The 59335-nt window shown below is 41.5% G+C and overlaps 2 protein-coding genes and 1 long non-coding RNA gene across 6 annotated transcripts; 2 read left to right on the top strand and 1 right to left on the bottom strand.

Moving 5' to 3' along the window:
- Positions 1-7461: 7461 nt before the first annotated feature.
- Positions 7462-39819, top strand: LOC135259139 (cytochrome b5 reductase 4). 4 transcript variants are annotated; one of them, XM_064343113.1, is made up of 17 exons: positions 7462-7831; positions 12879-12991; positions 14519-14672; positions 19487-19587; positions 21415-21499; positions 22391-22429; positions 22801-22894; positions 24677-24734; positions 24944-25037; positions 25201-25233; positions 26347-26469; positions 28041-28181; positions 28480-28632; positions 31913-32063; positions 33323-33409; positions 37029-37190; positions 37633-39819. In XM_064343113.1, exons 1-17 carry the CDS (start codon positions 7705-7707, stop codon positions 37685-37687), a joined length of 1770 nt encoding a protein of 589 aa, XP_064199183.1. In that variant the 5' UTR covers positions 7462-7704; the 3' UTR covers positions 37688-39819. The 4 variants fall into 4 exon arrangements, with proteins under 4 accessions (XP_064199183.1, XP_064199212.1, XP_064199200.1 ...); XM_064343142.1 differs by lacking the exon at positions 7462-7831 and adding an exon at positions 11657-12677 and having other exon boundaries at positions 12907-12991; XM_064343130.1 differs by lacking the exon at positions 7462-7831 and adding an exon at positions 11660-12614.
- On the bottom strand, positions 9258-10167 carry LOC135259152 (uncharacterized). Its single transcript, XR_010331212.1, has 3 exons — positions 9823-10167; positions 9637-9706; positions 9258-9313 (listed from the first exon to the last, which is right to left on the bottom strand). It is a non-coding gene; the product is annotated as an uncharacterized LOC135259152 (long non-coding RNA).
- Positions 39820-50138: 10319 nt separating the features above from the next.
- mrap2a (melanocortin 2 receptor accessory protein 2a) lies at positions 50139-59133 on the top strand. The gene is made up of 4 exons (XM_064343217.1): positions 50139-50376; positions 50540-50681; positions 53905-54004; positions 56839-59133. The coding sequence occupies exons 2-4, from the start codon at positions 50570-50572 to the stop codon at positions 57248-57250; spliced, it is 624 nt and encodes a 207-aa protein (XP_064199287.1). The 5' UTR covers positions 50139-50376; positions 50540-50569; the 3' UTR covers positions 57251-59133.
- Positions 59134-59335: the final 202 nt, after the last annotated feature.

Raw genomic sequence — 59335 nt, forward strand, 5'->3', positions numbered from 1 at the left:
TATACTGAGTGCAAGTGATGCTGCAATTGATTCCTTGTGTTTACATGTGAAAGGGCTGGTTTTTTAACCAGCCCTGTAAATGGAGAAAGCGCCTCAGTGACATCACTTAGCTGATGTTCTGACATATCAGCCCACAGCCTCTTGTTTTTTTGTGTCAGATGTGTCAGTAGATCCCAATTGATTCCCCACTACCAGCCTTTCAGGGTTACTCTGGGAGAACTGGGAATTGAGTGTGTGTTTGTGTTGGTAAAACACACATAAAAAGATGTGACAGAAGCTCTAACCAGACCTACTGTATGATTACATAAACAGAATAAATTAATGAGGGCTTGGTCATAATTTAACTGCAGATAGTTACTAACATTACTGGGTAACTGGTCTGGTGCTTGTATTTTCAAAAAAAAAAAGAAATAATAATTATAATAATTTTTTTTTTCTTCTTGATACTGTGAACATTTTTGTTAGGTTGTGGGTGTAGCAGCGTATATCTCCTGTAAGGTATCATGTGCAGCCCTGCCCCAGAAGACAGCTGTACACTTTAGTTAAAATGTTTCTGACTCTGGTGTGATGCCCATTGGTGGCCCCTCTTCCCCTGTCCCATTGAAAAGACCGCTGGGAATGTAAATCCTCTTCATTGATTGGACATGACAAATGAACACCCAAGTGGCCGCAATGGACATAATCCCCGCTATCACTGGAGAGAGAGAAGAGAGGGAGAGAGACAGAGAGAGATAAACCTAACTAAACATTGCATGTTTTCTGTTATTACCATATGTTGTTCTGTCACAAATGTGTGTGCTTTACTTATCTATCAATTTGTATTTTATAGCATTCAAACGTTCTGAAATTAACTGAAATAATAAAGCAATAATGCAGCTAGACATTTCATATTTGTATACGCATTGCATAAGTCTTGGCTGTACAGCTCTGGTAAATCATCACTGAATTGAATTAACAGAGAAAAGAGGAGGATGTACAAATGGTAGTGACAGAATGCTATTCCACATTTAACTGAATGCTCCCCATAGGCAGTTAGCCTCACTTAAATGAGGAAGAAGAGAGAGAAAAATGGCAATAAAGGAAGAAAGACATAAAACCAGATAGATGTCCACTAGTCTGCCCACTGTAGGGCCTTTGCTAAAGATTGTTGGATGCATTCAGGTGATTGCTCAAACAACCTTCAGATGTTGTTCAGCCCAACCACAAGACCCTGAACCAAACAGAAGAAGCTAAATGTGTAACAGGTGTACAGTCATCAGACGGCTCTATTTTATTCTAATTCTTAAAATAAGATGAGAAATTATGTATATTTTTCAAATGAATAAAATAATGCTCCGGACAAAATTTGCCCATGTCATTGTTTTCTGTTGCTGTAGTACTACTGCAAGGTTTTGTAGATAAGAACCACATTTTGATTGAAGATCATAGCTCCAGCCTTTATGATATTGATGCCACTGGCTTCTAGCTAAGAGAGCCATTCTAGTTGTTTTTCTTTACATTTTGTTCTCTCTCTCTTTCTCTCTCTCTCTCTCTGAAAGACCACTAGCTAGAGGATGCTGGTTCTCAGCTGGTGCTTCAGGCTTAGCCTCTTGGCCCCCTTTGGCCCAGAAGGTGACCGACGCCAGAATGTAAAAAATACCCAGTTCTGTCCGACACCATGTTAAATCAGACGCGTGACTTATCAGATGAAATAGGGGATTAACTGGTAATGATCTGGCAAATGGTTTTGAAATTGTAATTATCTGCTCAGCACTCAGATCTGGTTGAACAGAGATAGAGATGGAGAGAGCGAGAGAGAGAGAGAGAGAAAGAGGGAGAGGGGGGTTGGTGTAGGCAAGGGGAGATTATAGTAAAAACAAAAATAAAGTGGAAATGTTTTTTTTTTTTTTGCAGTCCATAAATTTCTGGCAGGGATACGGGGGATGATATTTACATGCAGCTTACGTAGCAGCACAATTCGGTGCCTTGATGCTGTGGAATGATTGTAATGTAGAATTTCACAGATGGATGAAGCGACAGGCTTGGTTGACTGTATACAGAGGTAGGCTTAGTAACGAAAATGCTCAGATTCACAGACTTGTGGAAAACACCAGACCCTGTCTTACCAAAAAACAACTGGTATCTCCCTACTTCTCTAAACGGTGAGTTATGAGCAAAATATATCCGGTTATGCATAGAATTTAAATCTTTTTAGAGACATACATAATAGATAAAGATAGACCGCATGTGCTTGATAAAGACCACATGACCACCAGTAAACAAGCAGCCTTTAGCTCACACCTCCACCTCTTTTCTGCCAGTGCCCTCCTCCCCACCCCCTGGCCCCGAGTCTGTCTTTCTTCTCTATCTCTCCTCCTTCTCCTCCTCCTCCTCCTCCTTCTGTCTCTCTTAAAAACAACACTCAGTCTCATTCACCTGCTCTCACACACTCTCTTCATTGTTTTCATTTTCTTTCTCTCACACATACAGTAGAGAATCAGACACATTATTCTAACTCAGTCTGAATAAAGAAGCCCACTTTATTACAGATACAGTAACATCACCACCACTGCTGCTATAAAAGTAAGACCATAGATTGCCATAATGTTATATAATTATTCAGTTTATTCTCTTCTTACCCACCTAGTCTAACTGGTGTGAATAACATAAAACAATCAAGGATACACATGCACTTTGCATTTAAACATATTCTCGGCAGACAAAAAAAAGAAAAGAAAACCTTGCAAATGCGTTCTTCAATAAATATACACTGTGTATAAAATATTGATTTGTTGAGAAAGTAAAAATGATTACTTCTTGCAAATTCTGCAAGTTTAGTTTCAATATCGGCTTGTACGGCCCCTGTTGGCCAATTAAAGAATGGCTCAATGCGAATCCATAGTTGAGTATACGCTGCCACCTTGAGGCTATACCCTACCTGCGTTATTGAAATATTTATTTGGTGAAATAAAAGAACCGTATTGACACTCCATTCTTTGGTCACCATTGATTCTTTAGTTACTTTCATCCACGCAACCATAGACTTAGGACAAATCTAAAGAATACCGTTGACACTTAAAACTACAATACTACTGGCGACGGAGATGTAGGTTAATATATGAATAGAGCCGTGTTAATGGCTTTTGCACAACCGTGTTTCCGTTTAACAACCCGCGTTAAAGGAAATATAATAACAGCTTCTTGCATTCTTTTAGCAGGAGCCGTTTAAAATGCGCGTAATTTTTTTTACGTTCTGTGTTTTACTAGTTTTGACGTTAACCGAGCTACTGGAGTAAACTCAATCGCTTGGCTCCGCCTGCTGCTGTAACGAAGGGACTGCTCTTCTAAAACCTTCGTGGACAGATTATAAACCCTCTGCCTTTAGGGGGGTGAACTCAGTGAAACAATGTTACAGGTCCATTTAAACGTTATTTGTAGACATCATTACCAACGTGGACAATCATAATAACAAAGCAGAGGACCCACAGACATGCAGTCTGAGTCGTGCCATTATAAACAAATTCCACATAGTGGTAATTCACGCCTCATTAATATTCCCAGAGTGTTTCCGCTTTAGCGGGGCTGCTTTTACATAATTATGTAAACCAAATATTTTAATCTCAGTTCATTTCAAGTCCCCCCACGTCGCAAATAGAAAAGAGAGCGTTCTCGCACTCGCAGAGAAGTTATTACGCTGTGCAGTAAATGTTTTTGCATTTGTTTTTGTATTATAATTAGCACTTAAAGAGAGAGAGAGAGAGAGAGAGAGAGAGTCAATTATAATTGTCTAAACAATTAAAGATGTGTAAAATGTAGAATGAAGTCAAACGGTGTATAAAATTGTATATAGCATAGCCTATTTATTGTTACATAGATTTTTTTTAAAAAGATTTCCTCTTCGTACAAACTTCGGTTGTGTTCAAATTAAAGGGCGCAATCTTTTGCATAAAAATAAAAAGGTCATGTGTGCTACATGAATGGGTACCGGTGTGCTTGCCTATCTACTTTAATGCAACGCACGGGGGGGTTTCGTAAAAGACTCACATTTCCTCCTCACACGGCTTCCCCAGGTCATCAATGCAAATGAGAATTTCAACCGACCAACTCGTTTAAATAAAGGTAAATAAAAATTAACCTAAGTTATTTCCATTGATAAGCAGCTGTTGGTCAGACAAATTTGACGTTTACACTGACATTCCGTAATTTCAGGTCAGCCACACATCCTGCATTTCCAGTGGGCATTTCCATTGACGTGCCGTAGCTGTAGTTTCACAGCCGTACCACAAGAGCCTCCCAGGGAGCCGTTCTTGGACCCTCCTGTTTTCTTTGAACACAAAATCCCTTAATAATATCCTCATATGGCTTTTCCATCCACTGCTATGCTGATAATACGCAGCTTTTACTTTCCTTCCAAACTACCACCTAATATGCCAATTTTCTCACATCAAACCCTGCCAACAAACTTTGTGCAGTTCTGGATAACTGGCTGTTATTCCATGTAGTTATGTTTAAAAACTCTAAGCTTTAATTGTGTAATAAATCTGAGTCAGAATGCATTATGCTAGCTGTGCACCATACTATACTAGCGCATAGCTAACTAATGTAGCTTAGCCAGAAAACTGTGAAGTTAGATGGGTTCAGCTGATCTGACATTGATGAGTTAAACCAATACAATTCTTACAATTATTTGGTTTTACTGAACAGTCGCTAGAAGGCATGTGAGATTGACGTTGCTTCTCTAATTTGGCGGTGTATCTTCCAGACCTTACCTTAGAGAACACATCCCAAATGCTTTTCATATGAGGTGCCTTCAGCTCTTATTGCTGCCTTCGGCGACAGCAATTAACCAAGGGCACAGGCAGCAGGCAGCTGACTCCTGATTGAGCATAGCCACTTTTCTGTCTTTTGCCAAAAATTGAAAACTCAACCATTTCCATATGCATCTTGGTTCAACAAATGAAAATGTAGGCATCTATTCTGGGTTGAATAGGTCTACTCTTCTTACATTTAACACAATATCCTGAAATTCATTGACTAATCATCCCGTCTCCCTCTTGCTCCCTCTATGGCAATGAATTTCATGGTAAGGTAATGTAAATGTACACCTTTCAACTGTGACTGTGATAACTTCTGCTCTTTGGCAAACTTTTTGCAAGCAATTTTGTAGGTCACTGTGGATATGTATTTGCTAAATGCCTGAATATTATGGAGCTCAAGGTCAGCTTTACCTGAGGTGTTGCCACAGACACATAGTAAGTCAAATAGGCATGAGGTCCACTGGGTTGACTTGTAGGTTGTATGTCATCCACCAACTCAGCCACTTGGGAGCACTCCAGTGCTGGTTGTTCTAAAACAATGCAGAATCGAGGAGCTTTTTTGCATATATTTTCTTAGTAACCCTTATCAAATATGAAGAAGAAAAAATAGAAAAAATATATGGGAACAAAAAAGGGGGCAGTTGGGGGCTAATTGGAAGTGTATTAGTTTCACACCCCAACTAGCCCCCAGTTCACACTAGAGGAGTTCACACCAGCATATGACACCTTGCCCTGGGAACGGTTGGGTCAGGAGAGGGTTAGCGCTATGAATATGAAATACGCCAGTACACCAAATCACCCAAGAGGCAGCACACATCCATCTCAGCAGATATCTTGAACTCCCATACAGTAATACTAGATTAGTACAAATCAATTCATGGTTGGAAGCCGTCATTGACAACTAGTTCTGATGAGGATGACATCCAAAGTTCTGGAGGTTGTAGCCATTACCCAAGTAATATCGAAATGCTGTAAATATCAACACTAATGTAGTTTTCTTGCAACACGGTTGGATAAAGGGCTGCTTCACAGCACAAGTGTGAACTGTAGATTCATTGCTTATGGTTTCATCCTTTTCTGCTCGAGGAACCCTGAGCCAAATGCAAAAGCACCCAAGTGAGCCCCATCATTTATTAAAAAGGGACTATATTGGAGAAAAAAAGGTTTTAGATTTTAAAATATTTTCCAAAATCTATATACAGTAAATTTATTTGAAGTCTGGCTTAGGACACCCTACAGTACCTTCAAGCACCCCCAGGGGTCTGCAGACTCCTTGTTGAAAACCCAGGGTTGTGTAAACCACCTCTGTGATTTGGGCACTCCATGGGATAACATGCGTTTTATATGGCAGAATTCCACAATACACATTTCTGTGTCAAACATTTAAAAATTGGGAAAATGCAGTGTTATATTTTCCAAGTCAGTTATACGCTGCTAAGTAAAAGCTAATAAAAAAGGGGCGGGGTAGGAGGTCAGGGTTCACCTGACTTGCACGTACTTACTGTTGTTTAGATATGAAGGTTCACCATCTGATTATTATTTTTTAAATAGTTACACCAGTGGTATGGTTACACTCAACTGTTTATAATTTTATTTATGATAATGACTTGCTCCTTTTAGCATGGCATTGAATTGCAGAATTGTAGCTCTATTAACAATACTCACTCGTGGTACAGTGAATTTTTGTATTCCTAAATGCATAACATGATAATTCCTCTATTAAATTGTTATTTGATCTTATAAGCATTGCTGTGCTCTCGAATTTGTATCAAAATGTGTAATAACTGAAAAGTATTATTTCCCCCGACAGCAGCAGCACCAATAACAACAACAAGAGTTCTTATAATTATTATACAATATCATTATACAATAATTACACAGTACTGATAACTAAAGCCTAACATATTTATACAGAAAATTGTGTTAAAATTGAAATAAATTAGGCTCAATATATTAAAAAGTTAAATTTAGACTACAGAAAAAGGGACATTTTATTGGACATTTTACGAGAGTTATGAATATAGCATGCAATTTTAACTTTTTAAATGAATAGTGACATTCGCTTAGAGGTAGTTATAGGCTTCTTCAAAACACATTGGTATTACATATGGACAGGTGTGGTGCAATCCAGTCAGTTGGGTTAACGTAACTCATGGCGAGGACGCGTGCTAACTCACACTCCGACTGAATGGGTATTTTCACACCCCAACTAGTCTATTGCTCGGTCCCCCTTTACACTTTAAAGTCTCACTTTACCCTGAGAACTGCTGGGTCAGGAAAGGGTCGACCCAGCAGTCACGCATTTGTGTATATTAGGGCGTCGATACATTGACTTGATGTCTTGACTTCCGGGATTTATAATTGTCCGGTGGAAAAAAAAAAAACAGTTAAAAAAGAATTGTATGTAATAAATATATGTGTATACATATATTCCCCTGTTTTGTACAACCAACCCCCCCAGCCTCCCCCAGAAGGGATGTGATCAGTATACATTGCATTACTTTTTCTGATCTGATGTGAAATATAAACAATTTAATAGAATAATTAATTTATGTTGAAAACTCGCTGACACTGATCGTTACGCGTCAAATACGTGTCTTCTAAAACGATTAGGCCTATGTCTGTTAAGCAGCTTTTATGAAAGAGGGTATTAGGGTTAACATATATTCTGTTAACGGACCTGTCAGGAAACCTTGTACAGGTCTACATCAGAACAGAATATTAACATAGAAGAACTGTTCAATTTGAGCTTTCTGTTGATTGGTGATCTTCACGAGGCTTGAAAGCGCCAGCACGCATCCCTCTGCAGGACGTACGGAAATTGTATAACGACTCCTTTCGATAGGCTACCTTTCTTTGAGAAGGCATAATAAACATATATCATTGCTAGCCATTTCAAGGCACCTTAATGTTGAAAGAAGAAAAGGAAATGGATGATGATGATGATGATGATGATGACGACGACGACGATGATGATGAAAGACCTGGGAACCGCTTAACCGTTGTGGCTACCTTTTTCTCTAGTTGTGTTTCAGGTAGGCCCATTGATTTTTTCGCCTCCTTATTTCGACAATTTAAAACGTCTGTTAGTGTAATATAATCAAAAATCTTTCCAAAATAATTTTAAAATTTTTATTTATTTATAGTAGGGAAATGCTCTATAGCCTACTTCTATAGATGTTTTATATTACATTGTATTTGTTATGACTGTGTGCATCTGGTCTGCAATAATGCGATTAACCTAATTATCTTGGAGTTCCCAGGCTGTCAGCAGCCGCCTGTTCTTATCTAAGCTTCTGGCCAAGTGAGAACTGTCACTTCCGCAGAGCACCTGAGCGTCACCCACGGTTATTATTGTGTTGAAATTCTCCCTTTCTAAACACATATTCTTTTGAACGTGGGTTTATTGCTTCACCGGACAACTCAAAGGATTTCAAAATTGTATGTGTGTGTACCATATGAAAATAATTTGCCTAAAATTACCTTAAATCAGGCGACTATTACTGAATGGAACCCGCATTATAAAAGAAGGCATACATTGCAACTTCATGTTTCACTTGTTCTGTAATCTTGTGAACCAAACATTGGGTGTTATGCTTTTATCATATATATGCCTGCGCTTATTGTAAGTCGCCAAGTTATTTGTTTGAAACATATTTCACATTTTGTAGCTTTCATTGGTCAGGTTTAATGGGCTATATTATAGCTTGTGGAACCATCTGTGACGGACGCTTGACCCAAATTCCTTGAATAGTTTTCGACAATTGCTCGTAGAATCAGCTTTTTAAAGGGTTTTTTGCATCCCTTTCCATTTTTGACGAAAATACCAAACAAAAGGTGACATTCGAAATAATTTATTTTGCCTCCAAAGATGCATATAGATTTCAACAATATTAGACCAATTTACAAATACATGCGCACAAAAATATATTCTCAGGTTTTGATTATGTGCATTTCGGTTACACCAAGTTTATCTTAATGTTCACTGGCGTTTGGTCAAACTGAAACGACACAATGTAATATTTACAAAATAAATTAGCAGCAAATATATTAGTTCAGTATTTGGTATCACAGCACATTTATAAATATAGGCATATGTACAATTAATCCAGGTAAGGAAGTATGAGTTCTTAATTCAAGTCCTTTTCGTCCTCCGAATCGCTGTCATCGTCGCTAGATGAATCTTCGTAGAAGCAGATTGTGGCCTGGACCGGGTAATTCCGCAGAAGCGTTTCCGCGTCTTGGTAAAGATAGTCGTAGCATTTGGATTTAGGCCAAAACAACCTAGAACACATCATAATCACACATTAGGCCATAAATACACAATGACAGCAAACAAACAAACACGCCAATTAATAATTAGTGTCGTAGTCTAATGACGACATAGACATTTACTGGAAAAAAGTTTGAGCAACACAAACACGCACTGTTGTGCACATTAATTAGGATAGGTCTACTTACTTTACGGGATGTGAAGTCCGGTCACATTTTGAATGTTTATCAGTCTTCGCGTAGGGCTACAAAGTATAAAGAATAGATGTTATTTTTTTTCATTTAAACAAATACAGGCCTAACGGTACCAGAAAAGCGTGTGAACTGTATCGTTCAGGCTGCCATCTTCGTCATTTTATATTTGATGATGTGAACCAGAACGACCTCTTTAACAGGAATTCTGACAGAAAATAACATATTCTAACGTAAATCTCAACGTGCTTGTAGCATTAGGTCTATTATAACCCAGCACAAACTATAAATATGTGTGAGCTATTTCCCTATTATTTGTTTATATTATATTTAAGAATGCGATATAAAACATTTAATGAACACGATTTCCTTTTACCTTATATGAAACGGTCCTCGGTTTCTTTTGGGCTGCGACAGTCCAGGGTCGCCACAAGTGAAGAGACCGACTGGAGAAAGAAGACAGATGAATGAATGATGAATTCAGTCGCGTATGAATATGCAAACATGCATAGAATGGCAAAGCCCGGTTGATTCCGTCAGTATATTTTTAAAAAATCTGTACCTTCTGTTTGTCTCAGCCCGCCCGGTTGTGTATCCCATGATATTTCCACTTGTGAATGTAGTCTGAACAATACATTTGTCCATGGTGTAAGAAGAAGACGCGATTTGCGGAGAAACGTAGTCCAGGGAGAATAGAGGATGCCAGTTGCAAGTGAACAGACTTCGACCGTGTGCTTCTATATATTTGCCAGAGCACACGTGTCGAAGTGTCCGCGTGTAAACAATTTGTCACGTCCACGCGCCGCAAATTGGCGAAGTGTTGGTCAAGTCACACCTCCCAATCTCGAACAAATGGTGGCACATGCCTAAATGTTTATGAAAAATAATTGAGGCCTGTGGTCTACTGCAGGGCTTCCCAACAGTGGTCCTGGAGAACCAAGTGTATGTTTCTTTTTGTTCCAAACAATCTATTGACTGAGTGAGGTTATTGAAAACATGGGTTTAAGATTTATAAGACAATGCCAGTTTGGCTTGTCACCAACTTTTAAAAACTCTTTCAATATTGAAGGACTTCAGCTGCAGATCCACCCATTTAAAAACAATTAAAAGTGTTACATCTTTCAAATGGAACCATGTACCACAGAACATTATAGTGCTAGTTGTCTGAGCACTTGTTTAGTTTATAAAAACTCACAGTTAATTTGGATTACTCATTTTATATGTGTATCTGATGTAATGTGGCTTTAAGAAAGTAAACCATCCTTCATTCAACATAGAATGTGCTCATTAAAAAAGACAATTATCCACTCTTTATGCTCCAGGGATTACATTAGAAGTTGTAATGTCTTTCAAAAATAATGAACATGTTTTAAGTTAATTTGCTAAAGTCATTTTAACTCAAAATAAATTACTGTTTCTTTTCGGCATACTTATTAAGAAATTTCAGTTATCACATGAAGTTGTAGCCTGAGAACTACGTTTACAAAAATAATATACACCTCAGACACCTGCAATTTTAACACATTTATTTCAAGTTAAATTTAGAGCTAAATATGCATGAACGGAATAAGCAGTTAAACTCAAATATTTCAAGGCAATTAGTTTCCTCAAGCTATTTTATTAAAATTAACTGACATGGGTTCTGTATGTTAGGTTATAGCGTCTTGTGTGGCACTTACAGTATTATAGTACGTTTTATATATATATATATATATATATATATATATATATAATATTCTGATAAATAATTAATTTATCGGTAAGCAGAATAGTTTGCAACACTGCAAATGTGTTAAGGTATTTAGGGTGAATCAGAATATGATCATTGACAAACAGAATCCATTTTAATCTGTCCTTCGATCAGAGTGTATCAGTACAGAAGGGCCTGTTTCCCTTGCAGTGTGTGTAGAGCGCTTTTTCCGAAAGTGTGAGCCATCAGGCTGGCACTGGACCATTTGTCTGTTCGGAGATGTCACTTGCCATAGTTCACACCCCTTCTGGGGGAGGGGGGGTTTGTTTGACAAAACGGGAATATATGTATAATCAATTAGTATTGTAATGATTTACAGGCTATATTCACATTGGAGATAGGGCATGTTTTTGTGTAAAAATATTTATTAGTCATGCTTTGTATTTGCCTTGTTTTACCTTGCTATATCATTGGGTTCTTATCAATGTATTTTTTTTTTTGTGTTAAGCACTTTGCAGTGAATATTCAGCCATATTTCATGTTATAACCTTTCATTGGTATTCATGGGACTTCCATAGTTATATTCACAATGCAATGCTATAAGTATGAGTTAATAAATACATATGGAAATTTGGAAATATTAGTAGTCCAAAGCCTCAGTTAGAGTGCATTTCCATCAGGCTGAGTTTAAAAAAAATAGATAGCACAACAGTGACATTTAGTAAATTGATCAAATAAAATATAATCCACATTGACACTTGTCACTGTAATATTCCACTATTTGAAAAAAATAAATCATGTCACTAAGGTGTGAGGAAGTCAATCCTCAAGATTGTGCAGTGCCACATTTTTCTTTATTCCCTTAACTAAGAGAGTGTCCCCAGACAACAGAGATCAGAACAACAAGGGCAATAGACATCATTTAAAAAAAAATAAATCTGTTTTAATATTTGATCAATTTCTATTCTGTCAGCTACAGGCCTCCCAGCTGATGCATTGCTTCTAGTTTATTTTAAAAAGAATAACCTCAGAGGAAAACATAAACCCAGATTCATCATGAAAAGCTTAAGAAGCCTCATCTACTTTTCCTCACAGCAGGTGTCCGTAATGTTCAGTCCAAACCAGAGCTCCTATTTTTTACACATGTAATATTTTACCTCATGATAGGTAGCATGTTCAGATTGATTGAGTTGGTAGTCTGGTCCACAATCTTGCTCAAAAACGTTTATGTAAGCAAGCTTAGGTTGTTTCATATGTACTATAGAAAAAAGAGCACATAGGTAAGATATGAATTAATCTCTTGTTTTTATACACAGAGGTTTAGCTTATTATTGTTCAACATCCAACGATGCATTCAAACATTCCAGTAGAGGTCGCTGTCCTCTCTTGCCAAGCTGATATTCCTCTACCAACGTGGTCTAAATTCGATTTTGGTGTCGTCATACATGTGCGACAAGAAACGCGCACTAAATTGTGTCATGTTAAAAACAAGGAAGTTATACGCAAGAAAATACTAACGTTAACTGCAAATCAGAGTTGCCTATCTGGCCGGCAAGTGTTTAGAGTGTTTATATAGCAAGCTGTCTAGTTTGCTGATTCATTTTCATAAATTATGAATTCGTCATAAGCCGAAATGGTAAATTATGGAACTTGAAGATAGTTAAGTGAGTTAGCTACCGGGTAGTCAGCTAGCTAGTTGACTGGACAACCACCATTCACACGTTCTGGTAATTTTGTGAATTGTTTGCTAGCTAGCTGACTTTGTAGCTGTATTTATTCTCGTGTTTTCATTAGCTTGGCGACAAAAGCGGCATTTCGTAACGACGTTTCATTTCCACTACGGACAAACGGTTACCACACTTCAGTCATTGGTTTTGTGTCAGTAGTCTTTTTAAGTTTCGTTAACTAATTCAAAGTTTATCGTTTAGAATTTCTCAGAAATTGGTGGTGTTTCAGAAAAGTCAAGATGCTGAACATCCCGTCACAGTCGTTTCCTGCCCCCAGCTCGCAACAGCGAGTTGCTCCGTCGGGGAGAAACAAAGTAAGTGTACAATTTGGAGTTAGCTCAAGTTGACTAGCTATTTGAGAATGTGAAAAGGTGTGTACATTTGTGGTGAACTAACAAGTTATTTCCCCTGAACTGATTTTGACAGCTTACTGACTTGACTGGCTAGCTTGGTAATGCTCAGTATTGAAAATATTTAGCTGCCTAGCATAGTGACATGCATGACATCTTACATTACGCTGCTTTTCTTTAGTTTGACAGTACAGTACATTATGTTGAACTGATCTTGACGTAACTACAGAGGATGGATACAGACACAGAGCTAAAAAGCTGCTCATAATATGGAACATCTTCAACATGTGGTCTACCACAGCTTCCTAGATAGACCAGGGCTCAACAGTGCTCACGTTTTAGGAGCATTTACTCCTGGGGTGTGTAGGAGCACATCTACTAATTGGGATGTATTTGTGTGCTCTGATATTTTTCAACTTAGTAGCACATGTGCTCCTTGGGGGAAAAAAAAAAAGTTTGTGGCAAGGCTTTCTGGCAAAGGTATGCAGGGGGAAATTAATGCTTGAGATTAATTTTTGGTTGTGTGTTTTAAAAAATATATATATTTTGGTTGAATTTCATAGTTAAAATTTGTCTTTAAAGTTTTAGGTAATTAAAATTGGTTTGATCATCCAGTTTTCACCCTGATATACCCCGGAGGATGCACCATGCATTTCCATGACACGCTCAAATGCAGGATATTGCATGCCTTCTCAGAGCCCTTTGCTGTATTGATAGAAACCATCACCTGTCCTACTGTTGCCATGGTGCACTAACTTTAAGTATATTTATTTTACGCTGTAGTTTCTCCATACTGAAATACGAACCTCTTGTACGTAGTACTCAAACTTAAGCTCTATTGGAGGTAACTGGCTGGTGTGTATGGGTTCATGCTAAAAACCAGATAGAATGCAATTTTGCTACTGCAGTGGATAGTGACTTGGCCCCCTGGTGGCAAAAGTATTTGTTACAGGCTGGGACTTCTTACATGACAGTGTACAGGAAGCTGAAATAATTCTGGTGAAAGCTTTGTGTTGCATCACTTTACAGTGAAAAATGACTGCGGTCTATTGCACACTTAGGGGTTTGTGGGGGATGGGTTGGATCACCTCCGGAAATGTTCCAATTATTTTGTTTATTTTGAATATAACACACATACTTTCTGTTGTGTCATTGACCATGTACAGCAGATATTGAGCAGATATTGAGCTGGTTGTAGTAAGTAGAACTATTATGTTTTGAGTTGCTATTTGAAATAGCTAAGATTATTAAAGTATCTGAAATGTATCCTTCCATATGGGGTATTGTGTGGTGGTCCTTGGGTGCCACTGAAAGGAACTGTGTCATTCTCATAGTCACATGACCCATGCAGTGTTTAATGCATGTGAGTTCCATCTGAAGGTGCTGCTGAAAGTAAAACTGTTGGTCACATGATTGAAGTGCTGTACTGAGGTCCATGAAGGTCATCCTAACGGTCATGTGATCAGCATCATGCTCTCTGTGTTGGCGAAGGTGTCGCTGAAGCCAGGTCGGAGTCTGATGGACTGGATCCGCTTCAGTAAGAGTGGGAGGGACCTGACTGGGCTCAGGGGCCGGCTGATAGATGTAACGGAGGAGGAGCTTAGAAAACACAATACACGGGAGGACTGCTGGACCTGCATACGAGGTGGGAAATGAGCATGCACACACACACACACACATGCTCTCTCAAAAATACATGCACAGCCACTTGCACAAGAGCATGCACATCCATTTGTACATACAACATACAGGCTGACAGGAACACAAACATGCATACACACACATACACATACATGTTCACATAGAAAAATTTAGACCAGCTTTTAATCATTTGCAGAAACACACATACACACAAGTAAACGGTTTAGCAGTCATGGAAGTAAATAGCTAGAGGAGGCGTTCTGCTACAAAACTGAAATTAATTAAGTAAAAGGCAAGGTGGATTACTCTGCTTTGGCCTGACAGGAACATTTTGAGTAGATTGGGCTTTGTTGGCTCAATTTAGCCCTATTTAATTGCTTCTCGTAGGCTTAGCCGAAGCACAGTCTGTCAAATTTCTTTGTGTCCAGGAAGCAATGCAAATGAACCACTATGCACAGTGGCATTAGTTAGCTTGTTACAGAAAAGAATTGTATCAACTGTTGAATGAGTTCATTAGAAAACACAGCAGTGCCTATTAGCGGGGTCCAATAATGCCGCTTTTGCTTCACCCGCTAATGGTGCTTTCTGTGGGAGCTGTGAGGAAGGATAACGACGAAGATACACTGAATTTAAATTTAAAGCTGGAACTGGAATTTAAAGCATCTCTTTCCTTTTCGTGTTTTAAGAAATATCATGCCTCACCTGCCCAGTGTCTGAAATTGGAGAGTGAATTTTACGGAAACCTGAAATGGGCTGAGCCAACATTCTGATTTGAGACAATCATTATGTTCTCCTATCTGCAAATCATTTGGATTGGTTCAAAGAAGTCGGTGATAGACAGTTTATTGAAGGTCAACCCATTATGGGGTTTACTCTCCCATCAAAATCCTGAGTGCCCCATTTTATTATTATATTTAATATAATTACCACTTGTCAGTATTCTAAAGCAATGTCCTTAGCTCACTTAATCTGTATATAGATCTGTATTTAATCTACTTTTGAAGTAGTACCTCTACAGAAAATGTTTGTACTTCTGTGTCTGAAAGGGAAACATATTTAGAGAAGTCTAATAGCAGTTTGCAGTGATCTTTTGCATAATGTGCAGAATGGGTTTACTCATGTTTGACATTTCATACACAACTGTTTGTTTGTCTGTGAAATTAGTGATTTATCTGGTAATCTCTAAATGTGGAGATATAGTTCAGTTGTACTGTGAAGTAATAATGTATATAGTTGCATTTAAGGTGCAAGATGCATGACCAGCTGGTAACTTATTAACATTGAATCATAAAAGCTATTATGAGGCACCATATTGTGGAAAGTGTAGTTCTCTTTCATCATCTCGTGTTCGAAATCCACCGCCCTCCTGGAGGAGCATATAGGACACTGCAGCGCTACTGCTCCTCAGTTGACATTTGCTTCTTGTGAACATCCAAAACTCTGCTCTCAGCCTTGACCTTGCATTTCACTGCAAGAACCTTGTCACTTAAGTGTCTGCTGGAGGATATATCCTTGGATTGGCCTCAGCTGGCTGTGAAAGGTTAGAGTTAATGTCAGCGCTAATAAGCTACTTTTCTGCTTGCTTGCTGCCCTCGTTTTCTAGCTTCTTTACTGTACAGCACTCTTTCATGTTTAGTGCGTCAGAATGATTGGTTCACATCCTTATTCCATGTAGGCATTTATCCCCTTCACGTGAAATTTCTACACTTCGCCCATCTCGGTGTTTGTTACGAGTACACAGTCCACGGGTGTTCTGTCTTTGTGTAGAGGCGGGTCTGGCTCCTTTGAGACTAACAGGGATCAGAGTACTGACTTATATAAACGAATGGCTGATAATTGCCAATTTGAAAGTCAGAGTTCTGCGGGACACTCAGCTAGTTCTGACACATCTGTCATCTCTTAGTTTCAGAGTAAACCTCCCCAAGAGCAATCTCTCTCTTCAAATAATGTAACGTTCTTGGGACTGAGCTGTGTCTCGATGCGAGCTCGCCTATCATGGGACCGCATCTTATCTCTCAGAGTCTGTCTCTCTCAGTTCAAACCGGGCTCAGGAGTGCAGCTTCAGTGCCTCAGACTACAGGGGCTGATGGCATCAGCCTCGCAGGTTTTGCCAGTGGGGCTGTTGAGATTGAGGGGCTTTATGAGGTGGGTTTCGTCCCTCCATCTCAGCCCCGTGGGCGATCTCCATCGCTGTCTCACGGTGACACGCGAGTGCTCTGCAACTCTGTGTTCTTGGGAAAGCAGACTTTTGCACTCAGGGAACCCCTCTCAGGACCGTTCTCATGAGGACAGTCCTGACTACAGGCGTATCCCTCTCTGGGTGGGGTGGGGGGGGGGGCACTCTGGTGGGACACATGGTGAATGGGACATGGCCAACCCAGCTGCACTCAGGTCACATCCATTATCTGGAGCTACTAACCGTTTGGATTGCTCTCAGATATTTTCTTCCCTGTCTAAGGGGACATCATGTGCTAGTCCGTTGCTACAACACGACCGCGGTAGAATACGCCAGTGGCCAAGGTGGTGTGCGCTCCCTCCAGCTCCACTGTCTAGCCCGCTGACTGTTGGTCTGGAGCAGCTGCCGCTTTCTGTTGTTACGCGCGACCCATGTTCCAGGTATTGTGAACACGGGTGGGGATCTGCCGTGAGGGGGAAACCCACTGTGCGGGGAATGGCGTCTATATCCCCAGACTGCGGAAATGCTATGGCAGAGATTTGACCGTGCAGTCGTATATTTCTTTCCCTCTCACACAAACGCCCATTGTCCTGTGTTGTTCTCGCTATGGGACGAGAAGGCACCTCTCGGCTTGGACGCACTGGCCCGCCCATGGCCCTATGTGCCCGTGTATGCATTTCCCCACCTCGGTCACATCTCTCCCACTCTAGCCAGAACAGAGTTTGACACTGATCCTAATAGCACCCAGATGGCCGAACTCGCCGTGGCTGGCGGAGATGATCCCTCTCCTGTATGCACGGCCATGCGCACTCCCGTTACGCATGGACCTGCTGTCTCAGGCCAACGGGGAAATGCACCGCCCCCGCCCGGAGCGAATAGCGCTTTGGGCTTGGCCAATGAGAGGCATAACCTTGCGTGGTTGCAATCGTCCAGAACACGAGAGCGCCCTCTACCTGGTCGCTTTATGACAATAAGTGGCAGGTGTTTGAAAGATGGTGTGCCCTCGTCAGTCAGTGCCTTACCAGTGCTCTGTTACTGACGTGCTGTGCTTTTTACAGAACCTTATGGGTAAAGGGAATGCCATTAAAGTCTACCTGGCAGCTATCACTGCTTGTCATGCTGGTTTCAAAGACTATGCAGTGGGCCAGCACCCCCTCATTTGCAGGCCTATGAAGGGGGCTCACCATTCTCTGCCTGTTGCTAAAAGCGCGTTCCTCCTTGGGATTTACTACTCTGTCTCTTTGGCTGTTTGAGCCCAAAGATGAGAGATTTCTGTGAAGACAGCATTGCTGCTGGCACTAGCCTCCTAGTGACCTCTGTGCCCAATCCAGGCTTTATACCTGAAAGCTTCTCTGCTTGCACATGTGAGGTGCTGGATATTGCCACTTTTCACCCACCGCCCTTCTCCTCTGCGGAGGAGCAAAGGCTGCATATGCTGTGTCCTTCGCATGTTCTCCACAGAGAATTCTCCATCTGTATATGAGAACTGAGGTTACGGTATGGTTGTTCAATTGAACACAAAATTGATTCTTTTTAACAGACATTAATAAAGATATACTTTAGTTCTTGCTTTTATCTTATGGGTTACATGAAATTCTCAGAAATTAATAGCAAAGGCGGTCTTAGCAATAAGAAACATGAGAACACTCGTACATTGTCATTCAGAGTTGATTCTGAATACTTGTTGGGTTAGATTAGGGGTGGGCATGGAGACCAGTATCTATTATCAGATTTTGTGCCAGCATCTGGCATTAATTATTTACTAAGCCTAACGATGTATGCAACCGTCTGTCTGACTTGCTAAGCTCATGGGTGACAGGTGAAGGTGAAGCCTTATTAAGCTTTTTGCTGTGCTCTGATATACCAGTGAAGCCGCGTTGAGTTAATGGTGTCACGGTGATTGGTGCCTGTATACAGTGGAATTGCCCACCGCTTGGTAAGATTGTGTTAAGTAGCAATCTGAGTTCCTGCACTGTTCATTTCCACCAGCAGAGGGCGCCTTGCTAACAGTCGTGCAGCAGCAACCCGATAGTGTGATTATAGTGGTCACACGTCACTGTGTATTCTTCAGCTCTGCTAATTGGTCCTTGAAAAACAAATTAACAGCTATAAATTGGAGCACATTAATGCATTCTGCATCTTGAAACAGACGGTTTATGTTCACAAGGGCCATGGTATTGTGTTGTGTCATGTATTCATGTGCATAATTATTGTTATGTGCTATGTGTGTGTGTGTGTCTGTGTGTGCGTGCGTGTGTGTGCGTGTGTGTGTGCATCAATAAGGGATGGTTACGAGATGAATCGCTTACTTATCGGGTACTGCTCAGTCTTTTTTTCTCACCACGGCTGTGCATGTACAACTGTGTTTGAACTTGGCTCCGTTTATTAATGTAAAAAACGGATGCATTGAAATAGAGCATATTTCTTCATCTGTATGAATAGAATAAAGCAGATATATATTTTGAAATGCCTGTTTTCATGACAGTCCTGCTTTTTGTTGGTAAACAGTGATGCCTCCCGGCCATGATGCATTGTAAAATTATATTCGATTTGAAATGGAGCACATTATGCGGTCGCTGGATCTGTGGAATAACTGAACATGAGCATCCATGTGGGGTGATGTGTGTGACCCTTTCCTCCAGGCATGGTGTATAACGTGAGCCCCTACATGGAGTACCACCCCGGGGGGGAAGACGAGCTCATGAAGGCTGCAGGTGCTGACGGAACGGACCTGTTTGATCAGGTGAGCCAGTGACGCACCTGCACACTGAACACGGCAGACCAATGGGAGAGGACATGCTGTTCTGAGTGTGTGTGTGTGCGTGTGAATGTGTGTGTGCGTGTGTGTGTGTGTGTGTGTGCGAGTGCGAGTGCGTGTGTGTGTGTGTGTGTGTGCGAGTGCGAGAGAGTGAGTGTGTTCATGCATGTGTGTTTCTGTATTTGTGTGTGGGTGTGTATGTGTGTGTGTGAGTGTGACTGTGTGTGTGTGTGAGAGAGTGAGTGTGTGTGTGTGTGTTTCTCTATTAGTGTCTATGTGTTTGTGTGTGTGTGTATGTGTTTGTGTGTGTGGGTGTATGGGTGTGCGTGCGTGTGTGTATGTGTTTGTGTGTGTGTGTGTTTGTGTGCGCGTGTGTGTGTGTAGGTGTGTAGGTGTGTGTGTGTATGTGTATGTGTTTGTGTGTGTGTGTGTGTGTGTGTGTGTGTGCGCGTGTGTGTGTGTGTTCATGTGCTCATTGTGAAGGTCTGAAAGGCTGGTAATCCCCTGATGTTCATATGAGAGTGAGCCCACCATCAGCGTCCCAGTAAAAAAGCATGTGATTGGTGAATGAATCCGTGCTGTCGACGCTGTTTGCTCTGCGGATTTCTCTCCTGTTAAAGTGGGGCTGGATGTCAGCGGGCAGGCTTATCACCGACAGCAGCAGGTCGCGGCTTATCCCAGCCAGCCCAGCGCCGCGGTGCGGAGCTGTGTGCGGAGCTGTGTGCGGATACGGCGGGGAGCCACGATAATGAATTTCCGCGTGTGGCCGTGTGCCTTGGTTTGCCCTTCAGATGCTACAGTAGCACATGCAGGAGAATGCTTGCGAGTGCTAATAATTGAATACAGTTTTCAAAAGGGACATTTTAAATTACAAATTAGAGGCCACAATGGCTTTTCACTCCAGGGTTTTTGCAAAATTACACATGCTGATTTTTAGAAATGGTTTTTTTTTTTTTCCTCCCTTCGGCTTTATTAGACAGAACAGTGTAGAGAGCATGTGGATAGTGCTCTACAGGCTGCGCCACGAGACACATCTAGAAATGATTTTTATCTATGCTAATAGCATGACCCCTATATCTCCTGATACTGACTGCAATCTGATTTACATGTTTCTGAAGCTAGTTATTAATGTGGTTGCAGGATGTATTTCTAAGTAAAGCTCAAGACAGTAGATGTTGGAAAGTAAAAACTTAAGAATATATTTTCATCAGCCAAAGCTCGGCTTTTTGTTTGACAAGGCTATGGACCACTAAATTATTTAATAAAATACCCTTATATTTTTCAGCATTTCAGCATTAAGCTCCATTTTACAATGTGGGATATTTTACAGTATCCCAAATTGTAAAACTGTAGATGTGTGTAGACAGTAGTGGAATGGTAATGAATATGTAGTGTATGATACATTCTGCATGTCATGTTTAATCAGATTGTGACATGCAGTCTACGAATGTAAAGAATCTGATACTGTATATACATCTGCAGGTTCATTGTAAAACTGTAGATGTGTGTAGACAGTAGCAGAATGGTAATGAATACTGATATGTGTATGATACATTCTGCATGGTTCCATTGTTAAACTCTAGATGTGTGGACAGTAGCAGTCTACAGAATGGTAATGAATGCTGATACTTGTATGATACATTCTGCACGGTTCATTGTAAACCTGTAGATGTGTGTGGACAGTAGCAGAATGGTAATGAATGCTGATACTTGTATGATACATTCTGCACGGTTCATTGTAAACCTGTAGATGTGTGTAGACAGTAGCAGAATGGTAATGAATGCTGCCGTTGTGTGTGTGTGTGCGTGCAGGTCCACCGCTGGGTGAACTATGAGTCCATGCTCAAGGAGTGCCTAGTGGGGAGGATGGCGGTCAAGGCCAAGGCCTCTATTAAAGGTAAAGTGTGTGTGTGTGTGTGTGCGCGTGTGTGTGTGCGTATGCGCTGAGATTTTTCATCGTCGACAATAGTTGTGTGCACTGACCCACGAGAGCAGTAGAGAATCGGATGGGTCCAGGGATCGTGTTATTAAGGTAAGTAAGTATGTTCATAACCGCCACTGGTGTGCCCGCGGGCTGAGTGGCGAAGGGACCCGCTGACTGGAAGTGAGGTTCACGTGTTCCCGGGGAAGGGCTGCGCGGCGCGGGCGCGCAGTGGGCTGATTTGCGGCTGGGTGTAACCGTTCGCTCGCGCAGCGCTGCGCTAGCGGAGTCTGGAGAGGCCCTCTGCGCTCGTTAGCGCTTTGAACCGCGGCGCGAGGCGGCGGCGCGGCACTCGTGTGGCTTCCCCCTCAGTGCGAAATGGAAGCCGGTGAGCAGCGGGTTAAGAGCGTGCGGCAGAAGTGCGGCCCCTGTAGTCGCGCTTCCTCACTGCCTCCTTATTGTTGTAATAACTGCACGCTGGTCCGTGCCACTGGAACCTGATACGCTCCCGCACCCGCAGGAAAATGCTAGCAGCCACGTCTCCGGTTCTGCCTTTCGGCCTGGCCAAAGGGGTGTTTCTATCTTCTAAAGTTCTACAGTTTTTTTTTGTTTTTTTTTTACATAACTAGCAACGCCACTGCTGTTTATTTGGTGCCTGTTTCATGAGTAGCGTACGCATGAGTACACTGTACAGGGAATCAAGGCGCCCGATGCTCCTGTCAGCGAAGGGAGATAATAAGACGGGCTGGAACAGATTGCGAGGTGCATGTCGAGCACGGAGATGGGCATCAGGGAATATTTCCTATCATTGTGTTTTCTCCTTATTAGCGGTGGAAGGTTTCATGGTTGTTTCTGTTTCCTTTGCAGCTCAGTTAAATTCTGACAAACAGAGCCTTCCAGTGAATGGTGAGAACATGTGAAATACTTCCATAGAACAGCATGCACGCACACACACACACACACACACAAACACACAAATACAGAAACACGCATACATGAACACACTCACACTGTCTCACACACAAACACACAAATACAGAAACACGCATACAAGAACACACTCACACTGTCTCACGCACACACACGCAAACAAAAAGCCACAAACATAGGCAGACAAATGCGTGCGTGCGCACACACACACGCAAACAAAAAGCCACAAAGATAGACAGACAAACGCACAGACCCACAGTTCTGTATATCGTCTATAGCTGTGGTCTGTTATGGCCTGAGGAAACCTTTGTCAGATGTAAATCCTCTGCTGTCCTCTTTCATCTCAGGTTTGCCCCCTGCTTTCCCCTCCCTGGTCCTGGAGCCACCTTCCCCGGCACCTCCACCCAAGGCTCCGCCCCCTCCCAAAGACCACCGGCCCAGGTGGGTGTGTCCAAACAATGTGAGGCCTGCCATGTATCTTCTTTCTAAGCTAAAGTTTCTCCCTTGTAGTCTTTTTCATAACATAACATAACATAATGACGAGAACAGACCATTCAGCCCAACAATGCTCGCCATTTTCTTCTTTTATAACATAACAATAGTTTTATATACAATAGTTTATGGTCTTACTATAAACAGGTTCACGCACACATTGTACAATGGCCATGCTCTGTTTCCATGGACAGGAAAATGCTGGTTTTTGTAATGATAATTTTGACAGTATTTTAGAACTTAAAATGAGATTTCTGTCATATTTTTGAATACAAATAAATCAATATTATTGATTGCACAACATCACCTGGACCTACCTAGGGATATGTGCGCATAACCACACATAATTACACATGCTCACACACGCAGGCGCAGATACGCAGACGTTTGCACTTGTAACCTAAGAAAAGAACACGGATGCATTCAGGTACATACTCAAACTCTTAATCTGTCACTCAAATGACAGTATTCCTGTTACTATGGAGACACATCTTCCAGGAGTCTCTCCCTCTATATTAGAAGGGCAAATTCAGCAGGTGAGGAATGCACGTACTTGGTAAGCTTTTTCAGTTGAAGGTTGGTGATTATGATGTCATGAAAAACGGTCGTCCTTGTCATGTAAGGAGGATTTATAATAACAAGTGCTTTCTAAATGGTCTGGTTATGTTACTCATTCATGGAGAGCAAGAGGGTTCAGGGCTGGCAAAAAATGCAAGTGTTTTCATTCAGTCCTCTGTCCCTGAATATCTCTCATCTCATTTTTTGAAAAGATGTTCATAAAACTTGGCAGAGGGAAACAGACTTGTGTGTTGAATCCAGGAACTCCCTGTCGATTTTGTGCTTCACAAGTCTGTCAAATTTATGAGTTGATGGTGCAGCAGCTGGTTTTAACTGTCGGTATAAAGATACGGTCTTCCATTTCCTGTTTTGGCACAATTTTCATATAAATGCCACACAAAAAAAAATCTATAAAACTATAAAAAGCCTTAAATTAATTCACTGACAAGCTGCAAATTCAATAATTTCATCCGTCCATAACCCCCAAAACCTGCTCTGGTGGTCTTGGCATTTGCGGGTTGGAGTGACTAAGCGAATGCATGACAGCAAAAGGGCTCTTTGATGAGTCACCCAAACAACAGTCACCAGGTCTCCTGAGTGCTGAGAAGCTGTAGTGAGAGATGGGGGATAGACCTGGACCATCGGTATGCCTGCTGAGCTCATTTCTCAGCCACGTCAGGCGTAGTCATAATGTTTCTGAATCAAACACAGTCATAATGTTTATGAATCAAACAGTCATAGTGCTGCTGAATCAGGCACAGTCATAATGCTGCTGAATCAGGCACAGTCATAATGCTGCTGAATCAGGCACAGTCATAATGCTGCTGAATCAGGCACAGTCATAATGCTGCTGAATCAAACGCAGTCATAATGCTGCTGAATCAGGCACAGTCATAATGCTGCTGAATCAGGCACAGTCATAATGCTGCTGAATCAAACGCAGTCATAATGCTGCTGAATCAGGCACAGTCATAATGTTTCTGAATCAGGCGCAGTCATAATGCTGCTGAATCAGGCACAGTCATAATGTTTCTGAATCAAACACAGTCATAATGTTTCTGAATCAGGCACAGTCATAATGCTGCTGAATCAGGCACAGTCATAATGCTGCTGAATCCTCTGCAGACTGAGAAGAGGAACGTTATTTTTCTAACATCTTTTCTTATGTGGCAGGTTCGACTGGTTCCAAACTGAGGCAGTGGTCAATGTTGTGGTGTACACCAAACGGAAGGTAACGGCCTCATATGTTTAATATGAAAAACATCTTGCGACAGGATCAATGACAGCTGAGCACTGGGTGGAATCTAGAGATAATAGTCTTCTTTCAGGTTCTTTGGCGGTTGGAATGAATAACAACACAGAGATGTTATTGTGGCCCTCATCCCTCTCTCTCTCTCTCACCCTCTCTCCCTCCCCCCCCCTTTCTCTTCCCCCCCACAGATCCCCAGTTCGGGCTGTACAGTTGTTGACCTGCAGGGCGGTGCTCTTCGGGTGGAGGTGCTCCTGGGAAAGCTCTCCTACCTCCTCCACCTCCGTGAGTGACTTCCCTGCTCCAAAATCTCTTCCTGTCCCTTTTCCCTTCTGCATGACTCCACGGTTGGTCGCTCTTGGGTGCTTTTCGTTGTTTGGACCATGCAGCACTTTTGTGTGCTTTGTAAGATGTAGCATGATCAAATAAAACTTTGTTTTTCTTGTAGGATTGTCGCAGGAAGTGGAAGAGAGTATTACCAGTAAGTAAACGATTATTAAAATCTAATCATACTAAATCTACACTCATGTCAGAAATCTTTTTCTTAAACGTAGACATAAGTGGTATTTTTTTCTTGTATATGTGAACAAAAGTGAATATGGACACACTTCTTTTCCAATTTTCCTGAATTAATCACTTAGCTTCTGTTTCATGTATTATTCATTTTTTATTTTCAGAATGTTTTTGACGCAATTCTGGCTAATCTTCTTGCTTCTATTAATGTCAGCTATGCCGTATCTTGGAATTTGAACCTGCAGCCCTCAAGCTGCGAGCTAAATTCTATCACTACAGCATTACTGCTGCATTTTAGTGTGGACACCAAAGCCATGCTAATCCAGCTCCCCCCCCGCCCCCCAGTAGCAGCCATCATTCAGGAGCACGTGTTTCACCATGACCCCCGTGCTCCAAGCTATTGCAAGAACCGAATGAGGAACAGAATTGCTCGCCCTGCTTTACGCTGTGATGGAAGAGATTGGGTGTGAAGCACTGTTGATCTGAGCCTTTGTAGGCCCCTCTCTCCCCCGAAAGAAAGACATGCAGTGCCTGAAACATGCTCAAGGCTCTGTATCTTGGAAATGAAACCGCATGAGTCTAGCGCTCATAAGCTACAGTCATTTACTTTGTTTCTTTCTTGTGTTTTTGATTTGCATTCAATCTGCACTGACTTCAAATGCAGTTTAGTACTGTGGCACAGGAATACTGTATGTAGATATGTAAGGGAACTATCACAGTGATGTCCACACATATACATTTAAACAATAATATCCCTTGTATTAAAGTCTCTAAATGTGATTAGTGTGTGCCTTCCTTTGGCCATAGCTCAGAAATGGCAGTCTCAGAAGCTACAGAATGAGGATAGGCCAGTCCAGTCATAGGTAAAAATGAAGACCTGCCCCTATGTACAGGTGCAGTTTGCTAGCACCTGCTCTTATTCACAGCTTGCACATTGCTGGAGCTACAGTGGGTTTGATAGACAGGAGCAGGTGGCTTTAGAGTGGGGTTTGATGGAGACCACATTGCTGGGGTGGTGGGTGAAGGCAGTGCTCTGCTCTCTCCGCACTGTGGCGCTCATGGTTTTTCTCTGTGCTGCTAGTTCAGACATTGAGCACGGTGGGCAAGGTGCAGGTGAGCCTACGGAAGGCTGTGAGGGCCAAATGGGACGAGCTGGGCGAGCCTCTGCAATCCCATGATTCCTTTCTGCGGAGGACAGATCAGGGTGAGTCTCCGCTCTGCCCCTCTGCCCACTACTGGATGTGCCTCCCTCTCTCTCTTTCTCTTTCTCTTACATACACAACATAAACAACAACATACACATACTGCCATATCTGAGCCATATAATATGCAGTATGTAAATAGCAATCAACTGCAGATGTGGACAGTCAATGCGCTTTTGTATCGATGGCAGGTTGCCACTTACAGTGCAGCTAGTGGGGCTGTGAGTCCTTCACCATTCTTGTTTATCAGGAACTGTGACAAAATCTCTTTGTCTCTCGCTCTCTTTCTCTCTCTGTCTGTCTGCCCATCTCTCTGAATGTGTCTCGTTCTCACTCTCTCTTATGCTTTCTCTTGCTTATCTCTCTCGCTCTCCCCCTTTCTGAAGATTAACAAAAAACTATGAAATAAATAATAGTAAGTTTTAACAATGATGCTGTTGAAATAACAACACATCTCAAATTATGAATTTCTTTCCCATAATATTGTCATACATATTCATGCCCATTTACAGCAATTAGTGTGCCCTTCCATTTGTTTTGTTGTGTTTTATAAGATTGGTGAACATATTTTAGGATCATTCCTTTGTGCAGAATTTTTCATGGTGTGCTTATGGACTACCCTCTAGTTCAAACCACTTGAATTTGATGTCTGGAGGCTGAGATAGCCATTGAAAAGCAGTCATTTAATGCTCAGTTAACCATTTCTTGTTTGATTTTAAGCTAGGTTTGTAATAAATGATGATCTAAGGTCTGTCCGACCATTTACGGTTTTACTCTTTTTACGTTCGCAGCTATACGTAGCTTTCCTAACTCTTTTCTGCTCAGTTCATTTCGGCGTGCTTTATTGCCATGAAATCTGGTAAAGAGATGTGCGTGCAAAAACTGCAAGCTGTATTCCAGCCAGTGGAATCTCCCAGGCCTGCTTTAACTGGGGGCTAAAAACAGCCCACGTTTGGCCACTCATACCTGCCTGAGGCCACGGTGGCCCTGCCGGAAGCTGCGTTTCAGGCCTGAATGAGGAATGGGCGCAGGGTCAGCCTGTGGAACGGTGTGTTGTTGCGGAGACGAAAGAGAGTGTGCTCGCTGAACCGAAACAGCCCGAGGCCAGATTACAGTCGGCAGGTCGTCACGCACAGTAATTCTCAGAAGGGTTCAGTTAGGCTTTTTACGGGCTTGTGCTTCCAATTCTCCTCATACGTCCTTCAGCCAGTCTTTGTGCATTAGCAGAAATAAAAGCGATTGTTTGACATGCTATTGTGCATAGTTTAACAGTTTCAGGGGCCTAAAGATGTTTTGAAACGGCTGCCATTTTGCGGGATTAACACTTTTTCCTGATTGTATGTAAGCATATAAATTAAATAAAAATGTGAGTTCATATATAGTAACTCTACAGAATGCAGAAACAAAATGTCTCAAATATGAATGTAGTACATGTGAAAATTCAATCAACAAAACTCTGCAGTGCACAAAAAGAAAGCTATGTAAAAATGAGGCAAGACTGAAAGTCATGGGTGGGTGCACTCCTTTGCTTTTCCTCATTTTTGTGGCGTTTATTGATTGATGTGGTCTGCAGGGGTGTTCTACCGGGAGTGCGCGCTGGTGTGTAAAACAGACGTCACCCACGACACTCGGCTGTTCGCCTTCAGGCTGCCGCGCGGGACGCACATGCAGGTGCCCGTCGGACGGCACGTCTACCTCAGGGCTCCCGTCCAAGGTAGCGCTTCCCCCCCCCCCCCCCCCCTCCGGACTGTCCCCGCCCGGTCAGCAATGGCTGGGTCCATGAGGGGCGTTTTTGGGGGAAAGGGGCAGAATATCAATACCACTAATCACTATTGAATAACAATATGACTGTTCTTTATGGAATAACAATAACTTTGTATGAGATAATGTGGTTGCTGCTGAATCTCCAGTCTGGTTTTGTGCAGATATCGAGGTGGTAGTCGGTGCGATCAGTGGTGTGTACGGGGACAGCGTGTGGTGATTCTCTGCACTCGGGTGTGTGTCCTGCACAGGCAGCGAGGTTGTGAAGCCCTACACCCCAGTGAACAGGACACTGATGCCCCAGTCCCAGGACCCCGCAGAGAGAGAGCACGCCAGCGTCTTCCTCATGATAAAGATCTACCCCGACGGAGCTCTCTCCCCGCACCTCGACGCCCTGAACGTCGGTGAGTCCGGGAGCCCTCTCTTGCTGCACGCGCGCGTGTTAATGACCACTCTGCTCTGAGGGGAAGAAAGAGAGGTAAAACATGTAAATGCCGAGCTGAATGTCAGAAACGACAGTGAACAGCCAGCACGCGCTGTCCTCCCCTTCAGTGCGGTGCATTCATAGCGCAGTCTAAATGACCGCATCACAAGCGAAAGGCATTGTTTCAGGTTACCGTGCTCCTTTGAGAGTCAGCGTCTTTATACGCTCTGAATGTCAGTCATCTGCTGTATTACCTAATAACAGAGAATAAAGCGCAGCTGCCTTACAGTACAGGCTTTATCTCTGTGAGTTGGTTTCAGTATTGTCTGTGCTTTGAGTGGCGTTCAGTGAACTGATGAAAAGTTAACACACAGCTCATTGTGATTTTTGTCTGTAGGTCTTCATGCTCCTGTGTATTTAATTGGATCGTGGAATCTGTTGAGCACGCAGAATGAACACAGATGTTTGTCCTTGCCCTTTTATTTTACTGCCGTGCGAGAATATCCGGTGAAATTATGCACCCTGAAATTCCAATAAATCACAGGCTGAGAAACCTCTGAATATCAATCAAGTCAGAAAAGCGGGAGGAAGGAGCAGAACAAAGTGAGCGGTGAGGGATTTAATAACGTGCTCTCTGAGGCTCCCAGCCCTGAGTGGCTGGGAAAGTAACACTCGTCCGTCGTTCTCGTTTCACATTAATATGAGCGCGGATTCCGCGTCCTCCCTGAAAAACACGGGCAGCTGTGATCTGGGCTAGTGGCGGTGCAGTAGTTCGCTGCATCATATGGAAGCATAAACCTGCCAAAATGTAGAAGTTATTGTTAATCTGCTGACCGTTCGTTGCTGTTTTGTTTGCTTGTTGTGTGCGCATCGTGCTAAATATAATTTAAAAAATGCTTTCATTTGTGTTCCTGACTTAACGATTCCTGGTTCCATGGTCTGCACTCACATGAGGTGTTGTTAGTCTCCCTTACTCCCTTCTTTCCGGATATCCAGTCAACAAAAAACTGAATGTGGCAGTGTAGTGTGATGGGTAAGGAGTTGGTCTTGTAACCCAAAGGTTGCAGGTTTGATTCCTGGGTAGGACACTGCCGTTGTACCCTTGAGCAAGGTACTTAACCTGTGTCCCTTCAGTGTATATCCAGCTGTATAAATGGATGCAATGTAAATGCTATGTAACAAGTTGTGTAAGTCGCTCTGGATAAGAACACCTGCTAAATCCCTGTAATGTAATGCAAAATGTAATGTAATCTTGAGATGTTTACTTTCAAATCTACTCATGAGTGATACAGCTGAGGAAGGTGTTAATGGACTCAGGGGGGGCAATGGGGTCTCACAGACAGGTGTGTGTATTAGGGGAAAATGGTGAGGAAACAGTGAATAAGCAAAAGCTTGTAAGCAGCAGAATGTTAGGCTTTGAGTAATTTTGCAAGCTTTTGCACTTTCTACAGGATTGCGTATTTCACTAAACTATCGTACAGCTTATGGCCTGAGGCCTTAGCTCACCAAGACACTATTAGGAAGAAAACAAGAGAGGATGAACTCAAAGCAAAATAACAAAAAAACCAGACATGTATATCAAAGGAAACAGAGGGAAACTGTAGCCTTGCACCGTGCCTTACATTCACATTAGTGCTGTTGTCTTTTGAATGGATGCCCTTTTCTGAGTAAACCATATGCCTGGTCCATCTGCCACCACTGTAGGCACCTAGAGCTTCATCTGTTCGAGGGGAGGGGTACACATGGGATAATCTCCCAAGCCCTCCCTATGTAACAGCCTGCTATTAAAAACAGCAGTGGAAATAATCCAGAAATAGATTCAAACAGAAAATGAACATAGCCCTTTGGAAACTGTATTCAGTTTATGCAAAGATTCCTACGTTGCTATTCTGCTGGTTTTAACTGATGGACATGGTACCACATTTTTTATCTGGTGATTTTACTAAATATACTCAGAACTTGCCAACAACGGTCTCCTTCAGGTTGCACTGAAAGTGTAAGATTTCTCCGTGACAGGTTTCAGCATGACTGCATCTTATATATTAAAGTCATAGGGTTGAATTTTCTTATCAGAGTACTTGGTCCATTTCTTGCTTTTGCCCGCTACATTTTCTCTGCTATATAAACGTTAACCTTTTGTACATGCAGTAGTTTTTGATTGATCTCTATCAAAGAGCCTTGTGCCACTGGAATATCAGTGGGTGTCCGTAGACATCCAGGGCTTTACATCACCCTACCTGCCATGGCTTCATAGGGTGTGGTCTGAATGGTCCTGTGCAGGGTTTACATAACCACCATGAGGCAGAATCTCAGGCGGTTTTAAAGAACTGTTTGTGCAAAACATTTTAAGCATCTCTTTTGATTGTCTGGTTTGCTCTCTCCACACAGCCAGAGGATTGAGGAAGATGGGCTGTGTGCATTTTGTGCTCGATTGTCAGATTTTTGAAATTGTATTTTGAAAGGCTTGGAAATTAGTGCCTCGCCGCCGCTATCAATTTCAATAGGCAGCACCCATCTTGCAAAAACCGCTTTGAAAAGAATTGGCAGAGGCAGCGCTGGTCCTACAGGGAAAAGCCTCAAGCCGTTTTGTGAATGTATCCGCAGTCATTTGTCCGTTCTAATACCCAGCTGGTGTGTTGGCAGAGGACCAATGAAGTCCACCGGTGGGTGGGCCCTCTGAAGGGCTCGGACTGCAGCGATTCTCCAGAATTTCTTTGTGGGCGGGGTGGTGAGATGGTGCATCTTGACCTCAGACCTACAGAGTAGGCACCTCAATAAAAACTCATTTCTGCCAGGAAAAGAACGCCTACAACAGTGGTCTTTGTACTTTTAATATTGTAAATGGAATTGCAATGATTTTGCGTGTGGTTTTCTGTGTGGAGTAGTGTACTCCGCATGGATGTGCATGGTACAGTATATCTGGGACATACCTTCTTCAAGACGGTGGGTTAATACAAAAATGGTTCCAGAATCCTCAGGAGAGCCCAGAACTAAAGGGAGGGGTCCTCTGAGTGTGTGAACAATGGGTTGTTCTGCCCAGGTGGTGGAGATAGTGTGAGGCTTTGTGCCATGACAGCATTGGTTAATATGGGAGGTAGTCCGGCATAACTCTTCTAATGCAAGACAAAGGAGTAGGTGAACATGTCGGTCCAGAAATAGCTGCAGATTTGGTCGGAATGTTAAAATGAGCTTTCACTTTGCTTGAAGCAACATTGTTCTTTTCACTTGTGATATGCCTGTGACTCTCTCTCATTGTCTAGGTGACTCTATCTCCATCAGTAGTCCGGAGGGCCCCTTCAGTGTGCGGCTCCTGTGTGAGGTCACTCACCTGTACCTGCTGGCGGCTGGCACTGGCTTCACCCCCATGGCCAAGCTGATTCAGCTGGCCCTGCAGGACATGGACGCTCTCAGGTCAGCTAATGCCCGGTGGTCAGCCTGGAACAGTCATTGTCCGTGAGTGAGTGAGTGACTCGCTGACTGACTAACTCAACGTTGCTAAAAGGTGTGGTTAGCACAGTCCTTTAGGTGGTGGACTGCACCTGTGCTTCTTTGCGAACTGCCATTACACGCAAGAAGCCTTATTGTGTGCAAGAGTATTTCAGTGTGTGCAAAAGCATAGGATATCAAACAGGAAAAAAACACCAAATATCTCCAATAGAGCTATTAGGCGACTTAAAAATATATCTACTTCAGGGATGTCATACTAAGAATCACGTTAAAGTTAAATAGGTAGCTCACAGCTTCAAAGTCTTATTTTGTTATCTGTTTTTTAGCCCAGTAGCTAACTTTGGCAATATTGTAATTACAAATTAAAAGATGGCTACAATTAGCAGTGCTGGCTTGACACTGTTGAACTACAAGTAGTTAAGAATCTTTCTGCTATGTGAGGCATGGCATCCATTCCGGTGTTCCAATTGGAAAATCGGTGACATGACACATCATTAAATTAGGGTTTTTATTCCCACAGGTCAGGGAGTAGGCCCCCTCTTTCAGTCAGCCAAAGGGATGTCATTATCGGCTAGCTGAAAACTAGATTAGCACTGGTGATTGAAAATGTGATGGGCTCAGTTAGAAAAAAAAAAAAAAATTGTTCTGTGAAAATTTGCCAGGCACATGTGTGTGGGCCAATGCGAGCCACGTTTAAATCAGTGCAATCAGTGCAGAAACAGACATTTGGCATAACAGAAGCTACATTTGACATGATATTTAGGTTTAGTGGAACCTGCGGAAAACTAGAATGCAGTACCCTTTATGGCTGTGAAGTCATACGCTTCAGTTTTTGGGAGAGATCGTTCCCCCGGGAGTATCCAGGGTTTTGGCCTCTTTTTTGGGCGCTCAGTTGCCCAGTTGCTGGGGTTGCTGGCTGTCGCTCAGCTGCATAGAGAATGAATGGACTTCCAGCGACTACTCAACACAGTTTCTCAATGTGTGAACGCGGGGAAAGAGCCGCCAGCCCAATTTGACCACTTAGCATGGAGCTGAGTCACCTGGAAAATGGACTCTGTGCCACCAAGGCAGAAATAAGGCTTTGTGCTCCTCTCTATTCACCGTTGGTTTCCTGTTGAATGATAGAATGAGATGCTCAACTTCATCTACTTCTGTCCCCCTCTCCTATCTCTTCTGCTCTGTTTTTTCCCCCTTCTTTTCTCCCCTCTTTTCTCCCTCTCCAGAAAAGCCAAGCTGTTATTTTTCAACCGGAAAGAGAGGGACATCCTATGGCGGTCTGAGCTGGACGCACTGGCAGATCAAGAAGAGAGGCAAGCAGCGACACTGCTTTATCATACAGTGTGTAATACTGTGTGTGTGTGTGTGTGTACGTGCGTGTGTGTGTGTACGCCTGTGCGCCCTTGCGTGCGTGCATGCATGTGTGTGAGAGATAACACGTATGTGTGTCTGTGAGTGGTGTGTTCTTGTGTTTGTGTGCGTGTGTGCGTGTGCGTGTGTGTTTGTGTTTGCGTGTGCGTTTTGTATTGAAAAGGTAAGCTCCAGATACTATAAAAAATGAAATATACCAGTCAGATTGCAGAAGGCGTCCTATTTTAAGATTCACATTGTTAAAAACTATAATTTTCTTGAAATAGAGGCAAGAAATAAGCTCTGAAAAATCAAATCACTTACTCATTTTTCCTCACCTCCCTTTTTTCAACAATTTTCCAAATAATCGCCTAAATCATAATTTGTGGTGTGATAGAATGAGGAAGGGAGTTATTGTCAAATGGGCTATAGCTGACCCTTTTTCCATGAAAGAATTAGCCTACACTTGATGCACAAAGTTTCTGCGACACCACTAATGGAAAACAAGTTAAATTGACACAAGATGCCAGAATAATTAGCTCACTAGTGCCATGTCCATCTGCAGCCATTGATAGAGCTAATGCTGTTAGCATGCACTCCATATTGTCTAATAACCTTGTACTGAACGCACAGGGAGGCACATAATTGGTATCAGCCTTCTCATATGAATCTTGGCAAGATAGCTAAAACAGCAAATTTCCCAGAACGTGCTCTGGTTGTTGGTCAGAAAGAATCCTCCAACTCTGATTACCTCTGGCTCAAACTTAAATGGCTGTATTGCAGTATCAGAATCAACGATTGTGTTTTCCGCAGTCTCATCAGAGTCTGAGTCATCTTCTCAACTAAATGCTGTCCAGAGCTGTTTGTCCTCCACGTATTACGCTACACATCACAAATGAATTGGTCTAATATCTTTGGGGGATGCCGCTATGTGGTGCTTACCCTTTAATAGAATTTTATAAAATGTTAGTTTCAGGTTTGATGTTCTGTGTGCAGGTGTGCATGCATGTGTGTGTGTGCGTGTGTGTGTGCGTGTGTGTGTGTGTGAATGCGTGTGTGTGCGTGTGTGTGTGCGTGTGTGTGTGTGTGTGTGTGTGTGTGTGTGTGTGTGTGTGTGTGTGTGTGTGTAATGCGTGTGTGAATGCGTGTGTGTGTTGAAGTGTTTGTTTTTTCCAGACTAAATGATCTGATGTGGAATTGGAGTGGGACGCAGCTGCAGGTGGCTGTGGTTTGACCTGATTCCTTATTTGCATGTTTTCTTGAACACCTGACATGAAAAGGTTGGTTTGTCTCTCTGGCTAGTCAAGTGCTTTGTCTTTCTGTTCTGCTGTGAAATGCTTCTTTTTTATAATCTTTTTTTTCTCATTTTTACTGCCAGCACCCAGTATGAGGTTATTTCTTCAGTTTTGCTGTAGCCTCTCTCTCTCCTTCCTCCTCCCTCCATCCTCCCCTCTCTATAATGATAGGCTTTTTTCAGTGAGACTGAATATAGCTCTCGTGCTGAGTTTTTCAAATAACCGCGTCAAACAATGGCACAATTATCTCCCACATTTGCAACCTGTGAACGAACGTGCCTGAGATTGAATCTGTCGCCCTGGTCTTAATTGTCTGCTGTTTCCGGTTAGTTCTGGGAATATGACATGCATACCAAGATATGTTCCCTCACCATTCCCTTCCCCCGTGTGAAACCCTGGAAAAGGGTATTACTCTGGCTGTGTTTGGCCGATGAAGACAGGGAGCGTAGAGCATAATGAATGAGTAATGACTGGAAATTTGATCAGTTTGCTGTTATACCAAGGATTTTCTCCCCTGTTTCTGGTGGGTTTCCTGCGGTGCCTTTGAAATCTAATTTATATTGCACAACTGTGTGCGTGTGTCTGAGGGTGTGTGTGTGTGTGTGATGAATGTGTTTTTGTGAGTGCTAGTTCATGTTTACTGATGTATATGTCCATGAGCGGTTGTTTGAGTGTGCTTGCGACAGGTGTGTGTATTGCGTGCGCATGCATGTGTGTTTGTGTTTGTGTGTGCACTTTTTGTAAACATAATTTTGCATCACTTGCGTCATTTGCTTCAAAACTGTTGAAAACACCTCTAAAGAACCTATTGCTTGCTAGTATCCAGCAAGACAAAATTGCAGTTCCTGGCTAGCAGCTAATGTTAGCTGTTTACGAACGCTTTTTAATAGCAATCTATTGCTTGCTAGCTAGTGGGGCTAATGCTGTTAGCCATCCTCCTGGCAATTCCAACGCTGTTTTGGGTTTTAGTTGTCGTATTGTGAAACAGACATATCCTACTGGATCTCCCAAAAGACTGCAGCATGATGTTGCGTTCCCAAGCCTTGATCAATCAGAACGTCATATGTCATTTGCAGGCGCAGGACCCCAAGCAGATCTGGTACCAAGGCCTCCATTATTTTAATGGAAGTAGAAATGCCCAAGGTTATCACAAACCTCTATGGGATATCCTATCTGATAAGGGATACCTTGATGCTGCCTGAAATAAGGCACCTTAGAAGGGCTTTTTTGTTATTTTGGTTTGGGGCATACCTACAAAGGACAAGTGTGCAAAATTGTGAGAATTTTGCTTTCAATTGCTGCCCTTTAAGGCAGCCGAATTGATGCAAAAGAAGGCACCATCAGGACAAATGACACGCTGTGGGTAATTATGGGCCACAGAATAGAGTTCTGCTAACTGGGAATAATCAAGGCAACAAAAGTAACAGAAGGGTAGCAGGATTGCTTTCTCCTGAATTTCAGGGCAGCATTGGTGCACTCTTCACTAGAATGTTATGACTGTCAGGCCAGGCGGTATACATGCCAGAAGGAGATGAAGTTATGCATGTGGAATAATTCATATCTTCACTCTGAGATGCATTTATGATATTATGAATATTTCATTCACCCTGTGGGCTGGTTTTTAAGCAGTTTTTACAAACAGACACGTTTTTCTGTTCTTATTTCATCTATTCTGCAGTATAGATTTAACCTTAATCCGACCACCTTGTTTCCTGCAAATTGTGTCTGCTTCAGCTGTGCTGGCTGTGGCTAATTTTGTCTTTTGGAGTCTGTTTGCAGGAGTCTGAGCCCTGTCAGAGATCCACTAAATCACTGCCAGTATTGCACTGAATTTCTCAAAATTCAGGAGTTGGCATGGCAGATTTGTGGGAGTTTTTTTGTGTGTTTTTGAATTATCCCAAGTGTGGAATGATACATAGTTCCTGTTCACTTGTTTTCCAGGTCTGATAGAAATGTCATTTTTAATACAGGTTAGAGGTTTCAGAAATTGGTTAATTTGTACTCCAGGTTTGAGGTTCCAGAATTGTGTCCTTTGTGTTCCAGGAGGTTCCAGAATTGTGTTGTTTAGGTTCCAGGTTTGAGGTTCCAGAACCGTGTGCTTTGTGTTCCAGGTTTGAGGTTCCAGAACCGTGTGCTTTGTGTTCCAGGAGGTTCCAGAATTGTGTTGTTTGTGTTCCAGGTTTGAGGTTCCAGAACCATGTGCTTTGTGTTCCAGTTTTGAGGTTCCAGAACCGTGTGCTTTGTGTTCCAGGTTTGCGGTTCCAGAACCGTGTGCTTTGTGTTCCAGGTTTGAGGTGGAGTACGTCCTCTCTGAGCCGGCTGACGGGTGGAGCGGGCGCCGAGGCCGGATCGAGGCGACCATGCTGTCAGACTTCCTGAGCGGTCCAGCGGGATCCAAGCGTCTGGTGTGCGTCTGTGGGCCCACCGCCTTCACAGAGCTGGCACAAGGGTAAGCTGCAGTTAGAGGAGCCATTGGCCCCAGTGACTAATGCTTTTCTGTTCGCAGCCAATGGAGCACTTACGTGAATTGAGTTTCATTTTCCTAATGTTTTCTTTCGGAGAACGTTTTAAGGGCGTGTATTTGGTAACAGCTCTTCAGAGGGCCTTGCTTTGGCTTGACCTGTAATGGAGTTTGTCTCTTGACCTGTAATGGAGTTTGTCTCTTGACCTGTAATGGAGTTTGTCTCTTGACCTGTAATGGAGTTTGTCTCTTGACCTGTAATGGAGTTTGTCTCTTGACCTGTAATGGAGTTTGTCTCTTGACCTGTAATGGAGTTTGTCTCTTGACCTGTAATGGAGTTTGTCTCTTGACCTGTAATGGAGTTTGTCTCTTGACCTGTAATGGAGTTTGTCTCTTGACCTGTAATGGAGTTTGTCTCCTGGGCTCACAGGATGGTGCGAGAGCTCGGCTTCAGCGACGAGGAGATCCACGCTTTTCAAGGATGAGCCACGACCTCACACTGCAGAAACTTCAGATCCCTTACACCCAGAGGACCTCAGTGTGTGTGTGTGTGCGTGTGGGGGTGTGCGTGTGTGCACGCGTGCGTGCGTGTGTGCGTGTGCTTGCGCGTGTGCGCATGTGTATGTGTTGACATATACGCATGTGTATGTATGTGCACACACTTGTGAATGTGTTTTGTCTGTGTGTGCTCATGCAGTAGTGTAAGTGCATGTGTGTGCATGCATGTAAGCCCTCTCACTATGCACTGTGAACTTCAGTGGACTGTTCCAGAAAGTCTCATTTGGAAGCATCTTGTTCTTTACGTAAAGACCTCTCAGAGAATGAGAGAGAGAGACAGGGAGAGAGATTGAGAGTGAGGTGAATTAATACAGTTCTCTGAATACTTTTATGCACTCAGGTCAATTTTATTGAAGTTAACAGTCGGTGCACCATCCATCAACTGAACTTGCTAGCTTGCTGTCTCTTCCAAAGTGCAGGGACCACCTACAGTATGTATAATCGGTTTATGAACTTTATCTCCTGTCCTTACTCGAGCAATGTGTGTCACTGAAGTGGTGCTGAGGTCACTGGTTGGCAGTATGTTGTCAGCTTCATTTCACACATTTCAATAATGTGTTGACAAACGGTTCAAAAGTGATGATGCAACCTATCAAAAAATGCACTGTTCACTGGCAAAAACGTCCCCTTTTTTAGTGGAGTTTTTGCTTTGCTGGCAATATGTGGAGGCTTGTAAGGAATGTAAAGCTTGCCAGTATATTTTATTATTAATCTGGGTACGGAACAGTCCTGTTCTTCCCAGAAATGTCTTAGTGCGTTTAAATTATAGGGAAGAGCACTGTGCTTTTTAAGAGCCTGGGGAGAGGTTACGTAACAAGGCTGTCTTCAGAGACGCTTAAAATCAGCTTAAAATTCTGGGAGCCCCTCGGAACTCTGAGCACTAACCCAAAAACTGCCCATGATTGGTCTAGTAAAACGATTAGGAATGGTGTCAGTGCTAGCGTAGCGAATTAAAGACAAAAAATATTGGGGAGCCTTCATGTCTGGAGCTGTTCATTAAAACTTTTTAAACCAATAAAATACCTGAAATTATCATGTCAAATGCAGGACATATATATATATATATATATATATATATATATCATTTCAAATTTTGTTATCACACGTTTATAAAAGATGAAAGATGTCGGTATCATGTAGCCTGTGTGTGATGCTGCTAGCAGTGAGTACTGTGCGGGTCAGTCTGCACTAATGAGCCATTGTGTTGTTTTTTTTTGGTAGTTGACTTGCAGGAGTATATTGTGAAAATGTCTTGAACAAAGTCAATTTGCTGTTGCCCTCACTTGTATCTTTTTACTAAGCTGTAAGATGTTTGTAGAGGAATGGAGGGCTTTCACTGTATTTTCACTTTAGCCAAACCCCAGTAAATAATATTGTCAATATGGTCAATGTAGATGAGCAAAATATGGGCATTGAGACGGCTCTATTAGTGTGCCCCTGAGCATTTACCTTCCATGAAATGTTGACTCATCCTGGTTGTCACTGCAGACAGAAAGTAACAGAACATAACAGAACTGCAATGAGATAAGTACAATGTCATATTTTGCCTTTAAATAACAGATGCACTTGTCACTAGTTTACAAAGCTACTCGAACAGTTTTGTAATATTGCACATCCATTGTCATAACTTGTGGATCTCTGAAGAAAACAAAACGGGATATTGATAACGCTAGGCCTAAGAATCGAAAATGAACGCACAGCTACACATGTAAAATGTGACTATAAATCATCGGTTCGGTAAGAGAAGCACAGTCAACATGAATCGTTTGGTTAAAAGAACTGTTAATTTGCATCTGCCAACTACTGCCATTTTAAACCTGGTGCTTGGTTTTGAGCGCGGAAAAGAGCGCATGTCTTCGAAAAGCGGTTCTGGGCAGCTGTAAGGGACACGGGTCTGTGAACAAGAGGCCCCAGGCCCGGACTTGCTGTTAAGTGGTGTTTTTACTGAAATTGCTTCAGTACATGTGCTGTTGTAGAAAAGTTGGTTGTGTGAATTGTATGCAATGTAAATTTGCCTTGTATAAGGGTGTGTGCTAAACAAAATAAATACTGGAGTCAATTTTTTGTGTTTTGATAAGTTATCTGTCCTCAGTCTATGTACATTTTAATTTTTTCCCCCGTTTAATTAAAGCCATTATTCAGTCACAAGATGTATTCTTTGTTCATAACCTGAAACTTATACTGTAGGTTGAGCTCACAAGAGACTAATGTTGTCTTGTTGCAGCACTAAAGATGAGAAGGGACCAGCTGGGGATGCAAATGATAGGTGTGACAAAATCATAAATGTATGCGTAACTTAGAAGTATCTCTTCACAGTTAATTCATTATGATGAGAAATTCAAAAGATTTAAGATTTTACTGATAACATTTTTCACATTTTTAAAAATAAACTTGTGAATTAAAAAAAATAATAATCCAATATATTTAAAATGTGATTCAACCTAAGGGTTTTTGCTCTTCACAACTATCTCTAGCTGATGTGTGATGACTAATACTTAAGTGCTCGCAGGTAGTGTCCTTTGACTTCGACCATTTTTTGTGTCCTTGAATTCACAATGCAGTGACGAAGCTGTTCACTGAAGTAGTATAAATGGTGTTAATGAGCATCAGTGTAATGGAGTACCTATGGCAGGGGACACGACCTAGACACTATTGAGAAAGGCCTGATTTGTCCTGCTCAATAGTCAGTGCATCTCTGAGTCACATTTGCTCATGTATTCTTCTTGACAATGAGTTTATGAGACAGTTAAGATGGTGACTTGAATAGCTTATCAGTGCTCCCTATTAGCCAGCCTCGTTGTATATGAGATCAGCGGTCCGCAAAGGTTTCGGTCTTGTTATTCGCTGGTTGTCTTTACCCGTGCTCGGGGTCCTTCGCGAGGTGCCCTGCAGAAACGTGTTGAAAGTCATTGGAACTCTGTCCTGAAGACTGCCACTGCTGCCAAGGCCGGTGAATTCATTCCATCACCTAGCAACCAGTCTGCTAGGGAATATGGAAAAACAAATTTGCGGTCGTTTGAGGGAGAGTAGTGATTGTCCGGAATTCACGTTCACAGAGGGGATAGTTTTTTTTCTCTCCACTCCACCCACACACCAACGTTCACAATTATTTCTGTTTCTTCATCTCCTAAAGGCATTTCACCGTGTTCTTAATGGCTTGGGTGAAATGCGGTTTGCCATCTTACCGACAGTCTAACCTGACGCCACTTGCATGTTAGTGGAGATTGGGCAGTGCTATCTCAAGCTGAAGCCGAAATGGTTATCTCCCAACTGGGCTGAACAGTGAAAACTGATGCTAAACACCCCTGTGAACTCTGACAGAGCCTTACCACGCGGGGTACTCTGTTGGAATAGGTCCTGCTGTCACCAACATGGTCCAACATTTTTTTTGCTGGTTGTCATGAAATGTCCTGACAAAGATTTTTTTTGCCTAACCAGAATTCTGTAATTATACAATATTTACATAAATTGATAACCATGTTGGACAGTTCTGGTGTTTTCCCTATTTCTGGTCTCACTTTTCAGTATTGAAAATACATTGTCTACTACAGAACGAGGGTTGATTGTTTGTATCATATAACATGGCATAATAATAATAATAATAATAATAATAATAATAATAATAATAATAATTAAAGCCGCAAGCGGCATTGGGAGGGGTCAAAGCATTGGCACTATCGCGCTCCCTATGGAGTGATTTTAAAATGGCTTTGTCCTCATGATCATATACCTTCACCTAACATATCTACTGAATATCATCATGAGCTATGAATTGGAATATGTGTCTGACGTAGTAAAATGATGATTTATGGCCATATTTGTGCTAAGACATGCTGTCTGATGACTTAGTTGCGTCACCATGGATGTGTCCTGGCCGCTTCCCGTAAAGGCCTTTACTATGTCGTAACACTTAGATGGCATGTCGTAACACTTAGATGTCCCGGCGTGTATGTGCAGCTGCAGTGTTTCTGCGCCGCAACTAAAAAAGGCGTCACACTAGTGTTGTCACGATACCAAAATTTTGACTTTGATACTGATACCAGGTTTAGTATCACGATACTCAATACTGAAATGATACTTGAAACTTAAACGATGCTGATTCGATACTCGGTACCTAACGATACTGTAATTACCTTAATAGATCAGAAACGTAATGTCCACAAGGGTTGACCTCATTTTCGAATCATGGTTTATTAACAACCTTTAAGTTGAAGCCTCTTCAACATATTAATAAGCATAGGCCTATAGTGTTACAACACTAAACAATAGAAAAATATATTAAATATATTTCAAAATTTAAATAGTTGTAAACTAAATAATCTTTAAAACAGGTCTTTCACCTTTAAATAGATTTAAAAACAGCATACTTTAATAACAATACAGCATCTTCCTATAATAAAATATTTTCAAATTAGAACACCTATTGCTACTGAAGTGAACTGAGTGGAAGCTTACGCTGTATCAAAGAATGAGTGCACAAGCGCAACGTCACCTCACTTGGCAACCTTAGTTGCTACTGCCATCTAGCGAAGATTCTGACAAATTACACTTTTCATCCTCTCGATCGGTAATGTGGGATACACATTTCCCTGGCTTTTACATTTGACACAAAACTACTGAACGTCGGAAAATTGCAATACCGAACCGTTTCTTTTTTTTTAAGTACCAAAAAAGTGCTGAAGTTTCGGAATACCGTGCAATGCAGACACATATTCCAATGCATTGCTCAGTTTAGCAGAGAATGCACACTTCAGAGCGCCTCAGAGACAGATATAATAATAATACATATTTCAAATAATAAATACGACATTGAAAAAAAACGAAACAAAAAACGAAATATCAACTCGCCATCCCTGCTACCTGCGTACTGCGCTCAGAATACCTTATTATTTATTTCGACATTGGCAGACTACAGCATAAATTGCATCTTTTGTTTATATTCAATGTTAGTAATTGCAGTGAGGAACTGCAGCTGTAGACACAAGATAGTCTGTTATGTTATGGTAGCAACGGAATGAAGCGGACTATATATGTATTACGGTCACTGTGTTATTATACCAGTGTGTTTTTGCGCCTTTGCACAGAAACTAAAATACTATCAATAAAATGGTTTAGCTATTTCTCAGCATAATGACAGATTCAAAGACTAAACAAACTCACCCGATACTGTCTTCAAATGGATCCATGCCAAAGAAAAGTAATTATTCATCCTCTCAAAAAGCTTTTACTAACAAACTCTTAGTAGCCTAGCATGCACTCTGGCTGGCACTGTCTTCCATTGCTTCCCCAACGTTCAGACCCTCCTCCCCTCACTGATAAAAACTAGACCTTACGGTATCGGATTACTTGGGTTGCCATGGATGTCTTCTAGCCACTTGCTGTAAAGAAGTTTACTAGATGTAATAACACTTTAGATTTGGAGCTACAGCTCTTCCGCACCCCAACTAATAAAAAAGTCCAAATGGCGGGCAAACAATATGGCAGACATGGGTGGTCCCAATAGCAAAGTTGTAGAGTACATCCAGATGCAGAAGATAAAGATTCAGACTTATGGTGTGGGAGTTATGACCTTTTGAACATGACCCTTTGTTATAGTGCCACCATCTGGCCGACATAGGTGATTTGTAGTGCCTGAGTAGTGGGGGGCCATAGGAACCCACCTACCAAATTTGGTTGGTCTACAACTTATGGTTGCTGAGCCTCAGACACTTTTAGCGGAGAAATAAAATAAATAATAATAATAATAATAATCCTAACAGATACAATAGGGTTCCACCCGAGCAAGGATACGGCTGGAGTTTGAATTTTATCTGCTGATGAATGATTTGCCTGGTTCTGTGTGCAGTAGTGGGCAATACATTAGACTTGAAGGTATGAATAGGAGACATGGGGATAGTGGTGTTAGTTTTAAGTGTTTTCTGTGTGTGGGACTGATTAAGACTGTGTGATTAACAATAAAATAAATAAATAAAAAATAGGGTTCCACCAGCTTCGCTTTTAATAATAAAGTATTTAAACTTCTTTCTGGCCATGATTGAAAATATTGGGACAAACCACTAACGTATATTTTAGACTGCAAAAACACCTAGTCGACTCATAGAAATGCACAAAATAATACAGTTGGGCTTCTCCCCCATGTATCTTCATGTGAAAACAGCACCAGGTCTTAAAACCGCTTAAACCTGGTACCCTCTAAAAAAAAAAAGCCCTTCTGAGCAACCAGTTCTCAGCAGACAGGGCCTCCTGATCAATATGGCTCTGAATGGATACACTCACAAGTCAAACCACCAACTGAAAACAACTCAAACCAATAATATAAAGAATAAGACTGTTTTTTTTAAAAAAGAAGCAAATTCACGGAATATTGCAAATGATCTAATGGAAATGCTATCACTTCACACCCCAATCTGTAACTTTAAACTGGTTGCATAATAAAGCAAAACATTTAATAGAAATTCTAGCAGACCACAAGCTCAATTTCTACAGATTTGCAATAGATAAATGCAGGTCTTGCTTGCCTAAAGAACTGTGTCTGCGCAGACACTGATAGCTTCAAGAAACTGAGATACAGAGGTGGTTGTTTTACCGATCAAGTATTTCCACTTAAAATTTCCCCAAAGTTGAAAAAACACAATTTCAGAATTCACTTATGTGATTCTTACTTTTGCACAGAAAATGTTCTCCAGGAGTGCGCCCTCATCTGAAGTGGGATGCAGCAGGCTTTTCTCAAACTTTGGCTTAAGCTGCATGACAGCATGGACCCCTCTAAAGAAATCACAGAGCTGCTCTCCAGGGAGAATCCATCATCCTCCATATCAAATGATTCATCTTGTACCTTCTCCGGAAAGATCTCACACAGGTGAACGTGCTGCAATTGGTTTGTTTGTGCAGTGGTAAATACAGGAATCAAAGTTCACATTCCACTGGACAGATACTTTCCACAGTACAATACTACACCAAAATTATTTTTTTTAAACCCGTAATATTTACAGTTTACATTTACTTAATTTGTCAGATGCTGTTATCCAGAGCAACTTACAAAAGTGCTTTGAATCTCAGTTTGACAAGATAGCTCAAACAACTTCATTTACATTCATTACAATTTTGGAAAAACAATGCACAACCAGAACTTCTGGCTCTCTTTCCATTGTGGACCATTGTGGCTGCTGTTAATTATTATAATTATTATTGTTATTTTTGGCAGACCACAGAACCCACTTCATTCAACAAATGCATTTGCCCTTTTATACTGATGGATATATTTCACTAAAGCAATTCCAGTTCAGCACTTCACTGAGGAGCGAAGCTATAACGTCCTTACAGAGGTTCCAAGTTCATGTCATATGCTATCATCAAGCTGGAAAATTGGAACCAATGTGTCCTTTCATAGAGCTGTGAAAGGGGAGGGGGACATGGGTATCTGCTATGTTGTACTGGATTTGACACCTCTGCAGACTGGCCAGTTTTTGCCATTTTAATTCATGGGATCATGGGAAAATTTTAGCAAATATTTTACCAAAAGCCTTTGGTCTCGTGAGTGAATATAATGCTGGCAGTGCTCTGTTCCCAGGTAAGATTTCTTTTTTTCAAGAAAATCATCTTAATTTTTTCAGGCTCACGTCCGTTGTAAGTGTCCCACAGTGAACCGCATCGATTTCCACCCTGTAATGACATTACCTCACAGCAGTGTGCACTCAAAACTCGAGTGAAAAAAATCACACCATGGCCTGACATTTTAAGGTGACTTGTGAAGTTGCTTTGCGATTAATTTACCAAAAAAGGTTTTCTATTTGGATTTGTGCTTAGCAGTCATGCAACTCAGACTAAAGAAGAAAGAGTTCCAAAAGCTTCTTCTGTGTTTCCAATGAGGCTATCTTGAACTCTATCTAGTTAAAGTGTTATTTGCTGGACAAAATGGTTCAATCTGGGAACTTTCACACTGTAAACACCTACCACAGAGAATTCCATAAATACCTAAAATGGTTTCCCTATGAAGACAAGCCGAAGGACCATTGTTTTCTGAGAGTGTACTGTATATTGGCTGGCCTGCATTCTATAAACAGCCATACCAGCCTGTACTTTGTTCTAGTGTAATGGCTGAAGTCTCTCTGTAATTATGGCATTGATCTTTGTGAATAGCCACCACCTGATAAGTGGTCTGCAGGTCTGGTGAGAACTGGATGCTGCTTTGAATTCTTATGTTTCAAACTGGGAAAGGGTAAACTGGGCAAAGCTCAGCCCTTACACGCACTGCAGTCTTAATTACAGTTTTTCACAAACTCTATTCTTCAAACTGTTGAAAGCTACAGTCTTCTTTGATTACAGTTTTTATTGGTGCAAAGCAAGGTGAAGTTATAATGGAAGAAAATGTTGCGAAAACGTGCACATTCATTTCAGCCTGTTGGATAATTACTCCTAGTACAGCACCAAGTAGATCTTGCTTTGTTGATCCATGTAAGAGACTGTGAAAGCATTGATTGCATTTTAATTAGGGAGGTGTTCAGTTTAAAAGCTCTGGGATGACTGAAGAGACACAAAGTGCTGCGAATATGAGGGCTGCCAGAATGTCAGAGCAGAAGTCACAGGATGTCTCCATACTGAACAGGCCTGGATTATTCATTATCAAAGTCAAATATGACTGGGCTGCATGCTTGTTGTTCTACCATGTTTATGCTTTGATAATCATAATATACCAACCTGTACCAACTTTATAAATGTTTTGAAGAGACAGGTAATGAAATGGAATTGCACAGAACAGAGCACTAAATTGTCCTCAAGGCAAGTCGCTTTCAAGTCATTTGTGAAAAGGAAACTCTGAGAGACTATACTGTAACTTCCGTTTTATTCTGTATTCTTTTGTATTCTCAAAATATACCATTTGATTATCCATCTATCCATTCATCCATCCATTAAACCTGCTTATTCCTGGTCAGGGTTACAGGAGGTGCTGGAGCCTATCCCAGCATGCATTGTGTGAGAGGCAGGGATACACCCTGGACAGTTTGCCAGGCTATTGCGGGGTGCAAACGCCATTAACTCACACACTCATACCCAGAGGCAATTTCAGACTCTCCAATTAACCTAACCTGCATGTCTTTGGATTGTGGGAGGAAACTGGAGTACCCAGAGGAAAGCCTCACGGACACAGATACGAACATACAAAAGCCCCATTCAGAGGCCACTGCACCACTATGCTACATGCCATTTGATTAGCACTATGTAAAATTTTGAGGCACCATGTTTAGCTGATATGAGATAGAAGAGTTGTTTCTGAAAGAAGGATACATATCTGCCTTCATTCTGTTTAATTTGTTACATCATTTTGAGACCCCATTGATAAACATTTATTCACATCAGACCCTTCGTTCTTATTTGGCTGCTTGTATGGGTGATTATGATTTAAATTATTATTTGAGTGACAGCCAATTTTTATGGATGAGGTTGGTTGGGGTGAATATGAATGCATTTTCTATTTATTTCCTTTAATTTTTTATTATTTCTTTTGCTGTATTACCTGAGAACTGAGAAAATAATATATTACCCACTTAATATGGAAAAAGCAGAACTTACAGGAGAAGTATGTAAGCTAGAATAAAAAGAGCCAAGGCAAAAAACTATTTTATAAAGTGCACCGTCTTACCAGAGAAACAATTTGTATCTAATTTGGACTTCAGCACCTTGGACAGTGTTCATCTAATCTCAGCCTTGTTACCTTGGACAGCGTCTTCCTTGCCTGAGCCACACACAGTATCTGATTTGAGCTTCAACACCATGGTTAGCAGTAATTTCTCCAGAGAGACCTTCAAATGATGCAGTACAGGACCAGGGGACACCACTGAATTTAGACTTCTGAGGAACTGCAGATAATAACTCAACACAGAGGAAAATAAGGCTGATCATACAGCTAAATGCAAAAGTACTGGAACAGTGAGACAGTTATTGTTTTCCAGCACATTGGATTTGAAATAGAAGAATGAATATAAGGTTAAAGTGCAGAATGTCAGCTTTAATTTCAGGGTTTTAAAAAAAAATTTTTTTTTTACAACAATGGGGAACATAAAAAAGGGAAAAACTGAAAGAAAAAATGGGCAGATGATAGATAGATAAAAGGATGCTGGAAACAAGCCAACAAGAGAAGGTGAAGGTACATGGTGTTTTTTTTTGCCTGCAGAAAAAACACATTAACAGGCTGAGATAAACACGTTGTTGTCATTCTCTTCTGAGTCTTCATCTAAAACTCTAATAACATCTTCTGGGAACAGCTTGTGGGTCGTCGGAGGGGACATCAAAGAGGCTGGAACTTCACATAAACACTTCCTGTGACAGTCTTCATGTGAATGTCATTTTGACAGAAGCAGGATGATGTCGCTCTTGAAGTTACAGCCCCTGTGATGTCCTCCCACCCCCCCCCCCCACCCCCACCCCACACACACACACACACACAACCCATGGCTGTTCCTTTTTCTCTGCAGTCAAGTCTCAGCAACGTGGAGCTGGAGCGCGAGCAGAGTAAAATCATTTCCTTCTTGGGTTCCCGAGCAGTAATTAAGATCTGAGTGATCTGAATGTCTCATTTCTGTTCCTGTTGCTACTCATTCATGTCAGAGGTATAGGCTGCAGATGAGCCAGTGTCATATGTCATGTCCGCTTAGAAATTACTACAGAGAAGTGCAATGGGGCGATAGCCTTGCTCACTCATGCATTCTAGTTTAAAAAAATGCATATCACAGTAAAAAATGTTGCCAACTTGTAAAGTGATAAAGGTCTCTTGAATTTAGATTCATTCTCTTGTATCAGAATGACTAACATGTGAAGGTATCATAATTAAATAAATAGTATATGCACCTTATTTAGCAAATTATGTAGGTTTGTTGTGACATTTTATGTTTTTTAAACAATTATTCATTGCCAAATGGCCTGCTGATTTGGATGAGTCAGTTGTATCTTGATATTAATGGTGTCAGATGATATGAATATGAATTAATAATGTAGATATTTAATTTTTCCTCTTCATTTCGAAAAAAATCCCCTAAAAATGGCAGAAATGTTGCCAATAAAGAAAAAAAAACATTTAATGAAGGAATAAAATGTTTAAATCCAGTTTTTTAGCTGAATAAATCCTGTTGTTTTTTGAGATGACTTTTATGAGGTATTGCCTTTATTTTACATTTGTTTTTAAAACAAAAACAACTGAAATTCTGTACATTTTTGCAAATATTTTTCCATAAAAATACAGTTTTTTCTTTTACAGTGCACCTCTTTCAAATCTGGAAGGCAACATGCAGCACTGTTCATCAACGACACGTGCTCTACGATGTGCTCAGTATGATAAGGTTATATCAATATGGAGAGTGTATAACGCTATGACTCAGTTATCGAATGGGATAGACCTGCACTTTCGTTTTTTATCCCAGTTTCTATCATGTAGACAGCTCATCTAAGAGAAACTAGTTCATGCGCATGGAAAACCTTTGAAAAGGAAACAGCTTTTCATATCTGAAAGTAATTATAAAGAAATATTCATTCAGCAGAAACCACACCGCATCCCATACAGCACCCTTAATTAATTTGTCTTTCCTTCAAAACCAAGAAAAGAAACACATTCGTTTCTGCATTGACCTTCACAATAGGTAGGTTACATAGGCTAACTCTACCAAGCTCCAGGGTGTACAGAGGAAATGATATCACCATCCGATTGGACATAATCCAATCATTAAGAATGAGTATTCAGACAGGGGCTGAGGCAGACATGGTTTAAAATCACACGATTAAGCGCTAATGATTGAAGGTTGTCGATTCACTGACAACAGGGTCGACAGTTAAGTACAGCGCGGGGAAAATCTGCAGCGGTGATTATTAAACAGTTAATGATAAACTGGGTCTGTCTAAGTGTGCGTGTTTACCGTTTGAATTATTCAATTCTGATACCACACGTGCTGTATTTCCTCAAAGTTTTCCTCGCTATCAGAGCGCGATCAACACGTTGAACCAGATAGTAGCAGAGGCACTTTCTCTTTAATAAATAAACATTCGTTACGTTACCTATTGGTGTTTCAAGTTTGTCAGTCGCCAAATATTCGCTTAATTAGAAGGTTCTGTTTATGGACAAAGAAAATCAGTAGGAAGACAGGGATACATATGAAGTTGAATATTTGCAGGCTGATATATATTATTAGCTGACTGATAAATATTTTATACAAACTTTGTTAAATATTTGGTTTGAGAACGTATTTCTCTATTCGAAGAAGGTGCTCCTTTGTTATTGTGTGTTTGTAACTGTCCTTTTTTCATAATCCTAGTGCAATCGTGTGCGTCACTACCAGCTTCAAGGTATTAGGCTGTTTAGAGAGAACCCCACCCCTTACTGCATCTGTTGACACGCTGACGAGTCAGTGCCAAGCACGTACTGCAGCTGCGTGAGGTCTACGGGATAATGGTAACGGACCCATAACTACAGAGCATTTTTGTGCCAATCGCGCAGAGACTCGCGGACCAAAAAGAGCTCCGTCTTGAATCTGGGAATAGGGTTGTTTCCTCTCTGGTTTTCCCTCCACATTCTGTCATTAATAACGTTTTGGATTAAAATATGTTGACGCTTCTGAAGAATCGGATGCCTGTAAGTAGCCTATCAAGTGAATGGTAATTCTTATTGCTACAGGCTGTTTTCGGAAGCGCCTTATAATTGCGCCCAAAGATAGATGGATGACATGCTGCAGGAATCTTGTCATGTGCAAATCTTGTTTTAAAATGTTTTAACAATAGATAATTTCCCCCTTCAGTTAACTTGAATACTAAACAGCCATTTGGAGATGTCCGAGTTCCACAACCCCAATAAAACTCGTGGTCCTGCCTACATTTGGGAATATGAGTACTACGACGACGATGAACCGGTGTCTTTCGAGGGACTCAAAGCGCACAGATGTGAGTTGCAATTTTACTTTCTTAACATAGTTTATGTAGAGGAATACATTACATTGTAGATAGCACTGCATGGTAGTAGGCTACATCATGTTGTCCCCCTTGGTTGCTGTCATAGGGCTGCTGGTCTTTATTAGCAGATAGTTTCTCGTGTCAGCACTCGCGTATTGCATTCCACCGATGCGTCCAGTTTTGCACGCGTTCAGCCTTTCCAAATCAAAAGTCACAGTTGGGTTTTTTCCACACAGTATGGTGTAGGAAAATGTAAATATGCGGCAAGGTTTTTCAGTACTGCCGAATGAGCTTCGAATACTTAATATGGTGTTCCATTCAGAATAATATCGAAAGTACTAGAATTTAATTATATTCAGAAGAAAAAAATTATAAAAAACACTTCAAAGTAATGTTTTTTTTCCTTCAAAATCTCTTCATTAACACTAAATTTTATTTATTAAACATTTTCTTATCTGCTGAGGATCCGATGATTATGGCCATACAGCCCCAGACCCACAAATGAGTCATTTCTGCCTTAGCTCCAGCTCCTCCAGGTCTCCTTGACGACACGCATACCCTAATGGTCTTCTCTGGTGTGTTCCTGGTCAATGGTCAAGCTATGGTCCTGTTGTGAGAAAGGTCCACAGCTTTGGGAATTGCAGTCATCTCTTCTCTGTTTTGGTCCGTGTTTACAGTCAGTTTCTAGAACCACACTGGGTTCATTGGACCTCACATAAAAGGTTTGCATGATTTTTTCTTGCTTGGATCCCCTTGCTGACAGAGACCCAAGGAGTCGTTATGTTCTACGTAATGACTGACAGAAGCTCAGCTTGTAATAACAGGCGTAGATTTAGGTGGAGATTTAGGGGGGTGCATGTCACCCCCCTAAATCATGAATGTGAGTGAATGGTGTGTGTGCCCTGCGATGGACTGGCAAACTGTCCATGGTGTATTCCTGCCTCTCACCCAATACATGTTGGGATAGGCTCCAGCACGTCCTGTGACCCTGACCTGGAATAAGCGAGTATAATGGATGGAATATTGACCATACAATTTTGTCCACACTACAAAGAATTAACTGTTTCCACATCTCCTCCTTGGCCCTCTTTCTTCTATCCTCCAAGAAAATATATAGATATATAAACCGATAAATAAATAAAAGTAAATACATTAATAATGAGTAAATAAACTGGCTCAGAGTCAAATAGTTATTGTTGCCTCAGTGCCACCACGTCCCTCATTGAAAAAGCCAGGAGCCAGGAGAAGATATTTACCGCCAGCCACAACGGTTTGATTCACTTCCTTTAGTGTTTTTACACTGTTGGACAGAGGCATTGTTTATGTCTTTCTGTAGTTTGTTAGTTCACTTGTAAGACAATTTGAAGCTAGCAGCATATATATCTATTAATAGCCTGCTAGGTCAGAAAAAATTAGCTTGCAGAAAGTGAATATTTAAATAATTAGAATAATTGGTAACATAGTTGTCAAATTAAAATTTTACTTTTTTGAGCATGTGATGAAAGTATTGAAATTGAAATTATCCCTTCAGATTTGGTACTCTGCTTCTGGCATGCACAATAGTTTGCAACAGTTCTCTCCATTTGAATGCATAATGGATTGTTTGCAGGGGACATTGATTACTCTCGAGTTGATAAAGAAACAGTGAAAAAAAGAATTATGAGCTGGATTTCTTTTCTCTCAAAAATGACTCTGCAGCACAGCTGCAGTATCATTCCTAAATGTGTGCTTGAGCTGTATCTTAATGTGCACATCCTAAAGTGCTGTGATGGCTCAGGTATAGTGCATGTGCTGTACAGGAGAGTTCACTGTGGAGATATTCCATTTTTAGTTCCACCTTGGCAGTCAGGAGAGAGAGGGAGGGAGAGATAGATGGAAAATATGAATGTGTCTGTGGGCTGAGCAGGAGGAGGCTGCAGCAGCACCTGTAGGAATACTCAGACTTGTGCTTCGGCATGTTTAATGCAAACAAGTGAACAAAAAAAAGGGACACATATTTAGGGAACCGGATTCCCTGGCGCATTAGAAAATGAAACTCAGAAATTGAAAACCTGAAAACCCTATGTGTAAAGTATGAACCACACGGCCAACAGACACAGAGTCAGTTCACCGTTCAGCATACCTGGATAAATGAGGGCAGGGCTTGGGGGAAATGAGTCACTGTTCAGACGAGTTGGAACTAAAGGGCGGGTAACACACTGGCTGTTCCACATCCACGGGCAGCCCATAGATCATATGCTATGACCAGGTGCTCACAGATGACTCAGCAATTAGCACAATGAATAGCTTCGTTGGTTTTTTAAAACTTTCTGAGAATTGAGAGGCTGCTCATTTGTGGGACCTTGCATGTGAAGGCAATTATGAAGATGACAATGAAAAAGATGATTATAATGCAGCCACCCATGTTTTGGCATCCTGTGTCCTCATCTGACTGAGTGGGCAAACACCATGTTCTCTTTCTTATTTTCTTTTTTTGCAGCACCAAATGAACTTTAAAATAGTCGACTTTAAAATAGTCAAAATGCCCATCTGTCAAAGTTTCTGCTCCTTTACCACAGCTGTTGCTGTTTTGTGTTTGGCGAACGTTGTCACTTTCTTGTTTCCCATGGTTTTTCAACCTGAGAATCTGAATCTGCGCTCCCCCCCACCCCCCCTCCCCCACTGCAGTGGAGTGTCATGGAACAAATAGTTTGAAATCACGACACACACTCGTTTGTATTCAGTGCCGCGCTTGGCTGTGGTTCGATTTCGACTGAATGTTCCTCTTTATACTTCACCGAGTACATCCCTTAAGCCAGGGGTAGACTCTGTGAAGTACAGGTATACCCCTGGTTTAAGGGGCAAAAGAGTGACAGCAGGGGGCAGCCCACCCGCTGTGGGGTTGGATGACGTGCTGTGGTGGCCCCAGGGCTCAGGATAAAGAGGCTTATTCCTCCCACGCAGCACTCCTGTCAATCCTCGAATGCCATGTCGTACATTTTAAGTTCACTTTTGAAGGGGTACAGAAATGGGGAGGAGGGGGGGCACAGTGGGGTCAGTGTCTATCTGGTTCTTTTAAATTGCCTGGCATAGGTTTTGAAAATTCAGTCAATGGGTGCTTTTCTGTGGGATTGCATGTAGAGGGATACTCATAACAAGACACATCCTGTCTGAGCTGTGCTTCTGTTCTTGTTTACCAGAGGTGGAGGGACTTTTTGTTATTTTTGTGTTACAGATTCGATCGTGATCGGGTTCTGGGTTGGCCTGGCAGTGTTCGTCATCTTCATGTTCTTTGTTCTCACTCTGCTAACAAAGACTGGAGCTCCGCATCAAGAGTGAGTTGCCACTTGCCTGTCAATCATCTCACCCTCTCCAGAACAGTTCAGAGTAAACCGATACTTGTACTATAACACTACATATGTACATAGAGCATCATCCCAAATTAGCACAGAAAAAATGTAATGAGTGTCAAATCAGGAGGACCATATTATTACCAAAATATTCATGGTTTGAGCCTCTTTTTAATGAGACCAAACATGAATATTTCAGCACGGCTATTCAATACTCTTGCTTTTAACAACAGGTGTGATGGCTAGAGTCAATTATCATTAAATCTAGCCAGTGATGCAATCTCTTTCTTTGGGAAAAGTGTTGTAGTGAGTGGGGCTGTTTAACTGCTCTGCTAAAAGTAAATCCATTTTTAGCACAGTGGTTAGTGCGGACGCCACTCACCAGGGAGACCTGGGTTTGAGCCTCACCAGATTCTAGCTCGCCATGATATTATCGTAACGAGGCCATTCTTACCACGCTGCCCCTCGCTTGAAACTGGTGCTTCTTATAAAACAATGTAAATTCCACACTGGTAGGCCTCAACAACCATTATCTGCATAGACAATTGAACTTTCAATTGATGTTTTCAATTGATTATCACAGAATTGCATTCAAACTTAAATTTATGAAGGGAACCTTTATGCTTGTAGTGTTCTGTGGCACTTGATGCATGGCGTGGCCATGCGTGGCCCTGACACCCCATAAACAGCTTTGTGTTCCGATGTCACTTCAGAGGTAATTAAACTTCTCAGGAGAGGAGACTCCATGATATGCTGGATTTCTATGCATAGATAATGGCCTCAGTGTGGTATAATTGCCTAAGGACATTCCCTTTGAAGCCTGTGGAGGGGAGACTGACAGAAAAACAGGCAGCATTCTTGTGTAATCTTGTACGGGCCATTAACAATTTTTCCATATCAAATTATACCATCTCTCTCTTGAAAGCCTTAATCTATAAACTAGATACCTTACTAGTGACCACTGAGAAAAAAAGTAAAAGTATTTAATTATTATTTTTTTACATAATACAAGTGTCTTGGATGACAAATATCATATCAAATATCATAAATGTCAGATATCATATTTGGTCCTGTAAGTACAACAGAGGATGAGGATGACGAATCAAACATAATATATATCCCATGCTCTCTAAATAGATTCTAAAATGAGGTAGTAAAAGGAAAAGATAGGCTCTACTCCTCCTATTTCAAAGGGGCAGATGACCTGTATAATAGATAATAAAAGCACTTGATGATGAGTGGAGCATGTGATGTGTACACCAGATGGTCTCTGTGAATTTATTTATCGATAGTAAAGGTCTTATAGCCTATAGTGCTCATCCACTTTGTGTTGGGTCTCCAAATATATTTTTCAATGGCTTAATGCACTTTATTGATGGGATTTTCAACCTGGTCTGATAAACTGATACTCTCAATTAAAGCCTTGCGTAAAAAAGTGAAATATTCCAACAAAGTCTCTATAAAGCATTCCTGGCCCTCTGTGATACTGAGTTAATTCTGTTCTCCAGATTTTATTTTCTAATTCTCTTCATAATCACACCCCTTGAGGTAGCCAACTGATAGCTCCTTCAGCAGGAAATACCATTGGATTTATATTGTTGGTTACTTCAGTTTTCCCCTTTTGTGCCGTAGCCATTGTCCTTTGCAAGCTCGGTGACATGCAATCACATCCAAATTTCTCATTAGCGCTTTTTGTGAAAGCAACCTTTTCCGGAAATGACTGCGAAGCCCCAAGGGCCCGTGGGCCTGGCTGTTTCAGAACATAGTGCTTAAACAGACGCGCGGCTCCTCAGCTGGCATGAACGGTTGAAAAAAAAAACAATTTCAGATGTTGGCTTGCCGTGCAGCCTCCTCGGAACTGTGAATGTAATCACTGTGGATTAGTCCCGTGGAATGGGTGAGTGCATTTCATTCCATGGACTTGTGTGTTTCATTCATTTATAGAAGAAATACTAAGCACAAAATTAGGTTTTATATTTTACTTAGACTTAGTCTGCTGGAGCTATGTTATCACCAAAGACAAGTCGGATCATTTGAAAGACCTTTTAAATATAGACTTAAAGCACACACGCACACACACACACACACACACACACGCACACACATGAAAAGGTTTGGAAACCCCTGGTATAGTTAGTCATCTCTTCAACAGTGCCCTGCTGGCCAGAGCAACTTGTCATTTCTGAATGCTTTATTCACATTGGTGCTAATAGGCCTCAGACACATAAGTAACCCTGAACTGCCTGCCATTTATGCGTCCTGACTGAAGGCCATGTGCTATAAATGCAAAATTGCAGCTGGAGATTACACCAGTCGCCTGATGTAAATGTCACAGGGATGATGACTTCTAATAGAGGCAGCAGGTTCTAAATTCAGCAACACCTTGACTTCTCTCTGTTGTGAAGCAGAATCAATGCCACTATGAAAGGAATAAGCAACTTCAAAATTTTTTCCTTAATGATTTTTAAAATGAACTGTGAAGAGGTGAAGAGATAACAAGAGCAGCGAGCTGTAGTCAGGCTCTCACAAATGATTTTTGAGAACTCTGTGGAGTCGTCATCTATCCCTCCACTGACCTTTAGCGCCCTCATCTGTAGTCTGCTCTGGTACAGTCCCCAGCTTCACTCTCCTGCTCAGCAGAATTCCGTCCTTTCGAGTATTCAAAATGTAATTCTCATCTATATGGTAAATCCCTCACATTTTTCTAATTTCCTATAGAACCTCCACCTATTGCTTTCCACTAAACTGCAGAAACCTTGCTTATGGAGTCTAGCAAGCTGATTTATATCACATCCCTTTCTTCCCCCGCCTTAACGCAGGAACACAGAGCAGTGTGAGAAGCGAGCTCGTTCGGCCAGCTGTGCGGTGGACATCGGCCACGATCAGGACACAGGCAAGAAGGCGTGCTCTCGACCCCTGCTGGACGAGTCCCGCTCCCTTTTCCACTGTTACATCAACGAGGAAGAGCGGGCTGGGGGCGGTGGCGGGGTGAAGGGCAGGGGTGGGGGCGGGGCTAGGGCTGGACAGGCCCCTAGCCTCGATCTCCACGGCGCGCCGGCAAGCCAAAGGACAGACAGGGAGGCCAACTTCCTGGCGCACTTCAACATCCCGAACTTTGTGAACTCGGAGCACAGCTCCACACTGGGAGACGATGACCTGCTGCTCTGCGAGCCTCCAATCATCCTGGACAGCGTGTCCTGCCCCGAAAGTGCCCATCACATCATCAGCTGAACTCCTCACACCAGGGTACTTTTCTGTGTGGCCTTCATCAGCGGACAACAGTGTGCTATCTGCAATGCTAATGAGTGCTTGTACACACAGCTAATCACTTTTCGTCACCTACAGTTTTGAACCGGTATCTTTATTTAACTACTGACACACAGTTCAAGGAAACCACTGTGTGATTAAATATTACTTGTAAATAGAAAAGGCTTCATAGCTATCTGTCAGCCTCAGACCTGTCAGTGCTGGACGAAAGACCATCAGTGGAGATTAGCGTTCCTGCGTCATTATCTCATGTACACAGGGAAGTTATTGGTAAGACGCTAAAATGTAGCGATTTTAATTTTAAGTGTAAAAGACCCGCAGAATACAGAGCATGTGCTAAAGTGGTATGTCTAGACATTCTGCACCATACGGTCAGGTCCAGAATTTGTGGTACCCTTGGCCTTGATAAAGATAAAGAACAAAAAAAAGCTGTATTGAACTAAAGAACACAAAAGAGACAAATGTAAAAATAGAATCCATTTATACTAATGCAGTCGTTTCACAAAAAGATTGGCGGCATAATTAATGGCATCCCTGTTTTCAAAACATCAAAAAAAATGGTGTACTCTTCCTTCGCAAGGGTGGAATTACCAAGCCATCTTCTAGGGTTTTATATTTGTGATATTTTTCCATTTATTAAAATAAATTACAATTACTTAGATGCTCTTATCCAAAGTGACTTACGGAACTGAATAACATCAGTGTCAGTCTTAATAATACAATAGCATTATCACCAAGGCCCAAAGATAATGAATAAATACAGTAATGCTAACATTTTACAGTATAGTAACAAAAGTAAGTACCATTAGACAGATAGCCTATCTTTGCAAACAGCTACACCAACAACATTATCTCAAAAGAAATTCAAAAGAAAGGACAGCTGAAGAGGGGGTCAAGGGAACCATGGTGCAGCCTGAAATGGGTTATGATGACTGTGTTGTGTGAAGCTCATTCTGCCATTGGTAGCAGAATGGAGAGGTCTGGTTGGTGCAATGGGGTCTGATGAAGTGTTGAAGATATTATGGTCCACTAATCGAGGACCAAGGTTTTGAATTTGACTCAAGTTGATATAGGAAGCCAGCGGAGGCTACCGAACAGAATCTTTGAAGATCCTTTGGTCTGTGCTTGTGGATTAGCCTCTTCAATTCGCAAATTTTTGAGTGGTTCAAGTCTGAAGACTTAGATGGCATTGCAAAACAGTAATTTTGTGGTCATTTCATTGTCCCATTTCTTGGTTGATTTTGAGATACTTGGGATCAATGCAGAAAGGTCTTCCTTTTCCAGTTTGACATCTACTTTGTGGGAAATAGTTATTAAAAACAACAGAAACCCTTTTCTCTAAAATATACATAATTTTCGCTTTTTTTGAGGTGTACAGTAATAGCTTTTTTTAAACTTTTATTTTATACAGCCTTTTTTGGTCAGGTTTATCAAGGGTGTCAGGTCGCTACATGAGCTATGTGTCAAGATGTTTTTCAGCTATTTTTCAGTTGTGTAAATTAATGTTAGTAACTGCTGGCACAGTGACAGTACATCGTTTCATATTCGGCTGTCTGGTGTGCCTACTTGATAGACATAGGGGGTAGGGCATACTAATGTTTTTAATGTTGTAATTGTCAATCATGGTATTATGGACACCATTAAGTCCTGAACATTGTAGCAAGACTTGCTTCTAAAGTACATACTGCCATTTAATGTTTACTGTTTTCATCTGAACCATTTTTCTTATGAAGTACACACTTACCATGCTTGCTCAAAAACTTACTAAAAAGCTGTAGCAGAATAAAGTTTCATATATACAAATGAAAAAATATACTGCCTGTTTGTACGATCATTTCATTTTTCAATGTGACACAGTTTTTCCTGTATTCCCAGTACAGTACTTCCCTTCTCAAACATCCATTCATTAAAATAAAATTGCACATAAAGTTAATAAACCATAGTCAATGCAATGACTTCCACGGATTAACAATATTTTGTCACTGTTCAAATATGACTGTAAGAAATCCAAACTGCATAACTACATATCAGGCTTGTGTCATTTCTGTT

This window comes from Anguilla rostrata, chromosome 1 (genome assembly GCF_018555375.3).
Source record: "Anguilla rostrata isolate EN2019 chromosome 1, ASM1855537v3, whole genome shotgun sequence".
In the NCBI taxonomy this organism is placed as follows: Eukaryota; Metazoa; Chordata; class Actinopteri; order Anguilliformes; family Anguillidae; genus Anguilla; species Anguilla rostrata.

Excerpts from the sequence above, each read along its gene's own strand:
- LOC135259139 (XM_064343113.1), top strand. The coding sequence starts at position 7,705 with ATGTTGAAAGAAGAAAAGGAAATGGATGATGATGATGATGATGATGAT. Across the intron at positions 25,234-26,346 it reads AGTGGAAGAGAGTATTACCA|TTCAGACATTGAGCACGGTG; the intron begins GTAAGTAAACGA and ends CTGTGCTGCTAG. Across the intron at positions 28,182-28,479 it reads CCTCAGGGCTCCCGTCCAAG|GCAGCGAGGTTGTGAAGCCC; the intron begins GTAGCGCTTCCC and ends TGTCCTGCACAG.
- mrap2a (XM_064343217.1), top strand. The coding sequence starts at position 50,570 with ATGTCCGAGTTCCACAACCCCAATAAAACTCGTGGTCCTGCCTACATT. Across the intron at positions 50,682-53,904 it reads GGGACTCAAAGCGCACAGAT|ATTCGATCGTGATCGGGTTC; the intron begins GTGAGTTGCAAT and ends TTTGTGTTACAG. Across the intron at positions 54,005-56,838 it reads ACTGGAGCTCCGCATCAAGA|GAACACAGAGCAGTGTGAGA; the intron begins GTGAGTTGCCAC and ends GCCTTAACGCAG.